We start from the raw sequence: 72089 nt of genomic DNA, 5'->3' as shown, positions 1-72089 counted from the left end.
ACTTTCTGATTTATCAAGTAGAAGAGGATAACATCATTCATGTATTATCAGAGAATATAATGATTAATTATAAGCTATGCTACATAAAAATATCATAAAGTTATTGGGTGTTTTTTGAATCATTTTACATTTTCCCAGGTAACGACATGGCTCCAGCTCAAAGTAAAAATCATTAATATTTCTAGTATGTAAATAAATTTTTACAAGTATTTTCTTGTGCTTGTCAAATGATTTTCCTAAATATTATCTATTTTATTTAGGATCACTCAACCAATTTAAGATTCGATTCAAATTCATAGCAAATTCCAACAGTGGATTCACATGTATAAATCAAGCTTGGATTCACATCTATAAATAAAGCACTGTTCTTATCGCTAAACTTCCTTCCGGTCATCATTTACCTGCACAAAATGAACACAATCTTCATGGACTCATATTTCCCTACATTCTCCAACATAAAGTATCTAGAATAGCCTAATGCAAGAATATATAAAACTAATTATACATACCTCAAGTGGGCAATGACCGAGATAGTTTTAAAATGCTTATAGTTCAGGGACTTTTTCCCTAGAGGGCCATTTGATTTGTCCAGTGTAACAAAAGGATTTCAGATCTCATTATACAATACTAGAAATAAAAAAGAAACAAAATCGAGTTTTGTATCATTACGCTATTTTATTGTGTATATTTATAAATAGTGTAGTTAGTTTTTAAAATAGGTATTTATGATTCCTTTTAATATAGTAAATAATTATAAATTTCTACTAGATTTGCCTGTTCACAGCTTCATTCTAATGAATAATATTTAGAAATGAAACAACTAAAATAATAATAATCAATTTACAGTAAATTTCTAAATTATACTACCCAAAATATCCAATTCCTTAAAACCACTGAAAAGAAAACTCTTGTATATCATTAAAGGAAATCAAAAAACACTCTTCATATAAAACGCAAACAGCAGATACTAGGAGGTGGTGGTACATGCCTTTAATCCTAGCACTCAGGAGGCAGAGGCAGGCAGGTCTCTATGAGGCCAACCTGGTCTACAGAGCAAGTTTCAGGACAGGCTCCAAAGCTACACAGAGAAACCCTGTCTAGAAATGCCCCCCCCCCCCCAAAAAAAGGTGAACAGCAGAACAACATACATTTTGGGCTCCCTTCTGTGCGGAATTCCAATAAGAAAGCAGTTACTTAGCTTTGTAACAGCCAAGACACCATTGCACAAGGGGACACATCACACATAGCAGACCAATATTGTAGTTCATAGGCTTCAGAGCTAAGTAAGATTGTTGAAACCTTTATTCTCCCCGCAGTCTGCCTAGAATGGTCTAGCACGATGAAAGTTAACAGCAGATAATATTCTTTCAGTTTAATTCCAGTCTGATTTCTCTATGTTGTAAAAAAAATTATATTGTTTGGAGGTTTCTATGACCTCAGGCTAATAATAAAAATAAGACATTCCACACATGGCTTGCTTATTTATTGATCATTTATCATTTATTCCTTTCTGCTTAATGTTAAGTTTTTATGGACTTTGACTATTTGTTCCATTTAAATACTGTGTATTGTATCTTCACACTGTACAGAAATGCTTTTATTTGATTCAATTCCATCTTTTTCACTACTCCAAGTGATTTTTTGATCTAGAAGTCATGTTTAAAAGTCAATGCTTATGTCTATATCCTGAAGTTCTTGTGCCATGTTTTTCCATACAAGTTTAATTTGTAAAAATTAATGGCATTCATTTATTTGAGTTGATTTCTTTTTTATTTTATTGATTCTTATTGAGCCCTACATTTTTCTCTGCACTCCTCCCTGCCTCATCCCTCCCCTTCAACCCCTTCCCATGGTCCCCATGCTCCCAATTTACTCAGGAGATTTTGTCTTTTTTTATTTTCCATGTAGATTAGATCTATGTATGTCTCTCTTAGGGTCCTCATTGTTGTCTAGGTTCTCTGGAATTGTGATTTGTAGGCTGGTTTTTTTTTTTGCTTTATGTTTAAAAACCACTAATGAGTGAGTAATATGTGATAATTGTCTTTCTGGGTCTGGGGAACCTCACTCAAAATGATGTTTTCTAGATCCATCCATTTTCCTGCAAAATTCAAGATGTCTTTTTTTTCTGCTGTATAGTACTCCACTGTGTAAATGTACCACATTTTCCTTAGTCATTCTTCAGTTGAGGGTCTTTTAGGTTGTTTCCAGGTTCTGGCTATGAAAACAATGCTGCTATTAACATAGTTGAGCACATGTCCTTGTGACACAATTGAGAATCCTTTGGATATATACCCAAAAGTGGTATTACTGGGTCTTGAGGAAGGTTGTTTCCTTATTTTCTGACAAATCACCACACTGACATTCAAAAGGGTTGTACCAGCTTGCATTCCCACCAACAATGCCGGAGTGTTCCATTTACCCCATAACATCTCCAGCATAAATTGTCATCAATGCTTTTGATCTTGGCCATTTTTACAGGTATAAGATTTCTTACAAAAGAAAAATTGATCTACTTTAAGTTTTCTATATGGGAATATCTAGTCTTTTGAGCCCTCCTTGTTAAAGAGGCTCTTTTCCAATGTATTTTTGGTACCACTGTTAAGAACATTTGGCTCTCTCCTCTCTCTCCTCTCTCTCTCTCTCTCTCTCTCTCTCTCTCTCTCTCTCTCTCTCTCACACACACATGCACACACACATATACATATATATGGACTATTCTGCAGCACTTTAAAAGAAAAAAATTTGTGTATCAATAGTATTAATGAACTTGGATGTCATTGTGTTAAGTAAAAATAGAGACACAAGAAGACAAGGGATGAGATATCTTATGTTATATAAAATCTAAAGAACTCATGCTTATACAAGCAAAGAATATGAGGATGAACCAGGCAAAAAATGATGTGGGGTATGGTCATGGAACAAGAAGATAATGACTGTAAAGAAAAAATACAAAAATTCCATTGATATGGTGGTAACTTCCTGAAGATCTGCAGCAGCATGGGGATTATGAAAGATGAAAATAGCATTCTTGAAAACTACTGAGAGTCAATAATCAGCCTTCTCACAACAGATGAGTATGTGAGGTAAACATAAACATGTTCATTAGTTTAAGATATATGTATATAATATATGTAATATAACTTTATATATAGTAAGTTAATATATTTTATGTATATATACATATATATAAACAAAATATTGTACACCAAAAATATACACAATATTTATTTGTTAGTTGTACCTGTATGAAATAGAAAGGAAAAAATCACCTATTATGCCCATAGAGTTTTGAAACAGAGACCACGCAGTGAAGCTGGTGGCAGCTGGGTTGTGTTCTGTTCCATGTGTTATTTCGGGATTACAATGATGGTCTTCAACATAAAAGCAACAGTTCAGTGTGAGATTTCACATTCTAGCTAAGTACTTGTCCATAAAATATGATGCATAAGTGAGAATTGCTGCCTTGGAATGTTCAGCTCATGAGCAGAAATTTTAAACCTCTGAAGGTAGACATTCTGCAGAAAAAAAAAAAACATTGTGTTTGACTTTGAAAAAAATTAATTTATTACATCATCTTGTAGGTCCACTTCTTCTCAAATAATAAACAGTACAGTAGACAGAACATGAGTTTTCAATTCAGAAAAGCAAAATTAATTTCACAGCTCAGTCACTTGCAATTTATTCCAGAGATACAGTTTATTACATATAATACTATACATATAATCTATCATATAAATAAAAAACTGATATTTCATGTTACAGTTTAAACATAATAAAATGAAAGTTCAAAACCATGTATTCTTTATAAAAGGTGTTCTAAATGAGATCATTAACAAACATTGATACTAATATATATTCTTTCATTTCTTCCATAACACTGGTGAATACATGAAATAAGAGAATGAATGAAAAAGAGATGGCATCGTAAAACAGGCCGCATGAAATTCTATTTCTGAAAGAAGTTTCAAAATATATTAACTGTCCCCTTCTGATGAAAGATTCTCCAATGCCACTCTGCTCAGGAGAGTGAAGATACACACAGGTCATCTTGGGTCCTCACAGTCCAAGCTGACTGAAAGCGTCCACAAACCCATCTGGGATCACTTGGCCCAGGCAGGGGCAAGACACCCACAGGCCAGCCTGGATCCTCGCAGTCTGGGCCAGCTGAAACCATTCAGAGGCCCGCCCAGTGCCTTGAAGCACTGAATAGATGGGTACCATTATGAAGAGCAAATACATGGTAGAGAAATGGGAGAGACAGAGAAGCAGAACAGTCCATGTGCTGTAGAAAGAGGCAGAACTGAAGAAGTGAAAGGCAGTGAGGAATAGGCCAATGTGGGTGGATACATCCAGGCTGGTACTGCAGCCAAGGGCATATCTGGGTCCACAGCCCTACAGCTGCCAATGTCTGAGTTGATGCCCATAGTTTCTGTTACCACCTAGGGCCCTGACGAAGCCCAGGGTCTGGTCAGCAGCCTGAGGTCATGTTGGCGTCCAAGTGCCATACTACCCTCAGAACCATAATGATCTGGGTGACCTGTGCTGCCACCAAGGCCATCCATGGTGACATCTGGGCCAGAGCTGATGCTTAAGGCTTTTGGTAGCTTATGAGTCCAGCTCACAAAAGTACCTCCCAGGGTTCATGTCAGAGGCCATAGCTAGGCAAAGGGAACTTATCTTCTCATCTGAGAGGTAATAGAATAATACACACATATGCTGTTCGAGCCATGCTCTTTATTCTCCTGCCTCACTAATTCTACCTCTGTAGCTTCTAGTTCTCCTTTGGTTCAGTTCTCTGTTTCAATTCTGTAGTTCTAAACCTTTTTCTAATTCTGTTTCAAGTCTCCTTAGCTTCTTTTTCACCTAGCTTGAATACACCATTTTACAGGAGGTTTGAAGCAATAATAACAAAAATTAAATGTTTATCTTGTGAAAATAATCCATCTTTTGGGCACACATATATCTGTGGATGGTCAGTAAGATAACTTCTCAGTAATCTGTATATTTTGATATATAGAAAATATTACAGGACATGCATCATAACTAGATCTATTGTTCCAGGAGGCTGTAAGGCACTTCAAGCCTGCTTTGTTTCTTTTACTTAGATGAACACAAGAAAATAACAGTTTCTCCTCAGCCTAAGACAAAACTGCACACACTTACCTCATTTTTGTCCTCAGAGCAAGTTCAAACTAGACTAAAATATTTTTTGTAAATGGATCTTAAGTTTAAAGAGGTCATGACCATGATGGGTACACCCACTGCAACAGTTTACCTGGGCTAATGGGATCTCACCATCTCCAGTCAGATAGGGAAGGAACCAGCATAGGACAAAACTAGACCCTCTGAATGTGGGTCATGGTTGTATGGCTGGGGAAAACTGAGGGGCCACTGGCAGTGGCACCAGGATTTATCCCTACTGTTAGTACTGGCTATTTGGGAACACATTCTCTTTGGATGGATACCCTACTCAGCTTATATATAATAGGGAAGGCCTTGGGTCTTCCTCAAAGCAATGTGCCTTACCCTCTCTGAGGAGTGGATGGGGCCTAGGGCGTGGGAGAAGGTGGAGGGGATGGGAAGAGAGAAGAGAGTGGAAACTGGGCTTGGTATGTATAATGAAAAAAAGACAGCTTGTTTTCTTTTATAAAATAAAATTTAAAAACATACATATTTGTATATTATATGTATATGTATGTATATATATATATATATATTTCAAAGGAATGACAATGCTCTAGGAGTAAAAAAAGGAAAGAAATACACCTTAGCAATGTTACATCAAGGATAAACTTTACAGTCTTCAAATATATGTTTTGTAATTGCTGCTTAGTTGCTACAAGCATGATATGTTAATAAACCAAAAAGAAGAGAAAAAAATACTTTAGAGTTGAGGTGTCTGAACTCCTGGTTAGGGAACCCTGCTCTCTAGACCCTAGCCTCAGGGTGCACATCCCATGCCCTACCCCCATCTACTGCAGCCCCAGTGACCAGGCAGTAGCATTCCCCCTGCAACTGTTGTATGATGAAGGTCTTCTTGTTCATCCTGGCCATCCAGCTAGCTTACACCTGAAATAACCACACAGAAATTGTATTAATTAAATCACTGCCAGGCCCATTATCACTTGCCTCTTATTGGCTAACTCTCATATCTTGATTTAACCCATTTCTATTAATTTGTATATTGCCACATGGCAGTGGCTTACCAGAAAAGATTCTAATCAGCATCCGTCTCAGGCATCCATGGCTTCTCTCTGACTCTGCTTTCTTCCTCCCAGAATTCAGTTCTGTTTTCCCCACCTACCTAAGTTCTGACCTATCAAAAGACCAAGACAGTTTCTTTATTCATTATCCAATGACAGCAACACATAAACAGAAGGACCTCCTACACCATGCCACCACCCAACCATCCCCTGCTGCATCAGTGACCTCTAGAGCCACAGGCCACACTTGCACCTGGAGGAACAGCAATCACCTATCATAATTACATCCTACTTCTCAATGGACACTGAAGCAGGAGAACTGGCCCTACCCTCATGGGATATTTGGTCCCAGCCCTTGGAAGAAATGACCCCACCCAACATCATGGTCATGGGAGAGTTGAACCCAAATGCATGGGCCTAAGAGAACTGGCTCTGTACCTCACCTGAAGGGAGTAATCCCAGTGGCCTAGACTGAGCAATTCAGTTACCACACAGACCCACATCCTAAGCCTAGAGCTGGCCCACCTAACATCTACCTATCTATGACCTATGGACTGCTTCTGTGGAATGATAGCCACAGATTCCTCATGACTCAGTGCAACAACAAAATATTTAAGAGGAGTTTCAGACAACCTAAATGCTCCCCAACCAAAGAATGGATAAGGAAAATGTGGTACATTTACATAATGGAATACTACACAGCAGAGAAAAAAACAACATCTTGAAATTTGCATGCAAATGGGTGCAGCTAGAAAACATCATATTGAATGAGGTAACCCAGAGACAGAAAGACAATTATCATATGCACTCACTCATTAGTGGTTTGTAAATGTAAAGCAAAGAAAAACAGCCTACAGCTTCCTGTCCCTTCCCAGCTTGCACCCAGAATCCTCCCCCCCTCCCCCTGCCTCATCCTCCCGTCTTTGGGGCCACAAAATCCCACAGCTCAGCCTGTTTGGGCTCTGGGGACCTGGAATTGAGTGCACCCAGGCCGGTGGGAGGTCCCCTCCTTCATTTGACTGCCCGGAGCAAGGTAGGCCTTTGTCTGAGTGCTGCTTGGCCTGCAAGGGGACCTGAAAGTCTGCAGGAGGATCCATCGTTCTTTGGGGTGAGTGAGGAGTGAGTGCCCGAACCGCGGCAGCTGCCTGGAGAGGGACCTCCGACTCTCCACAACTCCCCCTGCCACCAGCACACTTCCTGCTCTTCCTGCAGGGGTTATTCTCCCCGATACCGCCTCTCTCTCCCTGTCCCTTCCCAGCTTGCACCCAGAATCCTCCCCCCCTCCCCCTTCCTCATCCTCCCGTCTTTGGGGCCACAAAATCCCACAGCTCAGCCTGTTTGGGCTCTGGGGACCCGGAATTGAGTGCACCCAGGCCGGTGGGAGGTCCCCTCCTTCATTTGACTGCCCGGAGCAAGGTAGGCCTTTGTCTGAGAGCTGCTTGGCCTGCAAGGGGACCTCACAGTCTGCAGAAGGATCCATCATTCTTTGGGGTGAGTGAGGAGTCAGTGCCCAAACCGCGGCAGCTGCCCGGAGAGGGATCACCGACTCTCCACAACTCCCCCTGCCACCAGCACACTTCCTGCTCTTCCTGCAGGGGTTATTCTCCCCGGATACTGCCTCTCTCTTCCTGTCCCTTCCCAGCTTGCACCCAGAATCCTCCCCCCCTCCCCCTGCCTCATCCTCCCGTCTTTGGGGCCACAAAATCCCACAGCTCAGCCTGTTTGGGCTCTGGGGACCTGGAATTGAGTGCACCCAGGCCGGTGGGAGGTCCCCTCCTTCATTTGACTGCCCGGAGCAAGGTAGGCCTTTGTCTGAGAGCTGCTTGGCCTGCAAGGGGACCTCACAGTCTGCAGAAGGATCCATCATTCTTTGGGGTGAGTGAGGAGTGAGTGCCCGAACCGCGGCAGCTGCCCAGAGAGGGACCACCGACTCTCCACAACTCCCCCTGCCACCAGCACACTTCCTGCTCTTCCTGCAGGGGTTATTCTCCCCGGATACTGCCTCTCTCTTCCTGTCCCTTCCCAGCTTGCACCCAGAATCCTCCCCCCCTCCCCCTGCCTCATCTTCCCATCTTTGGGGCCACAAAATCCCACAGCTCAGCCTGTTTGGGCTCTGGGGACCTGGAATTGAGTGCACCCAGGCCGGTGGGAGGTCCCCTCCTTCATTTGACTGCCCAGAGCAAGGTAGGCCTTTGTCTGAGAGCTGCTTGGCCTGCAAGGGGACCTCACAGTCTGCAGGAGGATCCATCATTCTTTGGGGACACCAAACACCTCCGCGCTCCTTTTGAAGGAAGAGATGGGCAGGCGCCAATGCAGGAGCTCCTCCAACAACATGAAAGGCAACATGACATCACCACAAGCCAGACATCCCGAAACAACAAGAATTGAACACCCTACCCCAGAAGATATAGAAGAAACCGACATTAAACAGTACTTTATGAAAATAATAGAGGACCTTAAACAGGAGGTAAAAAACTGCCATAAAGAAATGGAGTTGACAAACAAAAAGGTAGACGAAATAAATAAATCTCTCAAAGATACCCAAGAAAAACAAGAAAAACAAGAAAAAGCAATAAAAAAGGTAAGGGAAACAGTACAAGACCTGATAAATGAAATGGAGGTATTGAAGAAAACACAATCTGAGGGACGACTGGAAATGGAAACTCTGAGTAAACGAACAGAAACTTCAGAGACAAGTATTTCCAACCGAATACAAGAGATGGAAGAAAGAATCTCGGACTCTGAAGATACTATAGAGGAAATAAACTCACAGATTAAAGAACTAAACAAATCTAACAAATTCTTAACACAAAACATTCAGGAAATCTGGGACACCATGAAAAGACCAAACCTAAGAATAATTGGGGTAGAAGAAGGAGAAGAATTACAACTCAAAGGCCCAGAAAACATATTCAACAAAATTATACAAGAAAACTTCCCCAACCTAAAGAAGGATGTTCCTATGAAGGTACAAGAAGCCTACAGAACACCAAATAGACTGGATCAAAAGAAAGCATCCCCACGCCATATAATAATCAAAACACAAAACATACAGAATAAAGAACAGATATTAAGAGCTGCAAAGGAAAAAGGTCAAGTAACATATAAAGGGAAACCTATCAGAATTACACCTGATTTCTCAATGGAAACCATGAAAGCCAGAAGAGCTTGGATAGATGTGCTACAGACACTTAGGGAACATGGATGCAAGCCTAGACTATTATACCCAGCAAAGCTTGCATTCACCATTGATGGAGAAAACAAGATATTCCAGGACAAAAACAGATTTAAACAATACGCAGCCACAAATCCAGCCTTGCAGAAAGTAATAGAAGGAAAATCACAAACCAAGGAGTCCAACAACGCCGACAATAACTCAGGCATCTAGCGACCCTTCACCAGCACAACTAGAAGAAGGGAAACACACAAACTCTACTACTAAAAATGACTGAAGTTAACAACCACTGGTCATTAATATCACTTAATATCAATGGACTCAATTCACCTATAAAAAGGCACAGGCTAAGAGACTGGATACGAAAACAGAATCCAACATTTTGCTGTTTACAAGAAACACACCTCAACCACAAAGACAGGCACCTACTCAGAGTAAAGGGTTGGGAAAAGGTTTATCAAGCAAATGGCCCTAAGAAACAAGCGGGTGTGGCCATACTAATTTCCAACAAAGTTGACTTCAAACTAAAATCAATCAGAAGAGATGGAAAGGGACACTTTATACTCATAACAGGAAAAATCCTTCAGAATGAAGTCTCAATCCTGAATATCTATGCCCCTAATATAAAAGCTCCCACTTATGTAAAAGAAACACTTCTAGAACTCAAGGCAGCCATCAAACCACACACACTAATAGTTGGAGACTTCAACACTCCTCTCTCACCAATGGACAGGTCAATCAGACAGAAACCTAACAGAGAATTGAAAGACTTAATGGAGGTAATGAACCAAATGGACTTAACAGACATCTATAGAACATTCCACCCAAATAGGAAAGAATATACCTTCTTCTCTGCGGCTCATGGAACCTTTTCGAAAATTGACCATATACTTGGTAACAAAGCAAACTTCCACAGTTACAAAAAAATATTAGTAACCACCTGTGTCTTATCGGATCACCATGGATTAAAATTAGAATTCAACAACAATGCTACCCCCAGAAGGCCCACAAACTCATGGAAACTGAACAGTCAACTACTGACCCACACCTGGGTCAAGGAAGAAATAGAGAAAGAAATTAAAGTCTTTCTTGAATTTAATGAAAACAAAGACACAACATACTCAAACCTATGGGACACAATGAAAGCAGTGCTAAGAGGAAAGTTCATAGCACTAAGTGCCCACTTAAAGAAAACGGAGAAAGCACTCATTGGTGACTTAACAGCACACCTGAAAGCTCTGGAAAAAAAAGAAGCAGACTCACCTAGGAGAAGTAGAAGACTGGAAATAATCAAACTGAGGGCAGAAATCAACAAAATAGAAACACAGAAAACAATCCAAAGAATCAATGAAACAAGAAGCTGGTTCTTGGAGAAAATCAACAAGATTGACAAACCCTTAGCCAAACTAATCAAACGGCAGAGGGAGAACACGCAAATTAACAAGATCAGAAATGAAAAGGGGGACATAACCACAGACACAGAGGAAATTCAGAAAATCATTAGATCTTACTACAAAAGCCTGTATGCCACAAAATTGGAAAATGTAAAAGAAATGGACAGTTTTTTAGATAAATACCATATACCAAAGTTAAACCAGGACCAGGTAAATGCTCTAAATCGTCCTGTTAGTCGGGAAGAATTAGAAACTGTTATCAGAAACCTCCCTACCAAAAAGAGCCCAGGACCAGATGGTTTCAATGCGGAATTCTACCAGAACTTCCAAGAAGACCTAATACCTATACTCCTTAAGGTATTTCATAATATAGAAACACAAGAGTCACTGCCAAATTCCTTCTATGAAGCTACAGTTACCCTGATACCTCAACCACACAAAGACTCAACCAAGAAAGAGAATTACAGGCCAATCTCACTCATGAACATGGGCGCAAAAATTCTCAATAAAATACTGGCAAACCGAATCCAAGAACACATTAGAAAAATTATCCATTACGATCAAGTAGGCTTCATCCCAGAGATGCAGGGCTGGTTCAACATACGAAAATCTATTAATGTAATCCATCATATAAACAAACTGAAGGAAAAAAACCATATGGTCATCTCATTAGATGCTGAAAAAGCATTTGACAAAATTCAGCACCCTTTTATGATAAAGGTCTTGGAGAGATTAGGGATACAAGGGTCATTCCTAAATATAATAAAAGCTATTTACAGCAAGCCGACAGCTAACATCAAATTAAACGGAGAGAAACTCAAGGCTATCCCACTAAATTCAGGAACACGACAAGGCTGTCCACTCTCTCCTTATCTCTTCAATATAGTACTTGAAGTTCTAGCAATAGCAATAAGACAACATAAGGGAATCAAGGGGATTCAATTTGGAAAGGAAGAAGTTAAACTTTCATTATTTGCAGATGATATGATAGTATACATAAGCGACCCCAAAAACTCCACCAAAGAACTCCTACAGCTGATAAACTCCTTCAGTAACGTGGCAGGATACAAGATCAACTCCAAAAAATCAGTCGCCCTCCTATACACAAAGGATAAGGAAGCAGAGAGGGAAATCAGAGAAGTATCACCTTTCACAATAGCCACAAATAGCATAAGATATCTGGGAGTATCGCTAACCAAGGAAGTGAAGGATTTATTTGACAAGAACTTTAAGTCTTTGAAGAAAGAAATTGAAGAGGATACCAGAAAATGGAAGGATCTCCCCTGCTCGTGGATTGGGAGGATCAACATAGTAAAAATGGCAATTCTACCAAAAGCAATCTATAGATTCAATGCAATCCCAATCAAGGTCCCATTAAAATTCTTCACAGAGATTGAGAGGACAATAATCAACTTTATATGGAAAAACAAGAAACCCAGGATAGCCAAAAAAATCTTATACAATAAAGGTACTTCTGGAGGCATTACCATCCCTGACTTCAAACTCTATTACAGAGCTACAGTATTGAAAACGGCTTGGTATTGGCATAAGAACAGAGAAGTTGGCCAATGGAGTCGTATAGAAGACCTGGATCTTAAACCACAAACCTATGAACACCTGATTTTTGATAAAGGAGCCAAAAGTACACAATGGAAAAAAGAGGGCATCTTCAACAAATGGTGCTGGCATAACTGGATGTCAACCTGTAGAAGAATGAAAGTAGATCCATATCTATCACCATGCACAAAACTCAAGTCCAAATGGATTAAAGACCTCAATATTAATTTGAACACATTGAGATTGATAGAGGAGAAAGTGGGAAGTACTCTACAACAAATGGGCACAGGGAACCGTTTCCTATGCATAACCCCAGCTGCACAGACTTTAAGGGCAACATTGAATAAATGGGACCTCCTGAAGTTGAGCAGCTTCTGTAAAGCAAAGGACATTGTCACTAAGACACAAAGGCAGCCTACTGACTGGGAAAAGATCTTCACCAACCCTGCAACTGACAAAGGTCTGATCTCTAAAATATATAAGGAACTCAAGAGACTAGACGGTAAAATGCCAATTAACCCAATTAAAAAATGGGGCGATGAACTGAACAGAGAATTCTCAACAGAAGAAGTTCGAATGGTCAAAAGACACTTAAGGTCATGCTCAACCTCCCTAGCTATCAGGGAAATGCAAATCAAAACAACTTTGAGATATCATCTTACACCTGTCAGATTGGCTAAAATCCAAAACACCAATAATAACCTTTGCTGGAGAGGTTGTGGGGTAAGGGGCACACTCATCCATTGCTGGTGGGAATGCAAACTTGTGCAACCACTTTGGAAAGCAGTGTGGCGGTTTCTCAGGAAATTCGGGATCAACCTACCCCAGGACCCAGCAATTCCACTATTGGGAATCTACCCAAGAGATGCCCAATCATACAACAAAAGCATATGCTCATCTATGTTCATAGCAGCATTATTTGTAATAGCCAGATCCTGGAGACAGCCTAGATGCCCTTCAGTGGAAGAATGGATGAAGAAACTGTGGAATATATACATGCTAGAATACTACTCAGCGGTAAAAAACAATGACATCTTGAATTTTGCAGGCAAATGGATGGAAATAGAAAACACTATTCTGAGTGAGGTAACCCAGACCCATAAAGATGAACATGGGATGTACTCACTCATATTCGGTTTCTAGCCATGATTAAAGGACATCGAGCCTATAAGTTTGGGATCCTTGAGAAGATAATAAGAAGGTGAACTCCCAAAAAAGATATAGTAATCCTCCTGGATATTGGAAGTAGACACGATCGCCAGGCAAAATTGGGAACTTGAGGGTTGGGCAAGACTGGGCCAAGGGAAGATGGGGAGAGAAAAGTGTGAAGGGGAGAATGGGGGGAGCTCGGAGGAATGGGGTGCTTGGGATATAGGAAGGGTGGATATGAGAGCAGGGAAGCATATATCTGAATTTAAGGAGCTACCTGAGGGTTGTCAAGAGACTTGACCCTAGAGGGGTTCCCAGGTTTCCAGGGAGACGCCCCCAGTTAGTCCCTTGGGCAGCTGAGGAGAGGGAGCCTGAAAAGGCCAGTTCCTATAGCCATACTGATGAATTTCTTGCATATCACCATAGAACCTCCACCTGACGATAGATGAAGAAAATGACAGAGCCCCACCTTGGAGCACCGGACTGAGCTCCCAAGGTCCTGATGAGGAGCAGAAGGAGAGAGAACATGAGAAAGAAAGTCAGGACCGTGAGGGAACCTCCAGCTGGCGACAGATGGGGAAGGTGACTGAGCCCCACATTGGAGCACTGGACTGAGCTCCCAAGGTCCCGATGAGGAGCAGAAGGAGCGAGAACATGAGGGAGAAAGTCAGGAACGAGAGGGGTGCGTTCACTCATGGAGACGGTGGGACAGAACTAATGGGAGATCACCAACTCCAGTTGGAATGGGACTGATGGATCATGCGACCAAACCCGTCTCTCTGAGTGTGGCCAACAGCGGGGGCTGACTGAGAAGCAAAGGACAATGGCTCTGGGCTCTGATTGTTCTTCATGGACGGGCTCTGTGGGAGCCTTCTCAGCTTGGTCGATCACCTTCCTGGACCTGGGGGGAGTTGGGAGGACCTTGGTCTTAGCATAGAGTGGGGAACCCTGATGGCTCCTTGGCCTTGAGAGGGAGGGAGGGGAGGTATGGGTGGAGGGGAGGGGAGGGAAGGGGGAGAAGGAGGGGAGAGAAAGGGGAGAAGGAGGGGAGGGAGGGGGGAGGAGGAGGGAAGGAGATGGAAATTTTTAAATATAAAAAAAAATAAACCATGAGAAAAAAAAAAAAGACAGTCAGAGCTACACAGAGAAACATTGTTTTTTTAAAAAAAAAAAAAAACAAAAATTAAAATAAAAATCAGAATAGCAAAAGGGAAAAAAAAAAAAAGAAAAGAAAAACAGCCTACAAATCACAATCCCAGAGAACCTAGACAACAATGAGGACCCTAAGAGAGACATACATGGATTTAATATGCATGGGAAGTAGAAAAAGACAAGATCTCTAGTAAATTGGGAGCATGGGGACCGTGGGAGAGAGTTGAAGGGGAGGGGAAAGGCAGGGAGGGATGCAGAGAAAAATGTAGACCTCAATAAAATCAATTTAAAAAGAAAAAAAGAAGAGTTTCAGTGAGTGATTAATTTTGTTTTGTTTTTAACTTGAGGGAGCTTTCTTTTGAGGGGATACTGCAGCATTGAACAGTAGTGTGGAGAGACTGGGAAGTGAGTGGGATAGGGGTGCATGGTGTAAAATTCCCAGAAAATCAATAAAGAATTATGTTATATATTTAAAAGATTCTTCAAATTATGTTAACTAACTCCTACTCAATAATAGATTATACTATTCATGCTACTGAGTAATCAAAGTAAAATGGACCTCCAATGGTATTTAAATGTATTTTTTCTAAAAGAACATTCTATGTCTCCTTGGTGCTTATAATTAATTAAATATAATTCATTAAGTGTTCCTTCTCAACTAGATACAACTCCCATACACTTAAGGAATATATATTTTCTGAATATTCCCTAAGGTTTTTCTGTTTTCCATAGTGTACACTGTAACATATCCTTTGAATAATGCAGCGATAAATAACATCTTATTGATGTGCTCAGATTTTTCTGGAGGAATCTCCATGTGTTCACTTAGCATCTAAACTTATCTTCATTCCACCATCATCACATGAGTTTCTTTTGCTCTACATCTCATAAAAAAAAAATTTTCATCTTTTGTCTTTGATCCAAATATATTAATAGAAAAAATATTCAGCATTGACTATATATTCCACTTTGCATACCACGGCTTTTTTTCTCTTCATACATTGGTTGGAGAACAATGTGGCAGTGATCTTGAGTTTGACAATTGTATTTTTCCATAGGAATTATCCTGAGTCATTAGAATCTGAAGAATGATGGAATTTATAGAATTAGGGAAAACACTGTGAAGGGAAATTATAAAATGTAAGGAAAATCTTATTAAATATATTTACAGAAAGCTTTTTGAAAAGTTTGTGACATAGCATTGCCTCTTCTACTTAGTAATGAATACTCAATTATTTGACTATATTTCTGATGGGAAATCTCTACAGTCTAAGGTCTGAGGCTTGGGACTTTATGGAACGGAAAGACACAAATTGCCCAAGTGACTGATAGCTCAGTGTGTGCTGGTTTCTCATTTGTTGAATCTTCATGGCTAATTCTAGAATAGGTAGCTAACTCTTTCATCTAGCATCTCCACCTCTCGGATTTCTGAGGTTCTTACTTTCTCATCAGTTACTTTAATCACTCATTCTGAGGCAAAAAAAAATATTCTGATCATCTACGTGTGAGATGCTGTTGTTCTCCACTTCTTTGGTCCTTTTATTCCCTGAGTGACAATACAGACTCAGTGGACCACACTAATTAGAAGTTTTTGCTGGGGAAAAACAACACAAGGCTCTTTGTTTTGTAAAAGTGTTGCACTCAGTCAGAATGTGAAGCTACCCTCCTCTAAACCTGAAGAGATTTTCCCACTTAAAAGATTACCGTGTAAATAAAACAAGTGTGTGAACAGATGGCTCACAATAGAGAAAATATCAGTTCAACCTACTATGGACAATGATCTGCCTACAACAATTGGTCATAAACTATTGGCCCTTAATTTAAGCTACATTTTAGTTCTTGGCACATTTGCTTTGTGTGTTCTAGAAGAAGCAAGAAGAGGATCAACTAAGCACGTATGAATTTTCTCAAGCTTTTAGGGAAGATGTGTTTACAGGAGGCTCCAAGATGGGTATAAAATAAAAGTAGAATGCTTATAACAAAAAAGTACTATGGAAGAATAGTGTATAATATTTTAATATTTTCTATTCCATATTTCTTTCACAACTTCTTACCCTTTTAGCTTTTCATAGCAATAAATATCTAACTTATACTTCAAGCTTCTATGTTGTATATAGTCTTGATTCGTGACACTTCTAAGCATCGTCCAAAGTAATTTTCAGTTTTTCTCCTTGGGAATTACAGATCTCATATGGCTGAAGCTTCTCGTTATATCTTGGTTCTTTATGAGTGTGATTTCTATCTGAAGACAGATTCTGTTGAAATAACTCAGGTAAGAGTTTCATTGACTTTCCTTCCAAACAAGACTGATTCCATTCTTCAGTATCAGGGACAGGAGGTAGAGTCATAATTTTTCTTCTTTTATCTTTAAATTTTTCATAATCAATCAGTTACTTCAGTGGGCTCCAGACTGACACTGCACAAAATTTCCGTGTGAGATATTCCCGGGGCACAACCTTTTACTGGGTATTGATAGATTCGTGGAAAGGAAGAATCATTGTCTCCTGTTGGGTACCCACTGCACAGCCCACCAGCTTCCAACAGAGAGCTCTAGACCCACAGTTACACAGGTGGACCTGATTAAACTAACTGGTCAAAAAATTAAATGAATAGGTGTGAACATGAAAGGAGATTTATTGTGGTTTCTGTATGGAGTGGTAAATAAATGGAAGATAGTGAAGGATGAGGGATGAGAGGGGTCAGTATGCATTGATCATATATGAAATTATCTAAGAACAAATTTCATTTATGAAAAAGCACTATTTTCTGCAAGAAAAGCTTTAATATTTTTCAAAGTACCCTTTTCATGATGACACTACTGCAAGCCTAGAAAACCAAAAGGTGTAAGTAATTTAAACACACAAAATTCTAGAACAAAGTAAGGAAGTCATGCACAAAGGCTAAAAGCTAATTTCTCTTAGCATGCTTCCATTTCATGACGCTAATTTCCCATGTGGAAGCCGGTGAACACAGTGTCTGTAGAGCTTGTTTGACTTTCCTTAGATTCTCAAGTGCCTTTGCCTCCATTTTTCCTTCTTCACTATACACTTCAAACTAAACATAGGATTAAAGGATCCAGTGCCCCTAAATGTGTAAGCATAGGAAATGTTCTATACCTAGTTTCTGTGAGATATCTGTAAAAATTTTCCTGTAAAACAACAGGGGTATCTTCAGTGTTTTATATTTGAGTCATTGCTTCACAACCAGGACACCCATTTGGCTTAGAAACAATATTTTCTCCCTCTTGTGCCTTTCAGGTAGTAGTCACCTCATGGTCAGACCTGCACAACTTGATGGATGGAGGAAATCACTCCACGGTATCAGAATTTCTGTTGCTGGGTCTCAGCAATTCATGGGGAATTCAGATTCTCCTTTTCCTGTTCTTCACAGTATTTTATGCGGCAATCATGCTAGGTAACCTCCTCATTGTGCTCACAATCGTCTCGGACCATCACCTGCACTCGCCCATGTACTTCCTGCTGGCCAACCTCTCCTTCATAGATACAGGTGTGTCCAGCATTGCTACCCCAAAGATGATTTATGACCTCTTCAGAAAGCGCAAAGTCATCTCTGTGAACGGGTGCATCACTCAGATGTTCTTCATTCACACTGTGGGAGGAACAGAGATGGTGCTGCTCATAGTCATGGCCTATGACCGGTACATCGCCATCTGTAAGCCCCTCCACTACCTCACCATCATGAGTCTAAGAATGTGCATTTTTCTCTTGGCTCTGGCTTGGACCATTGGCCTCATCCATTCTGTGGCCCAGTTGGCGTTTGTTGTCAATTTACCCTTCTGTGGAGCTAATAAAATGGATAGCTTTTATTGTGATTTTCCTCGGTTCATCAAACTTGCATGTACAGAAACATACAGACTGGAGTTCCTGGTCACTGCCAACAGTGGTTTCATCTCCATGGCTACCTTCTTCATCCTGGTTGTGTCTTACATCTTCATCCTGGTCACGGTTCGCAAACATTCCTCAGGTGCCTCCTCCAAGGCCCTCTCCACTCTCTCAGCTCACATCACTGTGGTAGTTTTCTTTTTTGGTCCTTGCATTATTGTCTATGTGTGGCCTTTCCCTACTTTGCCCATAGATAAATTTTTAGCAATTTTTGATGCCATCATCACTCCTTTTATGAATCCTGTCATCTATACACTTAGAAATAAGGAGATGAAAGTTGCAATGAGAAGACTCTTTATTAGGGCTTTAAGTTTCAAAAATTCTTTCATTGACAGTTCAAGAGCTTCAGAATAAAATAGAACATTCTTGAAGATAAATCACTTTTATTCTTTATTGAATGATCTTCCCTATAAACATTCATGCAAGCAACATTGAAGAGACTCAGCAGGTTTTATTCATATGTTTTATGGTATGTATACATATACATGTATGTATGTATGCAAGTGTGTGTGTTTACATAATTTATATGTATATGTAACAATGGTAAAAGAAAATAAGGCCTTGAATTTGATAAGGGGAGGATTATCAGACATTAGATGCCATGAGTGAGAAAAGGGAAGAGAGAAAATTATATAATTATATTTTAATTAAATGATTTTTAATTTAGTTCTTTACAAAGCAATCTCAAAGATCTCTTCAATTTAGTGTTTTTAAGTACTGTGAAGTGCCTCCTCAAGTATTCTCTGCATATCTAATCAGTTTTTGCTAAAGAATTCTTGGATTCTAAAAGTACTGAAAAGCAGTAAATTCAGCTTAAACTGTGATTTATGTCAAGTGCTGTGCCGCTCGTGGAAATAAAGGCAACTGCTGCACCCTCACACTTTGCTTTCATCTCAGATGTTGGGAACTTCTCTTTGACATTGGTTCGCAGACACAGAGCACTTCTGATCCACCAGGAGCCTAGGTTTCTACTTTGCGAGTTACTCAGTGTCACAAGCAGCAGAAATACTCAGAATAAAGATCTTTAATTCGGTAAATTCGAGTTCAAGGCTTTTATCATTTGAATTTGTTCACTGAATGCAGATTTTTGACTATTTATAACAGTTTTACTTATAGTTATAATTGAAAAGTAAGCTATATGGTCAATTAAAGAGGAAGGGAGGAAAATTTAATACATATTTTTAAGACTAGAAGATAGAAATTTCTATTTCCTTTAGTATATAAAAATTATTTTACCTCCTCTTTTTCTAGTCATTGTTTTTGGCAAAGAAATCCATGTTACTTATAGATTATCATGAATGCTTTGGCTATTTTACAATGTAAAAAGGAAAATGCTGATTTATCAATAAAATACAAAATAATAATATAATTAGAAACCTTGTTTATAACTATATAAAAAGAAAAGTATAGAAATTATAAAACCATGGCAAACTGTTAGTAAATAGAAATATAAAAATGAGTAAGCACTATATTATGCTTTTATACAATATATGTTTTATTTAAATTATATTATTTATAATTAATAAAACACTTCAGAGGGCATACTGTACAACTTGTATTGCCAGGTGATTTAATCCAGCTGTCACTTGAATATATTATTTATCAAGTTTGAGTTACACAACTGATATGAAGCTAACCTGCTATACACGGGCTTCTAAACGATCTATAGTACTTCTTACAAGATACTAAGAGAAAACCAGTAGAAAGACAATATTGAGCGCTACAAGCAGTATCTGCCATTGATACCTGTACAAACCCCACTGAACCTCCGCTTTGATTGCAGACCATCTTCAACTTGAAAAGAGATGAACTGGCACTCTTCTTTAGTGTCAACTATTTTAAAATCCCTCTGAAACAGCCTCCTGTGATGGCTTCTGTCACAAACTCAGGTAATAACACTGAAAGGGAAATGCCATGTATAGTATACTAATAAGATTGCCCCTTTCCCACAATATCCTGGCTCTTCTGATTTTCTCTAACCTGACACAGCTATCAATCTTAACTGTAAAATAGACCTCAATTCTGTTCCCTCTTTGCTAGAATTCTTGTTCCTTGTTTTAGCCTGTTTGTTTGTTCTTAACTTTGGCTTTTTGTTTTAATTATACATGAACACATGAACGGAGGGAGGGAGGGAGGGATGGAGGGAGGGAGGGAGGGATGGAGGGAGGGAGGGAGGGAGGGAGGGAGGGAGGGAGGGAGGGAGGAAGGGAGGGAGACAGACAGAGAGAGACAGAGAGAGAGAGAGAGAGAGAGAGAGGAGAGAGAGAGAGAGAGAGAGGAGGAGGAGAGAGAGAGAGAGAGAGAAGATTGGAATTAAACCTAGGACTTAACACAAGCTAAACATTCATTTAGATAGTGTGATACACCCATATCACTCTGTACTATGAATTGAACCCAGGATCTAGTTTGTGTTAGACAAACACTCTACTAATGAGCTGCATCCCAAGTCTCTGTCACTTCTTTCTTTCCTTGCATGTGTGTCCTTTCATCTCACTTTCAATGTCTTTCCTCAGTCACTCTCTTCTCTGTCTCCTGATTCCCTCTCAGAATTGAACCACTGAGTAAATCCATCAGAGATATTCTGTAATGTCAGTTTAGTCATGGGTTGCTATGGATACCATCTACCCCATACGGGATTCCAGTTCTCCCCTCCTCCACATTTCTTCTGTCGGAGTGATGAGATACTAGTGTTTGGATTATCATAAATATATTCAGATTTCTTCCTCATGAAACACATGAGCTCTTTTCCCTACAGCCTGGTTTTCTTGTGACAGCAGCAAATAGATTCAAGAATTGATGTTTGGGGCATGGAAACTTTGATAACATCGCCCAAAATATATTTTTATCACTGAAAGTGATTCTGAAAGACAAACAGAGAAAACAAGTGTCGATATTCATAGTGGTATACTGCTCCAAATGAGGATTCCGGGGAGCGGACTTATCTTGGAAATTCATGAAGTTGTGGAAAGCAAGATTGTGGAAACCTTTCCTTTGTGGGGAGCTGATGTATAATTTATCCTGATACTGATGACAGAGAGCCAGTAAATAATATGACGGAAGAATCCATAAAGTTGTCTGAAAGCTGTAAACCAGCTTTTTGTTGTTGTTGTTGTTGTTAGCATTTTGACCCACTAGGCTTAGCCAGAGTTGTTTGCAAGGGCATGGGTGTGAAGCTATTCGCTGGAACATAAGTAACTCACCAGAGGCTGCATCACTTAGACAATGACTTCCTCTCCTCCAGCAGACTTTCACTTCCATTAGCACCCTGGGAAGAAACCCAAGCACCCCTCCCCCATCTGTTACTGAATATTTATGTCCTGGCTCTGTCTTGTGCAGGCCCTATGCAAGCAACCACAGGTGCTATGAGTTTCTGGGTGCTTCTGCCATGTCCTGTCCCTAAGTCACCATTTCCCAGTCCTCTACCCAATTTTTCAGCTCTTACGTTATTTCTGTCCCCTTTTCTATGATGGTCTTTGAACCTGGTAAGGAAATTATATAAGTATTTTATTTAATGCTGAGCACTCAAAACTCAGCTACTCATCCCCTAGAAAAACCATGAATCTGTATTTGCTGAAAAGAGAACTGCCATTTGTCGGGTAGCAACAAATATTTAGGAGGCAGTTTGATAACATCTAATTAGCAAGGCAAACGTGGTGAGTTTATGCCCTCCTATGATTTTCCAAGCTATGGACCTTCAGCCAGGAACTCCCTCATACAGAACAAGCTTCAGATCCAACCAGAAGTCAGTGAGATATCTTCTAACAATGATGTCACTTTGTCCAGTAAGCTCTGGATACCTAGCAAGTTGATATTCTAGCCTGCGGAGTATAATGTTGAGGAAGACTGTTGCATAGCGACTTCCAGTAGTCTGAAGGCTATCCAAAAGGGATGAAGCTTCCTGCCCAGTTCCAACATGATTTCTCTACGTTCAGTGACCAAATTGTGTGGTATCTTCAGCAATGGTGTCTTACTGTCCAGTTCAGGTAGGAAATCAATGACAGTGAATGTATTGTGTATAGTTTTCTGGGCCTCTGAGAATTTCTTCTCTAGCAAATCCTAAGGGAATACCCTAGAGCTGTCACTGGGATTTTCATTGAATGACCCGTGACTTTTGTATGAACATTTACCAATGTACATTATTTTTGTTCAAAGTCTTTTGTTAATTACATTTTATAATTAACTTATAAAGTAGCACAACAAGGCCCCAGACATTGTAGACTCTGAGACTTAGCACAACTGACTCAGTGATAGAAAGGCCATTCAGCCTATAAAACTCAATACATAGATAGCACCACCTGCAAAAACTAAAACAACGGCCTCATCCATGAAGTCCATGTAATTCTGGGAAACTCTCAAAATGTACTAATCTTACACTTTAGCTTCTGTAGATCTGGTATAGGTAAACTGTTCTTATTAACTATAGTATGTCAACCCAGAACATGGTTTTTTGTGCTTAAAATATCAACCTTGGAAAGGCTCTGTACTACACTAGGATCCTGAACACCAGGTATAGGCATGCGAATAAAGATTTTCTATTGGCTCAAACCCATGTCTGAGCAGTCTTCTCTGGTGACTATCCCACAACAGCACTGAGTTTCCATGTGGCTTCTTCAACTTTGCTTAGAATTGGTTCACTTTTCACCTGCCCCCATTTTCTCCTTCCTCTACCCTCTCCTGCTGTTTGAACCTTGTCACCCCAGTGTTCCTTCCTCTATTTTTCATATCACATATGTTTACCACTCCCAAACTCCTTTAAGCATCTGGTCTACACATAACCTGTCATAGACTTTTTTACTCCCAGGTCAATAGATGTTCTAACTTTAAAAATATCTAGAAGCACAAAGCTACATGGACATAGAAGAGAAAACACACACTGTTTGCCTTCTAAGCCTAGGTTGTCCATTTTAATATACTTTTCTGAATTCCATTTACCGGCAAATTTCATTTTTCTTTACTACTGAATAAAATTTCACTATGTATGTGTGTATATATATACATATATCATACTTATATTATTTGTTCTTTTATTAATAATACCTAAGGCTGATTCCATTTCTCCTCATTGTATAAAGAGTAGCAATGAACATAAATGTAAAACAGGTTCCTCTTTAGGGTAATATAGAGTCCTTTGGATGATACTTGGGAGTGATATAGAAGACTCTAATTTTTTACTTTTTTATTATAAAAATTTCCAACTCCTCCCCTCCTCCAATTTCCCTCCCCCTCCCCCCACCCCCCTTTTCCCTCCCACTCCAGTACAAAGAGCATTCCGTGGGGGAGCAGGAGGGGAATGGAATGAGGGATAGAAGTGTAAATTTTTGAATGGAAACAAAATAAATAAATAAAAATAAAAAGATTCCGCTTTTCAAAATACACTCCAAAATTTGCTATTGTTTGTATTCCTGATGGTGGCCATTATGACTAGGTTGAGGTGGAGTCTAAAAGCAGTTTAAACCTTTATTTTCTTGAAGTTCCTAAAGGTACAATAGGGAGCACTCATATATTAATGGTAGCCGGCTTCGAATTAAGCTTAAGGCCCACTCTACAGAATGGAAACCATGTCTGGTACTACAAACATAGCCAACTACCTAGGACCAGTGAGATCATACATCTCAGAAGAGAACCTACTACATCCATTTTACTAAACCATCGTAATTCTTATCTGCATTCATCATACTTAGCTTCCTATCCATAGATACATGCAGCTCCTGCTCCCCAAAGAATATTCTCTACGGAACAGATGGAGGTCACTGCAAAAAACCACCCCTGGCCAAAATGTAAAGATCAACTGATCATGGGAAGCCAAGCTCCAAATGCTATATCTACAGCACAAATTCTCCACCTACAAGATACATACTGGAAGAAGGGCAGAAATATTGTAAGAGCGAGGGAACCAGGAAATCTGGTGTGATATTATGTCTCCTAAAAATGACAGGGAAAGTTAGCCCATGATTCCTCAATAATGCTGATGCCAAAACAAGACCTGAACAAATACAACAACTATAAGCCTGCTAATGTGGAAGAGGAAGCTCCATAACCCCTTAGACAAAGAACTGCAGGCAACTAAGGAATGCTGGGAGTGAAAAAACAGACTTCCCCATGAATGAGCCCCAGTTGGTCAGCTGTGAAATCATATGCATACCAATAGCAGGAAGCAGACTGAGCAAGTAATATTTTATGGTGGGGATGTAATAGGAACAAAGAAAAGGAACCTTGAATTTGAGGGAAATCAAGTGGGGACAAAGGGAAAGAACTGGAGGTTGAGAAGGAAAGAGGAGAATGATGTAATTATATTTTAATTTATACATAAGTATCATATATAAATGTATATAAAATATATGGTCACATATGTTATCTCTATGAACACTTAAAAATAAGGTAGTTTTGATTTAAGTGACTACTCAATGTTACCTTATTATGCAGACCTTAGATATTTTACATTCATATATCTTTCTGTCTCTCTCCCATTCCCTCCTTTGTGATTCATTTAAAGCTTCCTCCTTTGACTTGCCAGGATTCCAGGTAACAATTCCCTTGTACAATGAGTTCATATTGGCCATCCCAAGTCTCTGTGGTATCATTTGGTCAGTTCACCTCTGGGGGCCAATTAGCTGTGTCCCCACAGTAGCAGCCCTCATGGAGATGTTTGTACATGAAATAATGCTACTTCTAACCAAGAGAAAGGTATACTATGCTCTAGTCTTTGGAAATAAACCTTTAAGAGCACTAGTGACAAATATAGTAATAACCAATTATAGTGCAATATCTAACATTCCAACTAGCCAGTATTGAATAGATTTTTTCTGATGATAGATTATTTTCTATAGAAATCAATTAAATATTACCTTGCACCAGAGAAAATGCCTCAACTTAGGTTGATGAGCAAAAAATAAAGAAATAAATAAACTAAGGAAAAGAAGAAAGACACAATGTCAGAAGCTTAAATTACTTTTTTAACTCTAAGTTTGAGATGGGAAATCAATGAGCTAGAGTAAGGAGGCAGCCTTAGAAGTATGAGTAAGAATTTATCTGTTCTTTGAAATGCTAAATTTCTTAATGTGGAAATAGATAAAGATGGACTGGAAACAACCAGATGTTCTGTGCAGCAGGTATTAAATGGATTGCTGTCCTTCATGTTTATTTTAGAACCATGGTAAATTATAGATGCATTTGAAGAAAACTAAGAAAACTTGATGCTTATGAATGCAGCCTGTCTTCCCTCTCGAGCCTGCCTTCTCTCATTAAGGTCTGCCAAACACACTGTGAGTCACTGTAAGGCAGCTAGACAACCACTAAGGTGCAGCACACAACATGAGAAAAGGATCAAGTCTCCAGTAGATATTGGAGAAGATGCTCATCAGACGCTCAGGATTCCTACAACTCACTATTCTGAAATATCACTTCTACTCTCATGGTCTTAATTCCTCCATGAAGGGACAATAACAACAATTCCTGCGGTAGTTATGAGATTCACACAAGATAGTATGTGGGAAAAAGTATGGTGCCATGAACATAGCTGATGCGGATTTTGTTTAGGACTGGGTTATTACTGTCATAGGAAGCTCATTGATCATGGGCTGCTGCAGAGATTCCCTGTCTGTGTCAGGAAGTCTTTAAGCTCAGATATGAGTTGTATATTGAAAAAGAACAAGAGCTGTATCTGGATCTACAGCATGGGTTCTGATTTCCTTCAGACTGCAACCCTCGTCAGGCTGACTCACAGGTACTGTTTCTACTTCAGAAAAGTTATAGGAGCACATTCCTTGCTTGGCAGTCTTACTATTATTTACATTGTGTGTGCTAATGTAGAAGACTAAAGGTACTGAATGTGTTACTACTTCAAAAATTCAGTGAACAATGGGCATAGTAGACATCTAGAAATTGTTTATTTATTGATGACAAATGGCTATGATAAGTGACACAGTGAATTTATAATGACATTCTAACTATAACAAAAGGAATAAGAATTGGATTGATCTGAGGAAAGGTCTCCTTTAGAATACGAAATGCAAATAACTTCAAACAAGGGACAAGAGTGGATATAACAGCAACCCAAAGAGAAGAGGATAGTCTCATTATAAAGAGTTTCATTGCATAGCAGACTAGTATTCCATTATAAAATAACCAAAATGGAAAAAATGAAATAACCAAAATGTTCGAAATGATTCTTTACCATCTGCGCTCAGCCCCTTTAATTTTGCAGACAATGAAATGGGAGGCAGGCAGTGAGTGAAGTGTGGAAGGGGTGGAAGAAAACCTTTCTTTGAGTTCTCGAAGACTCAAGGCGGGCATTCTGGTTTTCTCACTCCAAATACAGTGTTCTTTCCACCATGCAATGAAGTATGAAGAGACAAAACAGGGTGGAAATGATCTTCAAGTATCAATCATGTAGAAAGTTTTAATAAACTTTATTATAAAATGGAATTTTATTTATTTTATTCATAACCCATGTTTTTCTCTGCATCCTACATATCTTTTCTAACCCAGTTCTTGCATTGCTGCATATACAACCTAGTCTTGTATCCTAGACTGTTATTAAAGCGAGGTGCTGTTAGGGTTTCTGCATTATCTTCTCACTGTATATGGAAAAGGGTGAATATGGTTTGATAAAAGATTAACTGTGAGACAGCCTTTATGGGAGTACTGCACCACTTTGCTAATTGCTAATTGGAACAGTCAAAGAGGCAAGAAAACTAAAGAACCACAGAAAGTTTTGGGGACACATCATGGGCAGGAGCAACAAACGATCAGAGAAATCAGGGGGTTACTTCTCATTTCCTTTCTTCATGTGTCTTATTTTCAATGAGTCTTTAGTCTCCTCATAGCCTTTTTCAGGCCAGTCGTTTGTTCTCTTCTAATAGTTATTCCTAAATATTTCCCATTCTTTATTTGTATACTGTTAAGAAATACAGGATGTTAGATGTAGTTGCTCATGGCATTGAGTGACTGCAAATTTTCTGCAGTTACACTGAGGTGCACTGACTTTATGCAGCAATGTGTTTTGTTTACAGTTTGAAACTGATGGAGTTATTAACGCCACAAAAAGCTTGATTTTTTTTCTCTTCTCTAACTTTTTCAGGTTTTGTTGAATACAACTCTGCTCTCCACTGCAATGGATGGAAACAATCACTCTGTTGTATCTGAATTTGTGTTCCTGGGACTCTCCAATACATGGGGAATCCAGTTGCTTCTCTTCTTCTTTTCTTCTGTGTTCTATACAGCAAGTCTAATGGGAAACCTCCTCATTGTGTTCTCTGTGACTGCTGACTCCAACCTGCACTCTCCAATGTACTTCCTGCTGGCCAATCTCTCATTTCTTGACCTGGGAGTTTGCTCTATTGCAGCACCCAAGATGATTTATGATCTTTTCAGAAAACACAAATCCATTTCATTTGGGGGTTGTATAACTCAGATCTTCTTTATTCATGCTATTGGGGGTACAGAAATGGTGCTGCTCATAGCCATGGCCTTTGATAGATACGTAGCCATATGTAAACCTCTTCACTACTTGACTATCATGAGACCAGAAATATGCACTTTACTTTTGTCGGTAGCCTGGATCCTGGGACTTATCCACTCAGTGGCCCAACTAGCTTTCATTGTAGACTTGCCCTTCTGTGGACCTAACATTCTGGACAGTTTTTACTGTGATCTCCCTCAGCTCATTAAACTTGCTTGCACAGAGACCAACAAATTGGAGTTCATGGTCACAGCCAACAGTGGACTCATCTCTGTGGGCTCCTTCTTCATACTGATCGTGTCTTATATCTTCATTTTGGTCACTGTTAGGAAGCACTCTTCAGGTGGCATATCCAAGGCCCTGTCTACTTTGTCAGCTCATGTGACAGTAGTGGTTTTATTCTTTGGACCGTTAATCTTCTTCTATACCTGGCCATTCCCTTCATCGCACTTAGACAAATTCCTTGCCATCTTTGATGCAGTCCTCACTCCTTTTCTGAATCCAGTCATCTATACATTCAGGAACAAGGAGATGAAAGCAGCAATGAGGAAACTCTGCTACCAGCTTCTGAGTTACAGGAAAGTATCCTAAATACTTCATTTAAAAATAAAAAACAGTAAAAATGCAACTCTACACTCAATGGCAATGAGGAAAATAAAGTCAGTGATATTTCAGCTCTCTATTAGTTTGTGAACCAGGTTTCACTTAGGAATTTACCAATTATTATCTGTAGTACCTTAATCAATATGGATGAGGGGAGTTTGAAGTTTCAGACCCTGTGCGGGATGCTTTCTTCAAAATTATTAATAGTTGTAATTTTGTACAGTATTTAACTTTGATGATCTTTCAAAATAAATTAAGGAGTGTTTTTCACTTGTTCCTTTTATAATTACTGTATAAAATACCTCAAAATAAAGTGATTTCCCCCTCAATCTAATTTTTTTATTAAAAATTTCTGCCTTCTCCCCGCCTCTTCCCAGCATCCCATTTCCTTCCCTCTCTTCCCACTCCCTTACCCCTCCCTCTCCAGTCTGAAGAGTCTTAAGGGTTCCCTGTCCTGTGGGAAGTTCACGGTCCTCCCTCCTCCATCCAGGTCTAGGAAGGTGAGCATCCAAACAGGTTAGGCCCTTCCAAAGCCAGTACATGCAGTAGGCTCAAAACCCAGTGCTATTGTCCTTGGCTTCTCAGCAGCCTTCACTGTCCGCTATGTTCAGGGAGTCCAGTTTTATCCCATGCTTTTTCAGACCCAGTCAAGCAGGCCTTGGTGAGCTCCCATTAGATCAGCCCCACTGTCTCAGTGGGTGGGTACACCACTCGCAGTCCTGACTTCCTTGCTCATGTTCTCCCTCCTTCTTCTCCTCATTTGGACCTTGGGAGCTCAGTCCCCTGCTCCAATGTGGGGCTCTGTCTCTATCTCCAACCTTTGCCAGATGAAGTTCTATGGTGATATGCAAGATATTCATCATTATGGCTATAGGATTGGGCCATTTCAGGCTCCCTCTCCTCAGCTGCCCAAGAAACTAGCTGGGAATATCTCCCTGGACACCTGGGAACCCCTCTAGAGTCAAGTCTCTTGCCAACCCTAAAATGGCTCCCTTAATTAAGATATCTACTTCCCTGCTCCTATATCCACCTTTCCTTTATCCCAACCATCCCATTCCTCCAAGCTCTCCCCATCCTTCCCTTCACACTTTTCTCTCCTCATCTCCCCTTGGCCCCATCCCACCCCACCCCCAAGTGCCCAATTTTTGCCCGGCAATCTTGTCTCCTTCTAATATCCAGGAGGATAACTATATGTTTTTCTTTGGGTTCACCTTCTTATTTAGCTTCTCTAGGATCACGAATTATAAGCTCAATGTCCTTTATTTATGGCTAGAAACCAATTATGAATGAGTATATCCCATGTTCATCTTTTTGGGTCTGGGTTGTCCCCTGAAACTGAGAATCTTCTGTAAAGCAAAGGACACTCTCACTAAGACAAAAAAGGCAACCTACTGACTGGGAGAAGATCTTCACCAACCCCGCAACAGACAAAGGTCTGATCTCCAAAATATATAAAGAACTCAAAACAAGGAAGTCTGGACTGCGAGGGGTGCTCCCATCCACTGAGATGGTGGGCTGATCTAATCGGAGTTTACCAAGGCCAGCTGGACTGGGACTGAATAAGCACGGGATAAAACCGGACTCCCTGAACTTGGTAGACAATGAGGGGTGCTGAGAAGCCAAGGACAATGACACTGGATTTGGATCCTACTACGCATACTGGCATGAGGGGGGGCTAGCCTGTTTGGATGCCCACCTTCCTGGACCTGGATGGAGGGGGGAGGAGCTTGGACTTCCCACAGGGCGGGGAACCCTTACTGCTCTTTGGACAGGAGAGGGAGGGGGAGTGGAGGGGGGAGGGTGTAAACGGGAGGCGGGGAAGAGGCGGGAAATTTTTAATTAAAAAAAAGAACTCAAAAAACTAGACTTTAAAATGCTAATTCAAGCCGGGCGGTGGTGGCGCACGCCTTTAATCCCAGCACTCGGGAGGCAGAGGCAGGCGGATCTCTGTGAGTTCGAGACCAGCCTGGTCTACAAGAGCTAGGTCCAGGACAGGCTCTAAAGCTGCAGAGAAACCCTGTCTCAAAAAACCAAAAAAAAAAAAAATGCTAATTCATCCAATTTAAAAATGGGGCACTGAACTGAACAGAGAATTCTCAACAGAAGTTCGAATGGCCAAAAGACAGTTAAGGTCATGCTCAACCTCCTTAGCAATCAGGGAAATGCAAATCAAAACAACGTTGAGATACCATCTTACACCTGTCAGAATGGCTAAAATCAAAAACACCAATGATAGGCTTTGCTGGAGAGGTTGTGGAGTAAGGGGTACACTCATCCATTGCTGGTGGGAATGCAAACTTGTGCAACCACTTTGGAAAGCAGTGTGGCAGTTTCTCAGGAAATTCGGGATCAACCTACCCCAGGACCCAGCAATACCACTCTTGGGAATATATCCAAGAGATGTCCTACCATATTACAAAAGCATTTGTTCAACTATGTTCATAACAGCATTATTTGTAATAGCCAGATCCTGGAAACAACCTAAATGCCCTTCAATGGAAGAATGGATAAAGGAAGTGTGGAATATTTACATATTAGAGTACTACTCAGTGGTTAAAAAAAATAATGACATCTTAAATTTTGCATACAAATGGATGGAAATCAATATAATTTCTATAGTGTTCTTAAACCTCTAGTAAGAGCCTAACAGATATATGTTCAGCAATTTACTGTTGAAGATGAGCATAACTCTGTTTTATTGTTATATTTTCCTGTTTTAATAAAAAATATTGATGGTGGTGGTAAAATTGATGCATATGGGGGGCAATAGTTGTGGTTGTAGCTGAAATAAAACAATAAATAGGCTCTTAAAATCCTCTAAGGATGTTATGGGGTGAAAGCTATGACAGTTTCAAACAGGCTGGTGAATGAGACACTAAGAGCAAGAGCAATGATAATCTGACATAAAGTTTGTTTGAAATTATTAAACATTCAATTTTATAACCACACCACTTGGTACCCAGATGCCCCAAGTCTTCCTTCAGTGTCTAGGTTGGTGAGTACCTATGACCTACCAAACACTTCTTTTCCATAACCCTCCAGTTCAAGTCCAGGTCTCACAACTAGTGACCCTGCATATGCTGGCCACCCATGCCTGCACTGCAGCCAACCCTAGGCTTCCACCAGGATTCTCTCTACCTGCAACCACCCACAGGTCCCTTCTGCACCATATCCAAAATTATTATGAGTATGTAGCATTTCAAGTTTTTTATATGTATTGATTCTAGCAAAACAAGGTAGATAATGTTTTCATTCTTGTTTTATAGATTAATTAAATTAAAACACAATTAAAACACAAAAAGACTTACTAATGAGACCAAAGACAACAGCTGGCAAGATCTAGGTTGTAAAGCCAAGCAACCCTGTTTTGAATCAAAAAACTCTAATGCCTGCAGGAAAGAGAGTCCCTTCACCTGTTTTTATAAATTCTAAACACATTTTCAAATCTGCATATAGCACTATGAAATAGTAAGCAAACAACAACTCACTAAAATATGCTATTTGTGATTTACATTCTGTCATTTTACTATATCATCAAATATTCATTTCTTTACTATTTGAGGTGGAAAAGATTGGGCAGTAAATTTTATAATAAATAATTTTATGGTCTTTCTTCCTTCTCCTCAAGTGACCCATCACCACATTTTCTTTTTGGCTCTGGCCAAATTTCTGTGGTCCTTGGAAACAATTCCCTTGGTCAAATGTACACAGAATGGCAATTCCAGAATTCTATGGCAACACTGAAGTGACTTCCCCAGGCTGCTAATTAGTTGCCTTTTCCTCTATGGAGGTATTAAACTTGACTTTTTATGCCAAGCAATGGCATAGGCTAGAGTTTATCAGGTTTGGGTTGTCTAACTTATGATAATTCCAACACTGATCCAGGTAGGTTAGACGGATGGAAGCTACCTTTTCATTATTTTCTATTGTTAGCACACAGCATTCTGAGTTTCATATTGATACTTGTGTGTGTGTGTGTGTGTGTGTGTGTGTGTGTGTGTGTGTGTGTTGTGTGTGTATGTGTCTGGGTGTGTTATACTTTGCTCATTTTGACCTACCTACCCAACCCTCCCTTGTACCTCTGTCTATCCCACTGATAGAAACTGTCTTTGAGGAAAATTTGAATTTTAAAAGAAACACATAGAGTAGACAAAAACCTAATCAATCAGAAGAAATAAATTCAATGAGGAAATTACAATATATTACCCATAAATTAAAGTGTATAAGTCAGAGGAGTGAGCAAAGTCATGAGGTGTGCAGCATGGTAGAGGTTACTAAAGTGGCATTTTCATGGAAGTCTTACTGTGTATTCAACAAAAAGAAATAAAATGAGAGTTAAAGTGTAGCCCAATGGAGAAAATATCAATAATTTTGGACAACAGTAAAGAAACTAGAGTCCATGTATATGGCTTGAAGGACTGAATAATAACTGTAAATACAATATTTATAGGTATACAATAAGTTTCTAAGACATATACTCTTATCATCAAATTGGGATGATTGGCAAACAATTTATTAAACATTTTTCTTCCTATGTAGTAAAACCTTCAAAACCCTCTCTTTTTACAATTTCATCCAAGTGATGTGTTGTGATTCCTTTGACCACAGACAGGACACAAAGTGTAGGATAAGCACAGCAAAACAAATGGGTGGAATGAAAGCAATCCAGACTGATGAGACCAAGAGTCAAACATGCTTACTCCAGATTTGCTAACAATTTGTTCTTTGACTCTAGCAGGATCCTTACCCTTCCTGTACCTTTTTCTTTCTTTAGTTTAGAATCAAAAGAATGTCACAGACACGTAGCTAAGTTTCACTGGGGAGACAGAAGCCTTCCAGTCTGTCCTGGCAGCACTGAGGACTCATGTGGAAGCATGCAGGTCTAATGGTCTCTCCACACAATTTCTAGGACACTGAACAATGTCCTGAGCTCTCTCTGTACATCTCAGGAAAAAGAAACAGTGGAGAAGCTTGTCATGATCATAGTGAACTCTTTCAAGGACATTTTCTGCACTATACAGCTCTAATTTAATTCAACCTTTTTAATAACTGAGAAAAAACGTTTACCAAATAAAGAAAGAATACTCAGTCTCTTCCTGAGCAGCTTCAAATGCTGATTTTCAACTTTAACAAAAACTCTAGCATTAGTCTGCTCCATCAGTGTTAATTTCACATGATTTAACACCCATTGCCTATTTATGCTGGCTCAGGAAAGGATAAGCTTCCCTGCGCTCAAGAGGAAATGCACTACTCTGTAGAGGTCTCTGAGTCTTGTTACACTTTACACTTTGCAGTGGAAGCATGAGCAGACTTTTGCTTTCTGGTGAACTCAGGTCTGCGACTTAGGACACTGCAAAGACAGTGTCCTCATTAATTAACTATATTCAGTTAACTATACAGCTATGATCTTGTTCTCACTAAAGCATCATATTTGAACTATTTTCTGCCTTTTTTTAATTGAAAATGTGTTCTTCTCTGAACAATACAATCCGACCACAGTTTTTTCTGCAACCTCTTTCTCTACCAGTTCCACCAGCCCTGTTTCCCTTCAGAAGAGAGTGGGCCTCCAAGAAACAACACCCAAGCACAACAAAACAAGATACAGTAAGACAAGGTGAAATCCCTCATATGGAGACAAGCCAAGGCAACTGGATAGGAGGAAAAGAGTCCCAAGAGCAGGCAAAAAGAATCAGAGATTAATCCACTCCTGGTGTTTAAAATCCTACAAAAAACACTAACATATACACAGAGGACCTGATGTAGACCCCAAGTTCTCCATGTCAGTCTCTGTGAGCCCATATGCATCCTAATTAGTTGATACAGTGGGTCATTTTCACCTAGTATCATCCATCCCCTCTGACTCCTGTAATCATTCCTCCCCCTCCTCCACCATGCTCCCCAAGTGCAGCAGGGAAAGATCCAATGTAGACCTCCAATTTAGACTCCTCTCTCTCTCTCTCTCTGCAGGATGTCTGCCTGTGGGTCTCTGCACCTGCTCCCATCTCTGCCAGAGGAAGCCTCTCTGTTGATGACTGTATAAGACATCTATGAGTATAGAAAAATATTATTGGGAATCATTTCATTTTTTCACAAATAGTTTATGGTTCTACCATAGGTCTTTTTTATATCCAATCTCTGGTTCCTAGCCATCCCAAGCATGGGCTCCCTGTCATGGCACTGGCATCAGACATTGATTGGCTACTCCCACAAGTTCTGTGCCACCATTGCCCCAACACATCTTGCAGACAGGACAAATTTTAGGTCCATGGTTTTGTGTTCATGTTTCTCTTTCAATAGCCTTCAGAGTACCTTTCCTCACCAAAGAGACTAGACCATAGGGGTGAAGGATTCAAACAGACACAAGCTCAACCCCTCTACATTCAATAAGCTCTGTGGATGCTGACCTCTGCAATGGTGTCCGACTTCAGTTTAAGGAGAGCGACCCCTGTCCTAGTATCAGTCTCTGCCCCAATTCTGCCACTTTTAGTGCAGAGTCAGTCTGCATAACAAATAGAAAGTTTAAAACCTGGGGAGTGAGATTTAAGTAGAGGCAGAACATTGACTAACTAGATAGTCCATCAACAATGTTTTTCAAATTTTTACAAACTATAGTAACTTACTCACTTTTAAACCTTTGCTAAGCTAAAAGAAAAAAGTTACAATGGTCTAAAATGAGTTATTGACCTAGGAACCTATTTCACAAACTGAAGGCATTTTCAAGACATTGAGCTTGAAAACAGTGCTTTAGTCAAATTGTCTACCTTAGTCACATAAATATAAATGTGAATATACTCAGGAATTTTGAATCTTAGAGGTAGAAGTGCTGAACCAAAGCAAACACCTATGTAAAAACTCAAAATGCACTTCAAATTTAACTACTTGTTTTTGTCATCAGATGTGAGAATGCTTATTTCTTCAACCACCCACAAACCTTGGTTGTGTCAAATATTTAAACTACTGTCTAATTAGTAAGAAAATGCTATTATGTTGATATTTTGCATGCATTTGATTTAATTGTGAATGAACTTAAGAATCTTTACCTACAAGGGGACAGGTCCTCATCACATCCTCTGACATATTCGTTCTCACTTCTTCTATGTGGGGATCATGACACACTGCCCTCATTCTGGTTGCCTCTTTCATTTGATATTTGTCATTTTTTTCCTCCACTGAGCATCAGACAGAATCTGCTTCAGAGTATCCATGGCTTTTTAATTTCTCCAAGTCACACAGTGAGTGTCTTAAACCTGCATCCTCTGCCCCATTTTGTCACCTTGTCATCTTAATATGGAGATAAGAGAAATGCCCATCTCTTATCCTGAAATGTATATATATGCATTTTAATGTGAATTTTTTAGAATATTAATATCTTAAGAAATTCCAAATTATGAAGACCACAGTCACTTAAGAATTTGACAGTTAATAACCCAAGACTTTTATTTCAGAGTCATCAGAAAGATATGCCTGTAAAAATATAACAAATATGGTTATCCAAGTAAATTAAAGGGTTAAATATTGGTATGCTTTGGACACTGGGGTAAATGAGAGGAATACTAATTGCTTTAGGGGGGATAGAGGAAGTGCTTTTTATACTTTTTTATTTCTATAAATTAAAAAGTAAATACATCACGTTCCTATTTTCATACCTCCAATCCCTTCCATATATTCCCCCCTTTCTTTGCTTCAAAATCATGGCCTGGTTTTATTTCACAATTTCTGTGTGTGTGTGTGTGTGTGTGTGTGTGTGTGTGTGTGTGTGTAAGTATGTATAAATACATAACTATCTCCAAAGGCATGTTAGTCTTTAATGTGACTTTGTCAGTTGAGCACTGCTTGTCCTAAACCAGAGTTTCTCATTGCTCTCCTGTTTCAGATAACATGAGGGCTGTCACAACCAACAGAGGCAATGGGTGAAGCAAACTGCTCTGTAGTATCTGAGTTTGTCTTCCTGGGACTCTCCAACTCATGGACAACCCAGCTATTCCTCTTCCTCTTTTCCTGTATGTTCTACGTGGCAAATCTATTTGGAAATTTTCTCATTGTTCTAACTGTGACTTCAGATCCCCATTTACAGTCCCCTATGTACTTCCTCTTAGCCAATCTTTCCATCGTCGACTTGATATGTTCATCATCGACAGCACCAAAGATGATTTATGACCTTTTCAGAAGGCACAAAACCATCTCTTTTGGGGGCTGTATCACTCAGATCTTCTTAATCCATGGAGTTGGAGGCACTGAGATGGTGCTGCTCATAGCCATGGCTTTTGACAGGTATGTTGCCATATGTAAGCCTCTGCACTACTTGACTATCATGAGTCCACAAAAGTGCATTTTGGTTTTAGTTGCTTCTTGGATTACTGGCTTCATCCACTCAGTGACTCAGTTGATTTTTGTCATAGACTTACCATTCTGTGGCCCTAATGAACTAGACAGCTTTTTCTGTGACCTCCCTCGGTTTATTAAACTGGCTTGTATGGACACCAGTGCATTGGAATTGATGGTCACTGCCAATAGTGGGTTCATTTCTGTAGCCTGTTTTTTAATTCTGATCATCTCTTATGTGTTTATTTTGGTGACCGTTCAAAAGAAATCTTTGGGTAGTTTATCTAAGGCCCTCTCCACTCTGTCAGCTCATGTCATGGTGGTCATTTTGTTCTTTGGACCAATAATCTTCTTCTACATGTGGCCATTTCCAACATTACATCTGGATAAATTTCTTGCCATCTTCGATGTAATTATTACTCCTTTTCTAAATCCGGTGATCTATACACTTAGGAATAAAGAGATGAAGATGGCCATGAAAAGGCAATACACTCACTTTATGAATTATAGTAAGTTTTCTTAAATATACTGAAGATACATGAATATGCAGGTAGAATTTCATGTGGATATTGCTGTATAAACTATGTTATACTTCACCAGAATATTACTGTGTGCTAATATGTGATATACCCTTGTTCATTCTCTGCCTGAATTAAATTTGGATATTACTAACTGTTTATACAACAGACTAAAGACAAAAGAGTTTTCCAGTTTTACTCACCAATAATCTTAATTCACTACAATGGTCAAAACAATACTGATAGCAGCCAAAGCACACATTTCTAAAGGTCACATTATAAATGGACTGTCTTACTTAAAAATAAAGATTAACTAACCTTTGCTTTGTATGATTTGTCTTACTCTCCTCATGATTTATTTTCTGTCCCTTCAGCATCTTGTTTATCAGTCATTTGTGTTGTGTGATAATCTGCTTTTCACAATCCAGTAAGGAGTCAGAAACCACATCAGTTTTGTTGAAAAAGAAAATTCTGATATGAAGAATTGTCTAAGTATAAACTATGCTAAAAAATAGTTTTATAAACTAAAAAAGAAAAAAATAGAATCCTACAGTCAGCCCAGGCAAAGGGCAATCTGGGGAGTTTCAAATGTTTCAGTTTTCATGCAAAACAGAGCAAAGGTCAAGAGATGGAAAGAAAGAAAACAGACCGAACATAGTAAGAACACATTCTCTTCCCAAATTCAATTTTTCCTCTGAGTAAATTTTCTTCAGAATTTTTCTCCTCATGAAGCTCGCTTTCTCCAATGAGATCATCAGATCACTCATTACTCTTTATACAATAAGGTATACAAATAAAAACTAATTACACTTCAAATAAAAATCAAACAAAATTTTTGACATTTTCATTTCTAACAAGTATTGAGTAATTATTTGAGAGAGACAGAAATCTATGATCACAGAAGTAGCACTTTTGGGAAGACAGGAAACAGAATGCACACATAGAGATAGGAAAATAAATAAGGAGAAAGTATCAGAATTATTAAAACTTAAAATAAATCAGCAGAATGATTGAAAGCTTGGAAGAAGGACAGGTAGACTGGGCAGTCTGGTGATGCCAAAGTGTCAGTTTAAACAAAGATGAACAGAGCCAGGCGGTGGTGGCGCACGCCTTTAATCCCAGCACTCGGGAGGCAGAGGCAGGCGGATCTCTGTGAGTTTGAGATCAGCCTGGTCTACAAGAGCTAGCTCCACAACAGGCTCTAAAGCTGCAGAGAAACCCTGTCTTGAAAAACCAAAAAGAAAAAGAAAAAAAAAGAAAGATGAACAGCAAAGGACACAGCCTAGTTCAGTTCAGGCTACCTAAACACCATAGCTAGGAACCCTAGCTGGGGTCACCCTTGTAGATTAATGGGAGTTTCCTTTGCACCAGATTTCTACCTTACCCCCAAAGACTTTGAATTTTAAAGAGACTGAAGTTTTAAGTGTATTTTAAAAGACTGTGGGACTTTTAAATTTAGGAATGTTTACATTGTGTAGTGACATTAATGTGTGGCCTTAGGGAAGAAAAAAAAGGATAGGGTTTAACAATGTTGTATTTGTGTGTCAAGCTGAAAGCGGTCAGTTGTGCTGGCCAGTTTTCTGTCAACTTGGTACAAACTGGAATCATTTGAGGAGAGAACCTCAATGAAGAAAATTCCTCCGTACAATCTGTCTATAATCATTCTCATAATTAGTGGTTGGTGGGAAAGGACCCAGCCCATTGTGGGTGGTACCATTCTTGGGCTGATGCTCCGAGTTCTAAAGGAAGCAAGCTGAGTCCATATCCTGACCCACAACTCTGGCAGAAGACCCATGCTCTACCAGAGGCCATGCCAGTACCCAGAACCCCAGGTAAGACCCTACCTGTAGATCTCCAACATTCCTCAGAATTGGCCCAGCTTTTCCCAACAGTTTCCCTCCCCTTGTCATGATATCCTGGCCCACAACTCCAGCACAAGTCCCCCACTCTAACCAAAGGACATGCTGGTACCTGAAACCCCAGAAACCACACCAATTCCCAGAACCTCGAAGGCAATACCAACACCCAAAACCACAGAGGCCAGACAGGAGCCACAACCACAGTAGAGAGACCAGAGGACTCTCCTGACACCAGAACCAATGACAACTCAGGCCAGAAGACCAGAGAGGAGACAGTAATCAGAGGTGGAAAAAACAATCCCACAAACTGATATAAACTAGGAAATTGACACCTAAATCCAGATACCTAGAAGCCAGCATAAGAATACAATCAACAATAGACAATGCAATATGTCACCACTAGAGGCCAGCTATCCTACTACACTGAGCCCTGAATATCCCAACACAGCTGAAACACAAGAAAATGACCTTAAAACCAACTTTATGAAGATAATAGAGGTCCTTAAAGAAGAAATTAATAAATCCCTTAAAGAAATCCAGGAAAACACAAACAAATGAGAAAGCCAAGGGGAACAAACAAGTGAAGGAAATGAATGAAACTGTTCAAGACCTGAAAATAGAGAAAGAAACAGTAAAGGAAACACAAACCAAGGAAAACACAGAGTGAACAGGAACTGCAGACACAAGCCTAACCAACAGATAACAAGAGACAGAAGAGAGATTCTCAAGCATAAAGATACAATAGAAGAAAATGATACATTGGTCAATGAAAACATTAAATCAGAAAAATTTCTGACACAAAACATCTAGGAAATCTTGGACACTATGAAAAAGACCAAACAAAAGGATAGTAGGAATAGAAGGAGAAGGATCTCCGCTCTAAGGTCCAGAAAATATTTTTAACAAAATCATAGAATAAAAATTCCCTAACATTAAGAAGGACATACATATAAAGGTACAAGAAGCTTACAGAACACCAAATAGATTAAACCAGAAAAGAAAGTACCCTATCACATAATAATCAAAACATTAAACACCTAACAAAGAATATTGAAAGCTGCTAAAGAAAAGGGCCAACTAACATAAAAAGACAAACCTATTAGAATTATACCTGACTTCTCAATATAGACTCTAAAAGCCAGAAGGACCTGGGCAGATATCTTGCAGACTCTGAGAGACCACAGATGCCAACCCAGACTGCTATACCCTGCAAAACGTTGGCTCACCATAGGTGGAAAAACAAGATATTCCCTGGTAAAGTCAAATTTAAACAATATCTATCCATAAATCCCGCCCTACAGAACATGCTAGAAGGAAAGTCCAACCCAAGGAAGTTAACTACACCCATGAAAACACAGTAATTAAATAACCTCACATGAGAAAAAAGGAGGGAAAGCACACACACACACACACACACACACACAAACATCAACAAAAAATAATAAAAATTAAGAGTCTTTGGTCAATAATATCTCTCAATATCAATGGACTCAATTCTCCAATAAAAAGACACAGGCTAACAATGAATGAGAAAACACGATCCATCCTTATGCTGAATACAAGAAATACACCTCAATGTCAGATAAACAGTACCTCAGAATAAAGGGTTAGAAAAATATTTTCAAAGAAAACAGCCCCAAAAACCAAGCTGGTATAGCTATTCTAATATCTAACAAAATAAAATTCAAACCAAAATTAATAAAAAGAGATGGGGAAGGACACTTCATATGCATAAATGGAAAAGTGCACCAAGATGATTCATAAAGGCTTTTGTCTTATATCTTCCAAATTTCCATTCTGTAAACACCTCAGCTAATAAAATGTGTGTATATACATGTACATATGATGTGAAAACATATATATTTGTATATATAATCTGATTCATTAATTTTGAGAATTTTCTTAAAGATTTATTTATTTATTCTGTATACAACATTCTTCCATGTATGCTTGCATGCCAGATCTCATTATAGATGGCTGTGAGCCACCATGTGGTTGCTGGGAATTGAACTCAGGACCTCTGGAAGAGCAGTCAGTGCTCTTAACCTCTGAGCCATCTCTCCAGCCTGATTTTGAGAATTTTTTGCAATAGAGTAGGATCCTTTCCATTTCAGAAACCAGCCTGCATTTCTTTTATGTTCCTGAAATTTATTTGAGGGTCAGAAGCCTCAGCAACACAAGGCACAAATAAATCTAGAAGATCATGTGACCAAATCAAGCCATATTTGTAGTATCAAGATTTAAAGTCATTGAGAAAATTTTTAAGGGGCAGTAAGATGGATTATCAGGCAGAGAGACACTTGCCACCAAGCTTATAACCTGAGGTCTAAACCTAAACTAAAATGGGGGAAGGAGAGAAATCCCGCAGGTTGTCCTCTGAACTCCACAACAAGCTGCAGCATGAGCACACACATACACTGTGTACGGAAGGGCAAAATTAATAAATGAGGAGGAAAGAAAATATTTAAAAATGCTTGTTACAAATATGTTGTATATAAAAAAAAATGCAGACATGGAATACAGATGACTGACATTCCTTAATAGAAGTTGTAGTAACACTACCTCAGAGCAGTGAAAACAAACATCACACATCAAGCAAGGTCTTGTAACACCAACCTATAACCCCAGAACCCTGGAGGCCACAATAAGAGAATCACAAGCTCAAGGCTAGCTTGGGCTACATAGTGATGCCATTTCTCAGATGATAATATGGTCAGGAAGAGATGTAATTTAATCCTAATGGAGACTTGGCTGATACAACTCAGAATAGTTAGTCACAAAGTCTCTAGCTGGGGCTGAGGAGATGGCTCAGTAGTTAAGAGCACTGCCTGCTCTTCTGGAAGACCTGTGTTCAATCCCTAGCACCCACATGGCAGCTCATAAGTGTCTATAACTCCACTTTCAGGTGATCTGACACCCTCATACAGATATACATGGAGGCAAAACACCAATACAGATAAAATTAAATAAATAAAATATTTTTTTAAAAAACTATAACTGATAAAAAAAAAATATTGTATGGCTCTTCCTACCAAGAAGTGGAATCTATTTCTCCAGTCTTTAAGCTGACTTGATTTTCTTTGAACAATGTGAAGAAGGACGCTTAAAAGAAATCCCACACTAGCTCAGAATTGAGGATAATAGACGGTTATTTATTTAGGGGTAGACTCAGAAATCAGAATCCCAGACGCATGCTTTACATCGGCATAAATAGTATAAGAGGCCACGCACTGGTGGGCTGTTAACTTAAAGGCTATTGGCTGTATAATTTCCTACAGCACCTCCTCATTTTGTTTAAATAAGAGAGTTCTAAGCCTAATGCAAAATTATATACAATAGGAACAAATATATTCAATAATTATCCTAACCTAATAAGTTTAAGCCATGTATAATAAATAACTTGGCCAAGTAATGAGAGAAAAGTAACTACAACTATCTAATCTTCAACCCCATCGAAGATCTAAGAAGGGATAAAATATTACTTGAGTAAGCAGGAGGTGCAATCAAGCAACTTATAAAATGTGCAACAAATGACAGAGACAACTGGCTACCGGGGTAATCACCCAAAGTCTCATTTGCAACATTGAAGCAACCAACTTTGGCTAAGGCCTAGAGTAACTGACAGTAACTGCCATTTTCAAAGGCAGGAAATTTTTCAAAAACCATCTTACCCTGTCTTGGCAAGATTTGGCAGTCCTGCTTATCCATTTCCAGATACATGTATCTTGTCAGTGGTTGAGGCATGGGCAGTTCCTTGCCCAAAGGCCAGTTTTGCCAAGAAGAAAATAAGTTCCATGTGGAGTGTCTTCAATGTTCAACATTCTCTGAAGAATACATCAGTGCTGCCAGGAGCAATTGTGTCTCACTTCAACAGAGCCCTAAGTTATTTAAATGCAATACTCTACACCTCTTTGAAGTGGTTGAAGATGACCTATCTATGCAGAATATAATCTTTATGTGTCTAAAGAACCTGATTATTCTAACTATAAGTATGACAAACATAGATGACTATTGATCTATAATTCGTAATACCTATATAACTTAAAGACTAAGACTTCATATAAGAAAGTTCCTTGGGCAGCTGAGGAGAGGGAGCCAGAAAAGGCCAGATCTTATAGTCACACTGATGAATATCTTGCATATCACTGTAGAACCTTCATCTGGCGATGGATGGAGATAGAGACAGAGCCACACACTGGTGCACCGGACTGAGCTCCCAAGGTCCAAATGAGGAGCAAAAGGAAGAAGAACAAGAGCTAGGAAGTCGGGACTGAGAGGGGTGCGCCCACCCACCGAGATGCTGGGGCTGATCTAATCGGAGTTTACCAAGGCCAGCTGGACTGTGACTGAAAAAGCACGGGATAAAACCGGACTCCCTGAACATGGGGGACAATGAGGGATGCTGAGAAACCAAGGACAATGGCACTGGATTTTGATCCTACTACACATACTGGCTTTGGGGGGGGCCTAGCCTGTTTGGATGCTCACCTTTCTAGACCTGGATGGAGGGGGGAGGAACTTGGTCTTCCCACAGGGCAGGGAACCCTTACTGCTCTTCGGACAGGAGAGGAAGGGGAGTGGAGGGGGAGGGGGAGGTAAATGGGAGACAGGGAGGAGGCAGAAACGTTTAATAAAAAATAAAAATGAATATTATACAATAAACAACTATGCAACAAATGAGGACAATGACCTCAAAATGTAAACAAAGTATAAGTATCTTGATCAAAGGTAGAGATGTACATTGCAATATGATAAATATATCCCAAAATTGTATCAATATACAAAAATGTTTTAAGCAGAGGTAGAAGCATGTATGCATACAATATGACAAAATAACTTTGCCTAGGTATACAAATATAGTGGATGAAATTAGGAACATATTCAATATAATTTAAGTTTGTATCAATATACAAGAATCTATACCAATGTAAATTGTCTATAAATAATAGCTCACAAATATTCACTCTATTACTCACTATTATTATTAGTGTGAGTAAGCTCACACTAATCCATTATTCCATCCCATTTTCCCTTTTTTTTCCAAAGAGATCCCTGAGCCTACAAAATCTCCCCCCTGAACCCCTAACCCAATACCAATTATAATCAACCTCTAAATGATGTCCCTAACCCTGAGGACAAACTTTGTTGGGAGGGGGGACATTGTCTTCTAGAATTACTTCCAGCTGTCATGGGGGCGATGTTCTTTCTATGGGATCCTGTGAAAGTAAAATGATAGTTAAGTTCCAATATTACTGTCTGGTATAATTGCAAATAGTCTCTGAGTATTTAGTAGGGTTTTTCTGAGGTTCCTATTTGGAGTTCTGGCCAGAACTTTGTAAAAAAAAAAAAAGTGCACCATTTCATTAACCAAGTTGGAACCATCTTGAGCAGCTGGTACCCAAAAACAGGTCTTATAGTAGTGCTATCAGTAGCATGACGTCACAGCAACCAGGTGGAGTTGTTGTGGGGCCCCATCTTCTTTCTGGAAACTTCAAAGATTACTGCAGGAAAATTCATTGTTCATTATGGAAAACTTAAACATTATTTATATAAACATATACAGACATATATATTCAATGAAAGGAATGATAGAGACAAAAAATAAATATGAAGAAAAAAAAATTTCTAATTTCTTTTTGTCCCATATCATGGCTCCTGACATGAGACAGAAACTCTGAATTTTTATTTTAACAACATGCTTGGATTTAGAGAGGGACAGAACCAGTGTCCAACTCCAAAGCCAGTTCTATATATTCATAAATATATATACATATATGTATATATATATATATATATAGTTTTTTACCTGTTCTTACAAGGCATATTCATTTTTCTTGATGATGCTTATTGGATAGTTATTTTTCCTTCTGTCAGCATCCAAACATCCAGGGTCTCTTGAATTTTTGAAGATGAGTATTTTCCTGCAAAGACAAGAACAGAATTCTGCCCCAACCCTAAATGCTTTCTTTACCACATGTATGGTTGTTACCATTATGGATGAGCTGTCATTTCTCCTTTTCAAGAGGTTTCTCCTTTTCAAACTGAATCTTTATTAATTTTGATGGTATTCATAGTTTTTCTTCTCCTATGAAAACAACAGCAAAAACCCTTCCCCAATGTAGCACATCTCCTGGCTTCCATTGTGAGGTCAATACATCCTTGAAATAAACCGACTGATTTTATTCAGAAGACTTTTCTATTATCCAATGTCTCAATGCTGCTGTTGTCCCTTTCTCTTTAGCATTAAGAAAATTCAAGGTTAATAAAACATTATGTAATCTATTTCTGGGGGTATTTTCCATCCCTTTCTGTTTGTTTAACATATCCTTTATTGTTCAAATTAATTTTTCTATAACTGCCTGACCTGTAGGATTGTGTGGTATACCTGTAATATGTTTAATATTATAATAAGCAAAAAATTGTTTCATTTTCTTTTTTTTTCTTCTCATGGTTTATTTTTTTTTTATATTGAAAAATTTCCATCTCCTTCCCTCCTCCTCCCCCCTCCCTCCCCTCCTCCTCCCCCTTCCCTCCCCTCCTTCTCCCCCTTCCCTCCCCTCCCCTCCACCCATACCTCCCCTCCCTCCCTCTCAAGGCCAAGGAGCCATCAGGGTTCCCCACTCTATGCTAAGACCAAGGTCCTCCCAACTCTCCCCAGGTCCAGGAAGGTGATCGACCAAGCTGAAAAGGCTCCCACAGAGCCCGTCCACGCAGAAGAATCAGAGCCCAGAGCCATTGTCCTTTGCTTCTCAGTCAGCCCCCGCTGTTGGCCACATTCAGAGAGACGGGTTTGGTCGCATGATCCATCAGTCCCATTCCAACTGGAGTTGGTGATCTCCCATTAGTTCTGTCCCACCGTCTCCATGAGTGAACGCACCCCTCACGTTCCTGACTTTCTCCCTCATGTTCTTGCTCCTTCTGCTCCTCATCAGGACCTTGGGAGCTCAGTCCAGTGCTCCAATGTGGGGCTCAGTCACCTTCCCCATCTGTCGCCAGCTGGAGGTTCCCTCACGGTCCTGATTTTCTTTCTCATGTTCTCTCTCCTTCTGCTCCTCATCAGGACCTTGGGAGCTCAGTCCGGTGCTCCAATGTGGGGCTCTGTCATTTTCTTCATCTATCGTCAGGTGGAGATTCTATGGTGATATGCAAGAAATTCATCAGTATGGCTATAGGAACTGGCCTTTTCAGGCTCCCTCTCCTCAGCTGCCCAAGGAACTAACTGGGGGCGTCTCCCTGGAAACCTGGGAACCCCTCTAGGGTCAAGTCTCTTGACAACCCTCAGGTAGCTCCTTAAATTAAGATATATGCTTCCCTGCTCCCATATCCACCCTTCCTATATCCCAAGCACCCCATTCCTCCGAGCTCTCCCCGTTCTCCCCTTCACACTTTTCATTTTCTTAGAAACTTATGCTGGACCATTATCTGTCTTTATTTCTTCAGATATACCCATGATGGTCATAACTTCTAATAAATGTGTGATTACTGAATTAGCCCTTTCTGAATTTGAAGCAATTGCCCACTGAAAACCTGAATAAGTGTCAATGGTGTGGTGTACATCTTTTAATTTTCTAAATTCTGCAAAGTGGAATTTCATTCCTTTGAGTACCCTTTGGGTTAGTCCCAGCAAGTAGCAGTGTTTTGTTATAGAAAGAACAAGTAGGGCAACTCTTTATAATCTCCTTAGCTTGCTGCCATGTAATAGAAAACTCTTTCTTTGAACCTTTGTTATTGACATGATGTTTTATGAAATTCTGAGGTCTGCAACACACTTCCAATCAATAATAGATCAATTTCTGCATTACCTTGTGCTAGAGGACCAGGCAGACCCATATGGGATTGGATGTGTGTTATGTATATAGGACAAAGCCTATTCCTGATTATTTCTCAAACCTAGATAAATAATGAAGTCAATTCTGTATCATCTGGTATAAATTCAGTAGTTTCAATATGTAAGACAATATGCATATTGTGAATCAGTAACTATATTAAGAGGTTCTTTAAAATCCCTTAGCACCATGAGAATAGTATATAATTCTTCCTTCTAGATAGAACTATAAGGGCTTTGTTCCACCGTACCTAATTCTTCTGATTTGTAACCTGTCTCCCATGATTTATTTGCATCAGTATAAAATGTACAGACTTCAGTTATTGGAGCATCATGTACAATTCGGGAAAAAATCCAAGAAGTTCTCATTATAAGGTTAATTTTATCACTTTTGGTATGATTGCCATGGTTTGTTGTCTTCCCATAACTTTTTTATTTCATCAGTAATGAAAGGCATTATAATCTCTGCTGGGTCTATACCTGCTAATTGATAAAAACCTTAATTTACATTTTATAATTAATTCAGAGACTTTAACACATAAGTTTTTAATTTTTTACTTGGTTTATGTGGTAAAAAAAATCCAATCTAAGATAATATCATCCCTCTGCATTAAAATTCCCATAGGAGAAATTCTGGAAGGCAATATAACTAGAATACAATTAAGATTTGGATTCACCCTATCCACATGTGCCTCCTATAATTTCTCCTCAACAACTGTCAATTGCTTTTCTGCTTCAGCTGTTAATTCTCTGGGACTATTCAAGTCTTTATCACCATCTAAGGTTTTGTTTAAATGAATTGTTAGATCAGGTGTTATCCAAACAGCTGGTCATAGACTGAAAATGTCTCCTAACAATCTTTGAAAGTCATTAAGAGTCCATAATCGATCTCTCCTAATTTGTGCCTTTGTGTTCTAATTTTCTGCAAACCTATTTTATAACCTAGGTAATTGACAGAATCTCTCTGTATTTTCTCAAAAACAATTTGTAATCCCCATTATGGCAAAACTTTCTTTACTTCTTCAAACATTCTTTCTAAACTTTCCATGTTTGAATCAGATAGCAAAATGTCATCCATGTAATGGTAAATTATATACTTAGGAAATTGTTTATGTAATATTTCCAATGGCTGATTTACAAACTATTGGCATAGAGTGGGGATATTGAGCATTCCTGTGGGAGGACAATCCATTGATATCTCCTAGTAGACTGAGAATTATTATAAGTAGGCACTGTTAAGGCAAATTTTCTCTATCCTTTTCTTGTAAAGGTAAGTGAGGAGACAATCTTTCAAATCAATAACTATAAGAGGCCATCTTTTTGGTAATAGAGAAGGCAGAGGAATTCCAGACTCTAGAGGGTCCATAGGTTGAATTACCTTATTGACAGTTCTTAGATCTATCACCATTCTCCATTTACCAGATTTCTTCTTACAACAAATACAGAAGAATTACAAGGGCTGGTGGATTCTTCAATATGGTGAGCATCTAGTTGCTCTTGGACCAGCTGTTCTAAAGCCTGCAACTTTTCTCAGCTAAAGGCCACTGATTAACCCATATTGGTTTTACAGTTAACAATTTTAAAGGCAGGGCTGTTGATTTATGTTTGCTTTATGGTAAAGGTTTGCTAGTTGCTTTATGTTCTTGTAGAGCCTGAATGGCTGGTGACCTTTGTTCATAATACCTTATTATATCCTTCCCAGAATTATGAGTTCCTGGGACTGCAGGAATGTTAATCTGGGTCTCCATTGCTGTAGCAGGTTACAGCCCCATAAATTTATTGCAATATCAGCTACATATGGCCTCAGCTTCCCTCTTTGACCTTCTGGCCCAATACAGTCAACCTATCTCATGTTTTGTTTAACTTGAGATATGGTTTCTAGTAATTGAACATCTGCCTCTTGAAAACTCCAATTTGGATGCCAAGATTCTGGAATAATGATACTCACATCCACACCTTTGCCTATCAAACCAACAATTACAATATCATTTATACACAATCTTAGCTTTGGTCTTTGATTACTTATAGAAGTCTGCCAGAATATACATTTCCTATTTCCTATTGGAATTTTTGACTTATCTTTCATGTTTACGTCATCATCTAGAACAGTATGGCCTTTTACAGAAGGCTCTGGATTCTTTAATTTTGCTGGTGAGACATGTCCTCCATAGTGACTGGGAATGACTGGGCAACTTTTGGTTTGGGGGCCTGGAAGAGGCCCATCAAGGAGTTTCCCGATGGTATTGGGTTGCCTTCCTGTCTTTTGTTGATCTGCATTCATTGTCCAATGTCAGTCTTTCCCACACTTTCTACATATACCTAAAGGCTGAGTCCTCCTATTTTTGCCATTCCCAGAGGAGATATTATTCCTAGGAATTCCTTGTCTACAATCCCTTCTCACATGTCCTATTCTACCACATTTGGCATTTTGATGTCTCCTCATTCCTTTGGAAATTGCTTCTCCTACCCAAGATTCAGTATTATAGTCAAATGTCTCAATGTTCATTGTATGCAGGATCCATTCATCCACAGGTGCTGATCTAACCTTTAAACGCCCAAGTATCTTTTTGCATTCTAAGTTGGCATTTTCAAAAGCCAGAGATTCAATAAGTACTCATCTAGCATCTGGGTCTGTTACTCCTATTTGTACAGCCTTAGTTAATCTTTGTAAAAAGTCACTAAAGGGTTCTCTCTGGCCCTCTGTAACCCTGGCATATGATTCAATACATTTTCCTAGTTCTTGAATCCTGCCCCAAGCATTTAAGGCTGCTTTGTGGCATAGGGACGAGATTTGATCATGGTAAAAGCTTGAACCTGTGGGGCACCATAAAGGCCTTCACCACAAGACAAAATTAAAATAAATAAAATATTTTTATTTGTCAGTTTGGTTGCTCACCTTCCTGGACCTGGGGGGAGTTGGGAGGACCTTGGTCTCAACATAGTGTAGAGAACCCTGATAGCTGTTTGGCCTCAAGAGGGAGGGAGTAGGGGTGTGGGTGGAGGGGAGGGGAGGGAAGGGGGAGGAGGAGGGGAAGAGATGGCAATTTTTAATAAAAAATGAATAAACTGGAAAAAAACAAAACAAAAAAAACAAAAAAAAAAGATTTACTGTTTCTTTTTTCTTTGTTCCTAAAAGATAATAAAAAAGTTAACCTAAAAAGAAAAAAAAGAAAAAAAAAAGAAAAACCCTAGCTGGGCTGGAGAGATGGCTCAGCGGTTAAGAGCATTGCCTGATGTTCTAAAGGTCCTGAGTTCAATTCCCAGCAACCACATGGTGGCTCACAACCATCTGTAATGAGGTCTGGTGCCCTCTACTGGCCTCCGGTGCCCTCTCCTGCATACACACAGACAGATACAAAGTAATAAAATAAAATATATTTAAAAAAAAACCCTAGCTGATAAAAAATATTGTGTGGCTCTTCCTGCCAATAAGTGGAATCTATTCCTCCAGTCTTTAAGCTGACTTGATGCCTGCATTTACTTTTTTTTTATTAAAAATTTCCATCTCCTCCCCTCCTCCTCCCCCTTCCCTCCCCTTCCTTCCACCCATACCCCCACTCCACCCCTCTCCAAGACAAAGAGCCATCAGGGTTCCCTTCACTATGTTAAGTCCAAGGTCCTTCCAGCTCCCCCTAAGTCCAGGAAGGTGAGCAACCAAACTGACAAGGCTCACAGTGAGCCTGTCCATGCTGTAGAGTTCATGCTCATCACCGTTGTCCTTGGTTTCTCAGTCCTCCTCCACCGTCAGCCACATTCAGAGAGTCCGGTTTGGCCCTGTTCCATCAGTCCCATTCCAACTGGACTTGGTGGTCTCCCGTTAGATCTGTCCCACCGTCTCAATGGGTAAACGCAATCCTCACAGTCCTGACTTCCTTGCCCATGATCTCCCTCCTTTTGCTCCTCATCAGGACCTTGGGAGCTCAGTCCGGTGCTCCTATGTGGGGCTCTGTCATTTTCTCCATCCAATGTCAGGTGAAGGTTCTATGGTGATATGCAAGATATTCATGAGTATGGCAATAGGATCTGGACATTTCTGGCACCCTCTCCTCAGCTGCCCAAGAAACTAGCTGGGGGCGTCTTCCTGGACACCTGGAAACCCCTCTAGAGTCAAGTCTCTGCCAACCCTAGAATGGCTCCCTTAATTAAGATATATAATTCCTTGTTCCCATATCCACCCTTCCTATATCCCAACCATCCTATTCCCCCAAGCTCTTCCCATCCTCCACTTCACACTTTTCTCTCCCCATTCCCCCATCCCCCCATCCCACCCTACCCCCAAGTTCCCATTTTTTGTCCGGCAATCTTGTCTACTTCCAATATCCAGGAGGATAACTATGTTTTTCTTTGGATTCACCTTCTTATATAGCTTCTCTAGGATTTTTTACGAATTATAGGCTCGATGTCCTTTATTTGTCAGATTGGCTAAAATCAAAACCACCAATGATAGCCTTTGCTGGAGAGGATGTGGTACACTCATCCATTGCTAGTGGGAATGCAAACTTGTGCAACAGCTTTGGAATGCAGTGTGGAGGTTTCTCAGGAAATTTGGGATCAACCTACCCCAGGACCCAGCAATCCCACTGTTGGGAATTTACCCAAGAGATGCCCAATCATATTACAAAAGCATTTGTTCAATTATGTTTATAGCAGCATTATTTGTAATAGCCAGATCCTGGAAACAACGTAGATGCCCTTCAGTGGAAGAATGGATGAAGAAAGTGGAATATATACATATTAGAGTACTACTCGGCAGTAAAAAACAATGACATCTTGAATTTTGCATGCAAATGGATGGAAATAGAAAACACCATCCTGAGTGAGGTAACCCAGGCCCAAAAAGATGAACATGGGATGTACTCACTCATAATTGGCCTGCATTTACTTTTAACAATGCATATAGCAAAGGTTTTGCTTTTTGGTTTTCAGAAGTTAGGCTGCTTTCAAACATAAGATTGAAATTTTCTTCCTTTTCTAGCTTGCTCACAATCCAGAGCTAACAAAGCTTGCACAAGACTAATGACCAAACACTATTTTCAAATAAATGCCTAGTTCTAAACTCAAGGCTCATGGGTGAGGCTACTTAGACCCTTCCAGATCCAGTCAGTCTTCAATGTGGCCTATATATCTGAAGAATTCCAGTTGCAACCAGAAGAACTACACAGTTTCTGAGCCTGAGATTCAGACTTCTGCACAGATGGACTATTAATTTAGGTACTGAGTAATCACCAATGGAAAATAATATATTATATAATTATAATTTTCAATGGCCCTTTTATTGATTCTCTACATACTTTTTAGGTAAAGAAACAAACTTTACCTTTGAATTTTAGCTTCTATTGGTATTTTTAAGAAAAAAATATCTTAGTCTGTAAAAGGTCAAACTGTAAATGACTTGCCTTTTATCTGATCCACCAGCTCTTTGAGATCCTGTATTTGAGCTATTCTAATTGAGTTTGATTTTTTTCTCTTGATATCAAATAATCAAGAACAAATTGGCCACCAGGCAGTGATGGCACATGACTTTAATCCCAGCACTCGGGGGCAGAAGCAGGCAGATCTACATGAGTTCAAGGTTAACCTGGTATACAAAAGCTAGTTTCAGTACAGTTTCCAAAGCTACAGAGAAACCCTGTCTAGAAAATCCAACAAAAAAAATAACAAATTGGCTCAATATTGACCAGACATCAGTAACTCTTATATCTAATTCAGTCATCCATTGTCATGGGACATGGATTATACAATGCAGTAAAAACCAAAGGACATTTTACTCCATTCCTATCTTCTTGTGAAAATGATACATTACTTTTCACTTTTTAAAAGTATATATATTCAGTATTATGGCATTTCTCTTCTTATAGATAGAAAACCAATAGGTCAAAATGATTTTAAATGAAGCAAAAGATTGTAATATTCACAAATACGAAATCCCTCTAGTCTGCCTTCTTTCTCCTCAAGTGACCGATTACCACATTTTTCCTTTGGCACTGGCCAAATTTCTGTGGTCCTTGGAAACAATTCCTGTGGGCAAATGTACACAGAATGGCAAACTCAGAATTCTATGGCAACACTGCAGTGTCTTTCCCATGCTGCTAATTAGCTGCCTTTCCCTCAGTGGAGGTACAACACTTGACTTTTTATGCTAAGCCATGGCACAGGCTAGGACTGGGCAGGCTTGTGTTATCTAACTGTGATCTTCCCAACACTGATTCAGGTAGGTTAGATGGATGGAAGCTGCCTTTTTGTTATTTTCTATAGTTAGCTCACAAGATTCTGAGGTTTATATTGACGTGTGTGTGTGTGTGTGTGTGTGTGTGTGTGTGTGTGTGTGTGTGTGTGTGTTATACTTTGCTCTTTCTGACCTACCTATCCAGCACTTCCTTGTACCTCTGTCTATCCCACTGATAGAAACCGTCTTTGAGGAAAACCAGAATTTCAGTGGAAACACATTGAGCAGACAAAAAACCTAATCAAACAGAAGAAATAAATTCAATGTGGAAACTGAAAGGTATCACCCATCAATTGAAGTATACAAATCAGAGGAATGAGCAAAGTCATGAGATGTTCAGCATAGTAGTGGTGGCATTTTCATGGGAGTCTTACATGTGTATCCCAAAAAAGAAACAAAATAAGTGTAGCCAGGTGGAAAAAGTATCAATAATTTTGAACAACAATAAAGAAGCTAGGTTCATATGTATATATATTGAAGGACTGAATTCTAACTGTAAATACAGTATTTATAGATATACAATAAGCTGTTAAGACACATGCTCATATTGTTTCATCAATATGGGATGATTGGCAAACAATTGATTAAACCTTGATTATTCCTATGTGATAAAACCTTCAAAACATTCTCTTCTTAAACTTTCATCCAAGTGATGTATTGTGATTCCTTGAGCCACAGACAGGACACAAAGTGTAGGACAATCACAGAAAAATAAGTGGGTGGAATGAAATAATAAATAAATCTGGATTGATGAGACGAAGAGTGAAGCACAGATTTTCCAACAGTTTGTTCTATAGCTTAAGTAGAGTCCTCGCCCTTCCGGGACCTGTGTTACCTTAGTTTAGAATCAAAAGAACGTCAGAGACACTTAACCAAGTTTTGCTGGGTGACAGTAGCCTTCCAGTCTGTCTAGGCAGCACTGAGGACTCATGTAAAAGCATGCAGGTCTAATGGCCTTGCCACACAACTTCTAGGATGCTGAGCAATGTCCTGACCTCTCTCTGTACACCCCAGGAAGAAGAAACAGTGGAGAAACTTCTGATGATCATATTGAACTCTCCTGAGGGAATTTTTTCAGCACTATCCAGAAACTTCTAATTTATTCAACATTTTTTTAATAATTGAGGGGAAATAAAAGTTTACCAAGTAAAGAATAGCCAGTCTTTAACTGAGCAGTTTCAAATGTTGATTTGTGTTTTTAACAAAAACTCTAGCATTATCAGCCTACTCCATCGATGCTTATTTCCCATGATTTCAAGTCCATTGCCTGTTTATGTTGGCCCAGGTAAGGGTAAGCTTCCCTGAGCACAGGAGGGAATGCACTGCTCTGTAGAGGCCTCTGAGGCTTGTCCTTCTGCTACACTTCACACGTAGCAGTGAATATATGAGCACAGACACTAGCACTCAGATGAACACAGGTCTGAGATTTAGGAAACTGCAAAGACAGTGGAACTGAGGTCTGAATCCTCATTAATAAACTCTATTCCGTTATCTATATGGCTTCAATCTGTTTTCACTGAAGTATTAGATATAAACTACTTGTCTGCCCTTTTGTTAAATGAAGATGTATTCCTCTCTCAGACAATACAACCTGTCAGTTTCCCCTCCCTCCACTGCTCCCTGCTCTCTCGCCTTTCTTCTTCCCCAGGTCCTCTCCACCAGATCCCCTCTGCCTTTGGTTCCCTGCAGAAGGGAGTAGGTTCCAAGAGACACCAACCAAACATGACAAAACAAGGTACAATAAGACAAGGTGAAAGCCCTCAAATGGAGGCTGGACAAGGCAACCCAGTGAAAGAAAAGAGTCCTAAGAGCAGGCAAAGAAGTCAGAGATAAACGCCCAGTGCTATAAATCCCACAAAACGCCTTAAATGCAGAGAGAACCTGGTGAGGAGCCATGCAAATCCCATGCTTCCCACTTCAGTCTCTCTGAGGCCATATGCACCCACTTAGTTGATTCAGTGGGTCATGCTCTCCTTGTGTCCTCCAGCCTCTCTCATTCCTACAATCTTTCTTCCCTTCCCCAAGTGCAGAGGGGAAGGACCTGATGAAGGCCCTCAATTTAGACTCTTCCTCCTGCATTATGTCTGCTGTGGTTGTGCACTCACTCTCATCTACCAGAGGAAGCCTCTCTGATTATGACTGAACAAGGAGTCAATCTATGAATATAGAAGAATATTATTAGTAATCATTTTAATGATATTTTTCACCATTCATTTTGTTTCTGCCCTAGGTCTCTAGGCTATCCAGTCTCTGGTTCTTAACCATCCCACACAACATAAGGCATGGACTCCCTCTCATGGCATTGACATCAGACATTTGTTGGCTGTTTTCACAAGTTCTGTGCCACCATGGCCCCAGCACACCTTGTAAGCAGGACAGATTTTAGGTTGAGGAATTTGTGGCTGGTTTGGTGTCCATGTTTCTCTTTCGGTAGCCTTCAGAGTACCTTTCCTCACCAAAGAGACTAGAACATATGGGTGAAGGCTCCAAACAGACACAAGCTCAAACCCTCTACATTCGATGAGTTTGTGGATGTTGACCTCTCAATGTTGCCCACTGTCAATTTGAGAAGAGTGACCCCTGTCCTAGCATCAGCTTCAGTCCCAGTTTTGCCCTCCTTTAAAGCATAGTCATTCTGAGAAACAAGTAGCAAGTTTGACACCCAGGGAACTGAGATTTAAGTAGAGGCAGAACACTGACTAGCTGGACAGTCCACCAACATTGCCCACTGCTTATCTGAGTTTTACAAACTATGGTAACTTATTTACTTTTAAACCATTGCTAACTTGAAAGTCTAAAATTTACAATATTCTAAGATGACTTATTTACCTATATCCTATGTCACATTAAATTTAATTTTAAAATCTGGAAATCAGGTGTGGACATTGTTGATGGACTGTCGAGCTGGTTGATGCTCTGCCTCTACTTAAACTAAAGGCATTTTCAAGACATTGAGCTTGAAAACAGTGATTTAGCCAAAATAACAAAAAAAAATGTTCTTTCGTTGTCTACCTGAAATACATAGTCACATGAAATACATATGAATATACTCAGTAATATTCAATCATAAAGATAGAGGTGCTTAAGCAAAGCAAACACCTATGTAAAAACTTAGAAGGGGGTTGAAACCTAACCACTTGACTTTTTTGCAATCAGATGTGAGAATGCTTGCTTCTCTACGCACCACCAAACCTTGAATTTTGTCAAATATTTAAACTCCTGTCTAATTAATAAGAAAAGGCTATTATGTTGATATTTTTGACATGCATTTAATTTAATTGTGAATGAACTTACTTAAGAATCTTTACCTACAAGGAGACAGGTCCTCACCACATCCTCTGACATGTTTGTTCTCACTTCTTCTATGTGGGGGATACATCCTCATTCTGGTTGCCTCTTTCACTTGTATTTTTCATTTCTGATGCTACTGAGCATCAGACAGAATCTGCTCCAACATATCCATGGCTTTTTTAATTTCTCCAAATCACACAGAGAGTGTCTTAAACCTGCATCCTCTGCCCCATTTCTTACCTTGTCATCACAATATAGAGAAAAGGGAAATGTTCATCTCTAGTCCTAAATATGTATATGGGCATTTAATGTAATCATATATTTAATATTAATATATATTAAGGAATATCCAAATCATGAATACTATCATCAGTTAACAATTTCTTTACATTTAACATCCCAAAAACCTTTAGCTCAGTGTCGTCTCAAAGATATGCCTACAAAATTATATTTTTAAAATATAATGAATATGTTATCAAAGTAAGTGAAAGAGTTAATTATTTTAGTATATTTTTAACAACAATCTGTGTGAGGAATATTAATTGCACTTATTTGTCCTGGAAGAAGCATGACTTATTTTTATATTTTGAAATTATAATTACTTCACTTTCCCCCCTCTGATTCCATGTATTTCCCCCTTGCTTTGTTTCAAGCTCATGACCTCTTTTTCTTTCATTGTTTCTACATAAATATATATGTATATATTCATATACATATATATTCATAAATACATAAGTACAATCTGCTCAGTCAATATAATGTTACTTGTATGTATTGTACGTACATGATTTCAGGGCTGACCACTTGGTACTGGGTTAACAACTGGGGACTTCTTCCATGGAGTAGACTATTTCTCCTATTCTCAGAATTCGTCAATAGATAAATAATTGCTATTTTACTTAAAATATCTCCAAAGGCATGTTAGTCTTTAATGTAACTTTTCAGTTGAGCATTGCTTGTCCTAAACCAGAGTTTCTCATTGCTCTCCTGTTTCAGATAACATGAGGGCTGTCACAACCAACAGAGGCAATGGGTGAAGCAAATCGCTCTGTGGTGTCTGAGTTTGTCTTCCTGGGACTCTCCAACTCATGGACAACACAGCTATTCCTCTTCCTCTTTTCCTGTATGTTCTACGTGGCAAGTCTGTTAGGGAATTTTCTCATTGTTCTAACTGTGACATCAGACCTCCAGTTACAGTCCCCTATGTACTTCCTCTTAGCCAATCTTTCTTTTCTCGACTTGATATTTAGCTCTTCCACGACACCAAAGATGATTTATGACCTTTTCAGAAGGCACAAAACCATCTCTTTTGGGGGCTGTATCACTCAGATTTTCCTAATCCATGCAGTTGGAGGCACTGAGATGGTGCTGCTCATAGCCATGGCTTTTGACCGATATGTTGCCATATGTAAGCCTCTGCACTACTTGACTATCATGAGTCCACAAAAGTGCATTTTTGTTTTAGTTGCTTCTTGGATTATTGGCTTTATTCACTCAGTGACTCAGTTGATTTTTGTCATAGACTTACCCTTCTGTGGCCCTAATGAACTAGACAGCTTTTTCTGTGACCTCCCTCGGTTTATTAAACTGGCTTGTATGGACACATACACCTTGGGATTCATGGTCACTGCCAATAGTGGGTTTATTTCTGTGGCCTCCTTTTTAATTCTGATCATCTCTTACATATTTATTTTGATGACCGTTCAAAAGAAATCTTTGGGTTGTTTATCTAAGGCCCTCTCTACTCTGTCAGCTCATGTCATGGTGGTCATTTTGTTCTTTGGACCATTAATCTTCTTCTACATGTGGCCATTTCCAACATCACATCTGGATAAATTTCTTGCACTCTTTGATGCAGTTATTGCTCCTTTTCTAAATCCAGTGATCTATACGCTTAGGAATAAAGAGATGAAGATGGCCATGAGAAGACTATGCAGTCAGTTTATCAATTACAATAAAATTTCTTAAATATAATGAAGATATAAAAGGACACAAATTATAGTAGAATTTCAGGTGGATATTGCTGCATTGACTGTGTTGTATTTATCCAGAATATTTTGTTTACCAAAATTTGATATGCCTTCACTTGCTTTCCCCAAAAGCGAAATACCAGCTAATAGTTTCTGCAAGAGACTTAATGGGCTTGAAAAGATGACTCAGTGGTTTTAGATCAGTCAGTGTTTTTACATAAGACCAAGATTTGGTTCCCAGAACCCACATGAAGGCTCACAACTATCTGTAATTCCAGTATAAATAAATCAAACCGCCTCTTCTGGCCTATGATAGAGACCAACATGCATTAGTATATATTCATACTTGCAAACAAATCATTCATACACATAAAATAAAACTTTCTTAATAAAAACATACATACTAAAAAGCTAAAGTTTGTGCATGTCAGTCCTCACCAAAGATGTTGCATGGGTATAATGATGAATGCAATAATGATAAACTTGTAAAAGTCGATGTGTGATCTTTACCTATTTATCTTATCAATCGAGATTGTTTTCAAATTTAGTTCTTACTTGTAGTGTCTACTACAACTGATTTTTCTTGCTATTCTGATCATTTATTTTGTACCCCTTCAACCTCTAGTTTATCTATCATTTATTTACTAATCTGCTTCCTCAAAGACCAGTAAGACTAAAACTGCATCATTTTGTTTTGAAAAGACAAACTTTAATATGAAGAACTATTGACTCTGATGAACGACTTTCACGGGAAGCCATTGCTTCAGATGAGTTTCCAGCGGCACAGACCAGACAAGAGAGGGCTCAGAATGCTAAAGGAGCCTTTCATCTTCAAACTCCATTTCTAAACAGTTCAGTTTAAGCAAAAACCAAACCAAAGCAAGGAGATGGAAAGGAAAAAACAGAGCGAATGTAATGAAAAGCATCCTCTTTCCAAATTTGCCTTTTCCTTTGAGTCATATTTTATTCAGAATTTTTCTCCTCATGAAGCTAACGTTCTCCATTTAGATCAACAGAACACTCATTCAACTTCAAAGTGAGGTGCTACCCAATTCTAGAATCACAAATAAAAATCAATTATGTCTCTAATAAAATCCAAAAACATTTAGGATGTTTTTGTTTTTAACAAGTGTTGAGCAAGTTATTTGAAAGACATAAATCTATGATCACAGAAGTAGCATTTTTAGAAAGGCTGAAAACAGAATGCACACATAGAGATAGCAAAATAAATAAGGAGAAAATATCAGAATTATTAAAACTTAAAATAAATCAGCAGAATAATTAAAAACTTGGAAGAAACCTGGGCAGTATTGGCATATGCCTTTAATCCTTGCACTCAGGAGGCAGAGGCAGGTGGATCTCTGTGAGTTCAAGGCCAGCCTGGTCTACAGGAGCTAGTTCCAGGACAGGCTCCAAAGCTACAGAGAAACCCTGTCTCATATAAAAAAGAAAAAAATGAAAGAAAGAAAGAAAGAAAGAAAGAAAGAAAGAAAGAAAGAAAGAAAGGAAGGAAGGAAGGACGGAAGGAAGGAAAGAAGGAAAGAAAGAGATAGAAGAAAAAGAAGTTTGGAAGAAGGACAGGTGGATTGGGCAGTCTGGTGATGCCAATGTGCCAGTTTAAAGAGCTACAGGGCAGGACATAACCCTGAGTAGGAGGTGCCATGCCCAATACATGTCTATGAGGAAGGTTTGACTACTCCTTTGGGATGGAATTAAGAAAACTGAGGTGGCATACAGTTGTAATAGAACAGAGACTCTCAAACTGTGAGTCACAAACCCTACAGAGGTCGCATAACAATTCCTAACAGTAGAAAAATTACAGTTATGGAGTAGTAATGAAATAATCCTATGTGTAAGTCACAACAACATAAGAAAGTATATTAAAGGGCCATACCAATAGGAAGGTTGAGAACCATTTAATAGAGTCTACAAGGAGGACCTGCCAAAAAAAGGAACATTGACAGATCCATCACCTGTTGTTATCACAGAAAAAAAAAAAAGAAAGCTCCTTCAAGTAGGAAGATTCTGCAAACGGTGCAGTCTCTTAGAAAAATTAAATCTGTTTTTGACAGATTGCTGGTCCTTTCCTGTCATTTGTCATTCGAGATCATATTCCCTTAGTTGTCTGGTGTGCTTTCCAACTGCTTTTTCATTGACATGACCATGTATATTATTCTCCTTGTGCTTTTCATGTTAATTGAATACTGAATTTCAACAAACATTCATGTTGGCTTTTTACTCAGTTTTTCCTGATATTCAGCTGGATGTTTCTTCCTTTTCTCATTCTGTTTTTAAGCCTTCTTTGGACATTGTTTCGGATTCATCAGCACTCAAAGCTGGCACAGAGTCTCCTTGTGGCCTTTTACCCAAACTAAACTTAGATCCCCTGACATTAGCATTATTCATACTTTCCAGTCACTGAGACATCAACATTATCCTAAACTCCACAGCTTATTCAGATTTCACTCAACTTGGGTTTTTTCATTTATATCTGTTTTTAGTCCGTGCTCAATTCTAGATACTCTGTCATTCTTAGTATGTCTTCTGAGTTTCACCTGACAGTATTTAATCTGGCTCTTTCCATAACTGTGAATTTTTAGAACATTTGGACATTTCAAACTTTATTGAAATACTTGAGTTTCTCTAAATTTTTTCATCATAAGTAGACTTGGGGTCTGGATTTTGCAAGGAACACTAAGGGAAAAAACTACTTGCTGGATAATATTTGAGTCCATAACAGCCATATGATGTCATATTGATGCTGATCACACAAATAGAATTTGGCCTAACAACCTTAAAGGGGAGAGGTGACTTCTTAGATATTACATGTCATCTGCATTCTTTCTTCCTATGTAGATCATCAATCTTTTCCCAACATGTCTATAAACTTGATAATGCATTATAATTTCTAAATATTGTCATTTGGATACTTTGAGTACAAGCAAAGGTTAATTTCAACTTCATCCCAATTTGATTGGACATTGAAGGAAAATGTATACATGGTGTCTATTTGTACTCTTGGCTCATTCTCTCACTATTAATGTAAACCTCTATCCAACTTAGGCCTCCCTCCCTTTTATTACTCTAGTTATGCCTTTAGAATTTGCATTCATGTTTCAAGCCTATCAGTTGACTTACAAGTCTCACAGAGCTCACTGAATTATCTTAGCCGGAAAATATCTTACCAAGATCCTCATGTTCCTGTTTCACCTGGGGCCTTTAGGCTAATTACATGTTAGTGGACATTTCAATGTTTTGTCATGAAACTTTAACATGCAACACTATATCTACATGAGTAGATTAAAGGCCATAATGTAGATCAAGAACCATAGAAAGAAATTTGCCTTTTTTCCCCGTGGTGTAATTTCTAAAGTACACATTTACTCAATCATTTGGATTAATAATTTTCTTAATCGTACTGGGTCGGAGGCCAATGTCTTATGATATTTAAAAATATACAACTATGAGAATTTTAGATTAGTGTGACTGGCTAGAAGCTGACTCCATGTGATCTAACAGAAGACAAAGTCAAAAGAGAAAAGAAAAGTAGACACTATTTCAAAGAAAGAGAGAAAGAAATTCAGAACAAAGAAGTGAGAGGGTGTCAAAAAAAGAAAATGGAGGAACATGAGCAACACACCCATGTCAAGTTAGCCAATAGCCATACATTTTATGAAGAAATAATGTCCAGGGGGAAGGGGGAGGGAAATGGAAAGAGGGGAGGAGGTGAAAATTTGTAAGAAGAATAATAATAATAAAAAGAAAAACCAAAAAAAGAAATAATGTCCAAAATATATACAGATCCCACTAAACTAAGCAATCCAATCAATAAGTGGGACAAATAACACACAGTTCTCAGAAGATCAAGTACAAATAAATGGCTATAAATGCTCTTTAAAAGTTCAACATCGTTAGATATTGGTGAAATACAAATTAAAACTGCATTCAGATTCCATCTCTCCCCAGTCCTAATGGCTATCTTTAGGAAAACAAACAAAACTGCTGATGAAGAGGTATATAAATTGTTCTAGGAACTATGGCAGCTCCTCAGAACGCTAGAAATGGAAATATCCTATGATCCAACTATGTCACTTCTGCGTATATGCACTCCAACGACTGTAGGACAAAGCTCCATAAAGATGCCTTTCCATCATACATACTGCAATACTGTTTGTTCACAATAGTTTTGTGTGCTGGTTAGTTGTCAACTTGACACAAGTCAGCATCACCTGGAAAGGTAGAACCTTAGCTGAGGAATTACCTCCATCTGATTGGCCTGTGGCCATGCCTGTGAAGCTTTTTCCTGATTAGTGGTTGAGGTGGGAGGGTCCAGACCACTGCAAGCAGGTCTTCCCTTGGCAGGTGATCCGCACTTGTAAAAGAAAGCAAGCTGAGGAAGCTGTGGCGAGCACGCCAGGTAGCAGCACTTCTCCATGGTCTCTGCTACAGTTCCTGCCTCCAGCTTCTTGCATTGACTTCCTGCCTTGACTTTCCTCTCTGATGAACTGTAACCTGTAAGCCAAAGAAAGTCTTTCTTCCTCCAAGCTGCTTTTGTTCAACATTTTATCACAGCAACAGAACCCAAACTAGGACACTAAGTTACAGAGCTGAGCCATGGTGTCTGTTAACAGAAAAAAAATGAATTTGAAAACTTGTACATATAGAGAGTGGAGTTTTATTTAACCATAAAGGAAAATAAAATTAAGCAATGGGAAATAGATGTAACTGGCCATCATGATATTAAACAAAAAAAGATAGAGAAGGACAAAAGACAAATATCATGTTTTTGTTCTCATTTTCAAGTGATAGAATTCTTTATATACACATAAATCACTATACATGTGTATAAGCATCTATGTGGGTGCATGTGTGCAAGTATGTCTGTGAATGTGTGCATATATATGCAAATATGTCTGTATATGTGTGTGCATATGTGTGTGCATATGTGTGTGCATATGTGTGTGCATATGTGTGTACATGCATATGTGCACGCATGTGTTGCCTGCTTATATATGTCTGGTTGCATTATGTGACTATGTGTGTATCAGTGTCTATGTATATATGTGTGTGCATATATATGTATATATGCACTCATATACAGACATACTTGCATGTATACATAAGAATTTATGTGTCTATGTGTATGTACTTGTATGCAGGTGTGTGTGCATGTGTGTATGCATGCATGTATGTGTTGCATGTATGCAAATATGTCTGTGTGTGTTTTATAACTAGCAGCATTCAATTTCTGTGAGCCAAGAAAGAAACTACTCCAACAGTTCATCCTCATTCTTATCTTCTAGTTGGTTGACTGGTTGGTTGGTTGCTTGCTTGCTTGCTTGCTTGCTTGATTGCTTGCTTGCTTGATTGCTTGCTTGCTTGCTTGCTTGATTGCTTGCTTGCTTGCTTGATTGCTTGCTTGCTTGCTTGCTTGCTTGCTTGCTTGGATGGTTGGATGGTTGCTTGGTTGGTTGATTGGTTGGCTTTTGGATTTTTAAGACCGTGTCTTCCTATGTAGCTCTGTCTGTACTGGAGCGAATTACGTAGACCTGCCTTGCCTCCAAATCACAGAAAATCTCCTGACTTTGCCTCCTGAATTCTGCAATTAAAGCCATGCCTCACTACTGGCTTCTTTCTTATCATTTTTATGTTTCTGTTTTTGTCTTAGTGAATCCCTTTTTTATTGCTATTTACTGTACATTTAGTAGTATTGTTACTTTGCTGTTTTTTAATTTTAGTTTTACATATTATTCTTTGCTAAAATACATGTCACAATACAAGAGAGCCTGGTTGGAAGGAAAGAGGCTAACAGGAGAGGAAAGTGTGTGAGAGCTATGGAGGTAACAAGGAGTGAATACAATCACAGTTTGTGATATAGTGTAAGAAATTGTCTATATAGCCGGGCGGTGGTGGCACACGCCTTTAATCCCAGCACTCGGGAGGCAGAGGCAGGCGGATCTCTGTGAGTTCGAGACCAGCCTGGTCTACAAGAGCTAGTTCCAGGACAGGCTCTAAAGCCACAGAGAAACCCTGTCTCGAAAAACCAAAAAAAAAAAAAAGAAGAAGAAGAAATTGTCTATATGAGGATGATGGTGGTAATGAGAGAATTACAGAATTTCTGAGTTATGTAATTCAGTCTTGGAGTCTGAAAATTTGTTGTATATATTCAGAGTGGAAATTTATTTAGCTATAAAGAAAAGTTAAATTGGCGGGGTTCCAGGCAAGTGCCAGGGCCGATCTCCGGATGGATGAAGAGCCGGGCGGGGGAGCAGGTGCTCCCCAGCACAGGCCTCAGGGCGGCCAGTCCGGCTGCCAGCGATTCCGAAGAAACAGCCCGGGCACTGCCCAGCATGCCCGGCCCTCAGAGGGGAGCACTGCCACCAGCCCTCGGAGACGTCGGGCAGTCCGCGGAGGCACGGCCATCAGCAGAATGTGATAGCACGTGACTACCTCCACCACCTTACCCTCACCTAGAGAGCAGTTACTTCAGAACTATTCTGCCCGGCATTTTATCTTGCACGGCTGACAGACCGCCTCCTCAGTACATCCACCCCAACTCTATAAATGTTGATGGTAATACAGCGTTATCTATCACCAACAGCCCTTCAGCACTAGATCCCTATCAGGCCAATGGAAATGTTTGATTAGAATTAGGTGCTGTTTCAATGGACTCTCGCTCTGTGAACATACATGGTGCCCAAAGTCTTCATCCTAATGATGGCCATGACATGGCATTGGACACAACAATCGCTATGGAGAATGTTTCTAGGGTTAACAGCCCAGTCTTGACAGATGGAATGGCAGAGGAGCGTACAGTGGATGGTGTTGCAGGAGATCATTCGCAAATTCCCAGTGGCTCCAGAAGTCATGAACTCTGTGGATTCTATGAGCAACAACCTGACAGCAGACACTGTAGAACACTGTAGGATGTGTGATACCCATCCATGGGAGTGATCTGGAGCTTCCTATGGTCATGAAGACAGACTACATTGCAAATCAGGTCAATGGGATGTCTGACAGCGCCATCAGTGACTATCCACACCATGGCCATGAGCATCAACTCTGTAAACTCTGTTGTACTCTCTACCTCACACAACCTCGCCTCTCTAGAATATGTTTCTCTCCGTGCAGTTGGTCTTAGCCTAGAGCCTGTGGCTGTCTCTTTCATCACGCAGGAGGTCGCTATGGGAACAGGTCCTGGAGATGTATCCTCAGACAGCTTGGCTTTTGTACCACCTTCGCTGCAAATGGAAGACTCCAATTCAAACAAACAAAACATGGCAACCTTGTCTACAGTTTGGTGCACTCTCTGTGACCCAGCCTACCTTTCAGACTGCCCAGATCACAGACCAGTGACTTTTGTTCCTGACACACCAATAGAGAGCAGAGCAAGGCTGTCCCTCCCAAAGCAACTTGTTCTCTGCACATCCACTGTGGGGACAGAAGTAGGTAGATAGACTGCAGAAATCATTCCTGTGCGGACTTGCTTCGGGATTCTAATTGGTCAGCAGAGTCACTCCATGGAACCAGCAGAGTGGACAGACAAGGCTGTACCACGTCTGGAAGATACACCACAATGGTGTCCTGGAATTCTGCATCATTACAGCTGATGAAAATAAGTGTAACTGGATGATGTTTGTGGGCAAAGCCAGGAACTGTGAAGAACAGAATTTGGTGGCTTATCCCCAAGATGGAAAAATCTGTTTCTTTGCCTTACAAGACATCCCTCCTGAAAATGAACTGCTTTTCTATTACAGCCGAGATTGTACTCAACAGATTGGTGTTCCTGAACACCCAGATGTGCACCTCCGTAACTGTGACGAGGGCTGCAATTCCTATTCAGAGTTCAAAGCTCATCTGACCAGCCACATCCATAGCTATCTCCCTGGCCAGGGCCACAGCAGCAACCACGGGCCAAGCCACAGCTAGGAAAGGAAGTGGAAGTGCTCCTTGTGCCCAGACTTTTAGCTCTCCTTCCAAACTCCACATTCACTTTATGAATCATACAAGCATGAAGCACCACAAGTGTGATTTTTGTAGCAAGGCTTTTAGTGATCCAAGCAACCTACAGACACACCTTAAAACACATACAGGTCAGAATTACTTTGTGTGACAAGTCTTTGACCCACCTACAGTTACACATGGTCAGGGACACGGGTGAGAAGAATCTCAAGTGTGATTACTGTGACAAGCTGTTGTGCAGAGACAGCACCTCAAGCAGCATGTACTCATCCACACACAAGAAAACCAGATCAAGTTTCTGAAGTATCATAAACTATTCTTGAGAACAAAGCCCTTGAAGAAGTATCTTAATTCTCATGAAGGAAAACGAAGCTGTGCCTGTGAGAAATGTCCACAGGGTTATCTAACCAAGTACCATCTCACTTGCCACCTGAAGACCTGCCAAGGGCCACCTCCAGACCCTCAGCACCGGAGGAAGAGGATAACGACTCTGAAGAAGATGATCTTGCAGACTAGGAGAGAACAGAGCAGTGCTATTTACTCAGCAGACGAGCTTCTCCTCTCACATAAATAGAAGGAAAACTGCTCTGATGGACCATGCATCAGGATAACACAACACCAACGCATTGCAGTGGTTTCTAATATGGAACGCTTTCTAATCCTTCCAACCCACTGCCAAAAGTGGACTGGGTGGGGTAACTAAAGCGCTAGTGAAGAATATCCAAAGGTATTCTTTAGAATAGTCTGAGAGACAAGGCATATGTCTATCCTATTTTTAAGCAATGGGTGGCTAGGAAAGAGTCAGCTTTTGGTATCTGCTCTTTATTTGCATAGCAATTTGAGAGATGCATTTATGCCTGAGTCAGCATGGCCTTCTGTCCATACCAATCAGATTTATCTCACATTGTTCCATTATTTTCCCTTCAGTCAATATGTCTTGACCCCAGACATCCCCACTGTTGACCACATATTATGCACTATTGTAAGGTATGCATCTCACAGAGAGAATTGCAGCACAGCAGTGTAAGTGTTTGGTGACTATAATTATACAAATAGATAGATAGATAGATAGATAGATAGATAGATAGATAGATAGATAGATAGATAGATGATAGATGATAGATAGATAGATAGATAGATAGATAGATAGATAGATAGATAGGAAAGTAGCACCTGCCTACCTTCTGGCCACTTGAGAGTTTAGATCCTGCTTCTCCATCTCAGCAGGTATCGAGGGAGCAGGTGGAGAAGCAGTCAAGGGTCAGAGGACAGTGACTGGTAGAGGAAAAGGCCCAGAAAACCGCCTTTAATGGAAGCCAAGGTTAGCCTTCTGGTTATGTGTACATACACGTCTTTATGGTCTAGCCATGTCTCTGACTTCAGGAAAGGCTTCTGTCATTCAGAGAGCACCTGGAATTAACAGGGCCCAAATAATGCCTGCTGGGTAGCCTCCTGTCATGAACTCACCTGACAAGATTGGTATTTCAGCCTACAGGAGGAAGGAGGGAAATGACCTCTTATGTAGGTTTACTTTATGAAAGCCATTAAAATACTGCTGGCTGAAAGCAACGTGTAGTTCCAAATGCATTGGTGGGTTTCACAGTTAGGCCTTCCCAGTTGTCTTCCTGCTAAAGGTCCTCACCAGCTAAGCGTAGAGGATACCAAAGGATTTGGTAGATAGAGAAGGCTATTAGTCACCATATGGGTCTATTTTCAGGTCTCTGCAAGCAGGCATAGCCGCTTTTGGCAAGAAGCAGAAACATCCTGAGGTTGACAGGGTTGATTGAATATGCCTTCCTGCTCAAGGGTACAACCTTGACCGGAGTAGGAAGGACTCTGCTGGCAAGGGTTTTGCTGCTAAAGTATTTACGGGATGAATGTATTTCATTCAAATGTATTCCTTTAGGAAGAATGAAAATCAAAAATTTTAAATGAAAAAAAAGAAAGTTAAATTATGTAATTTACGGGAAATGGTTTCAGCTAAGCATAATCATATTAAAGAAAAATATCAGACACAGAAGGACAAAAGACAAATATTAATATGTGTTTCTCTCATTTTTAGGTGATAGAGTTCTTTATAAACGCATAAACCAATATACCACATGTGTATAAGCATTTTTGTGTATGCCTGCATGTACATGTGTGCATGTGAATGTGCATTAGCTTGCGTGTGTGTGTATGTGCATGTGTGTGGTATGTGAGGCTATGGGCTTGTTTGTGTGTGTTCATGCATGTGTGGGTGTGCTTGTGTTTGCAAATGTGTGTGTGCATGCATATGAGGGTGAGCATCAGTGTTTGCGTGTGTGTGTGAACATTTGTGTCTGTTTGCTTGTGTGGTGTGTATGTGAGTACGTGTGTGTGTGTGTGTGTGTGTGTGTGTGTGTGTGCGCGCGTGTGTGTGTGTGTTCATCCATGTATCTCCCCAGAATATCAAAAGCTGCTTTCAAACGGATGCTGATGAGAATGGGCAGTGCCATCTCACTCCTGACAACTCTCAAGTCCAGTCAAGGGATTGGGTGGACAATGTTCCTGAATGGATGAGTCAGAGTGCAGAGAAATTCGACTTTGTCATGCTCTGGGACTTGTAAGACAGTGCCCAGGCATCATATTGAAAGAGAAGCTATTGTTAAAAAACTGAGCTACCCTGAATGTTTGCACTGGAGTGTCAGAAAGTTCCCTGGTGTTTGTATTATTATTTGCATGTTTATAGTGGCCCTAAAGGAATAAAGAGGGTAGGAAATTGGAGAGGAGCAAGAGGGATAAATTTAATCATAAGATGTGACATGCATGTAGGAAATTCTCAACAACAACAAAAAGCAACTTGGAGATGATCTAAGCAATCTGAAGGACAGGAAGTAATATGCACCTATGGTGGAAGGGTACCAGTGTTTATATAAACAAAATATGCCAGATTTGTACCTAGTAACATAGGGAAAGTGGGGGAGGGAATGGTTAAAGTGAGAGGAATAACATTTCATATGTGTATCTGTAAAAAAAATAGCTCATGTGTCAATATAACACAAAAAATAATAGCACATATTTTTAAAACACCGGCAAGTTCAACTGAGGGGAAGGGCTTAGTAATGGTAGACAAAATTAAAGATAATATGTGCTTAAAAGAAGAGACTTCTTTACAAATCATGTTCATAGCATTCAAGAATGAGAAATGTGAATTGCTGGATATTTCACGACCAAAATAAATGTTTGAAATGATGGATATGCTACATGGGTCACTACACAGTACAAAATGTGTGAAGGCATTACATTCTACATATAAACAAGTATCTGTCAATATAAAGACAGAAATAGTCCTGTTCCTCTTCTGAATATTTTACAATCAATAATGCATGCTTCATTATAACTCACAATCAATAAAACATCCTGTTTTTATACTTTTTTATTTTTGAGATAATATCATTTTAATATCTCTCCCTCCCCTTTCCTCTCTCCCATATACTTCTCCCTACTCTCCTTCAAATTCATGTCCTTTATTTATCAATTGTTATCACATGCATATAAATGTGTGTATACATATATTATCCTAAAATATCATCTGCTCAGTCTATATAATGTTCCTCGTATGTTTTCAGGGCTGACAATTTGTGTTGCGTAACAAATTACTGTGCTCTCAGCATTCCTTCATTGCCTGTAGATCTTTATATAGGGTTGAGGACACATGGGCTTTCACAGTCTACATTGGCATGTTTATTGGTGTTGTCTTTGTCAGCTCATGTTTGGAAAGCCATGTTGCTGAGACTTTATGGGTGTATCTTCTGACATTACTAAGAGACACAATATTACAAAAAACAATCTGATCTGGCTCTTACTGTATCTCCACCCCTTCTTCCACAATGTTCCCTGAGCCTTAGGTGCATGAGTATTTTGCAGATGTAGCTCTTGGGTCTGAGCTTCACAACTCTTTATTTTGATTGACTGGGGATTTCTATAGTAGCCTCCAACTGTTGCAAAAAAGAAAATGATTCATTGATAAAGGATGAAGATTACACTGATCTATGAATATAAGGATAAACGTTTATAGATTGTTGTTAGGGATTATGCTGATTTGGTAAATTATTGGCTGTAGATTCTCCTCCAATAACCATGAGTTCAGTAGCTCTCAGGAGTTGCTAGGTTTCCAGAATCAGACATGATTTCCCTCTTGTTGAGCAGGTCTTAAGTACAACTAGAGATCTTTTGGTTACCACCTAAGGCATGTGTGCTGCTACCACTACACCCTTATGGTTATCATGTCATGCTCCTGGTTGATGCAGTTTGTAGACATCCTGGTTTTTTAAACACCATTATAAATATGTTCTCTAGAGTCATATTTCTGCCTCCAAACAGACGTTACAGTGAGGAACATTTAAGGCATTCAAACAACTAAATCCATTTGTTAAATGTAACAAATATGACCCAGATACCCTTAATAGCAGAACAAAGTTGCTCTTCAAGACACAAATTGAGTTAGACAAAGCCTGTACTTACACATTTATACGCTTATTACAATGCATTAAACTCATAATTTATAAAAGTCATTTTAAGATAATTTAAAATATTCTTGTAGTGATTTAACTTGCATAGTTCATGAATATATAAAGAAATTCTGTTTTCAAGAATGTTGACATCATTTCTATGAATTTCTTGGGAACTGAATATTACAATGTACCTAGAAATATTTGAATTCATCATAATAGACTTTAAAGTGACAAATGGGAGAAGTTGATTTCTGTTCAAATCCTGGCGTCATCTTGCCCTCCTGTGGCCCATTATCAACTTTGCCCTTGTTGTCTCGTCCACAATGAATACACTGTAGAAGACAATTTCCTTGGCAAATTGACTAGTTTTGCAGAACCTCATCATTGTAGCTTGATTTGGTCACTATCTTCCTTACAGTGAAGTATCTTAGTTTTCTTTTTTATAGAAACATTTTGTATACCTCTGTGCTTGAAGTAATAGCCTGCGAATAGCCAGGAGGGTGAAGCTTACAACAGAAAGACATTATGCTAAATAAGCTTCAGCAGCAAGGAAGACTTGGGTACCAGTTTACTTTCTTCAATCATCAATTAGGATTTGGCTTGTGGACAGGAAGAAATGAGTGGTAGGCGGAACGGTGATCAGAGCAGAAGAGAAACTGTTAATCTTTGTGAGTATAGAGACAATAAGGAATCTGCACAGACGTCCCTAAGAGGATCAAAATTCATTTAAAGTGCACTGCAGCGTGGTCCTTACCCTGGTTCAGTTCAGGACTGAACTAGGATGCAGGCTCATAGCTGCTCCTGTGGCTCTTGAGGGAAATAATTGTCTCTGAAAATGAAGACAAGGATTCTTATCTTCTTCCAAACAAGCTTGTTGTTTTCTTTAGGGAGGAACTAAGTTATGGAGAGAAAATTCATACGTGACAAGTGCAGCTTAAAAGAGTAAAGATAAAGCCAGTGTTCTGGAAGAAACGCAGTGATACAGTGATTGAAAAATGTGTGTAGACAAAAACTGTCGAAGGTGCTAATTCACCTAAGCTAAAGTT

The 72089-nt window shown here is 39.4% G+C and overlaps 4 protein-coding genes and 1 pseudogene across 4 annotated transcripts; all 5 read left to right on the top strand.

Moving 5' to 3' along the window:
- Positions 1-17923: 17923 nt before the first annotated feature.
- LOC119815227 (olfactory receptor 4F3/4F16/4F29-like) lies at positions 17924-18886 on the top strand. Its single transcript, XM_038331392.1, has one exon. The coding sequence runs from the start codon at positions 17924-17926 to the stop codon at positions 18884-18886; it is 963 nt and encodes a 320-aa protein (XP_038187320.1).
- Positions 18887-27635: 8749 nt separating this feature from the next.
- LOC119814753 (olfactory receptor 4F15-like) lies at positions 27636-28583 on the top strand. Its single transcript, XM_038330776.1, has one exon. It carries the CDS (start codon positions 27645-27647, stop codon positions 28581-28583), a length of 939 nt encoding a protein of 312 aa, XP_038186704.1. The 5' UTR covers positions 27636-27644.
- A 7918-nt stretch (positions 28584-36501) lies between these two features.
- LOC119814734 (olfactory receptor 4F6-like) lies at positions 36502-37440 on the top strand. Its single transcript, XM_038330747.1, has one exon. It carries the CDS (start codon positions 36502-36504, stop codon positions 37438-37440), a length of 939 nt encoding a protein of 312 aa, XP_038186675.1.
- Positions 37441-57662: 20222 nt separating this feature from the next.
- Positions 57663-58604, top strand: LOC119814818 (olfactory receptor 4F6-like). Its single transcript, XM_038330875.1, has one exon. The coding sequence runs from the start codon at positions 57666-57668 to the stop codon at positions 58602-58604; it is 939 nt and encodes a 312-aa protein (XP_038186803.1). The 5' UTR covers positions 57663-57665.
- Positions 58605-65052: 6448 nt separating this feature from the next.
- On the top strand, positions 65053-67084 carry LOC119815225 (annotated as a pseudogene).
- The last annotated feature ends 5005 nt before the right edge of the window (positions 67085-72089 follow it).

This window comes from Arvicola amphibius, chromosome 5 (genome assembly GCF_903992535.2).
Source record: "Arvicola amphibius chromosome 5, mArvAmp1.2, whole genome shotgun sequence".
In the NCBI taxonomy this organism is placed as follows: domain Eukaryota; kingdom Metazoa; phylum Chordata; class Mammalia; order Rodentia; family Cricetidae; genus Arvicola; species Arvicola amphibius.
This window is presented reverse-complemented; position numbering and strand designations above follow the sequence as displayed.

Coding starts and splice junctions, on each gene's coding strand:
- LOC119814753 (XM_038330776.1), top strand. CDS start 27,645: ATGGATGGAAACAATCACTCTGTTGTATCTGAATTTGTGTTCCTGGGA.
- LOC119814818 (XM_038330875.1), top strand. CDS start 57,666: ATGGGTGAAGCAAATCGCTCTGTGGTGTCTGAGTTTGTCTTCCTGGGA.
- LOC119815227 (XM_038331392.1), top strand. CDS start 17,924: ATGGATGGAGGAAATCACTCCACGGTATCAGAATTTCTGTTGCTGGGT.
- LOC119814734 (XM_038330747.1), top strand. CDS start 36,502: ATGGGTGAAGCAAACTGCTCTGTAGTATCTGAGTTTGTCTTCCTGGGA.